Raw genomic sequence first — 72,089 nt, forward strand, 5'->3', positions numbered from 1 at the left:
CAGACCTGGAATAGACCCATTACAACAGACCTGGAATAGACCCATTACACCAGACCTGGAATAGACCCATTACACCAGACCTGGAAAAGACCCATTACACCAGATCTGGAATAGACCCATTACACCAGACCTGGATTAGACCCATTACACCAGACCTGGAATAGACCCATTACAACCAGACCTGGAATAGACCCATTACACCAGACCTGGAAAAGACCCATTACACCAGACCTGGAAAAGACCCATTACACCAGACCTGGAATAGACCCATTACAACCAGACTATCTTCTAGAATAGACCCATTACAACCAGACTATCTTCTAGAATAGACCCACTACAACCATACCAGAATAGACCCATTACAACCAGACTATCTCCTAGATTAGACCCATTACAACCAGACTATCTTCTAGATTAGACCCATTACAACCAGACTATCTTCTAGAACAGACCTATTACAACCAGACCAGAATAGACCCATTACAACCAGACTATCTTCTAGAATAGACCCATTACAACCAGACTATCTTCTAGAATAGACCCATTACAACCAGACTATCTTCTAGAATAGACCCATTACAACCAGACTATCTTCCAGAATAGACCCATTACAACCAGACTATCTTCTAGAACAGACTCATTACAACCAGACTATCTTCTAGAATAGACCCATTACAACCAGACTATCTTCTAGAACAGACTCATTACAACCAGACTATCTTCTAGAATAGATCCATTACAACCAGATTATCTTCTAGAATACAACCCCATCCTCTTGGGATGCTGAACCCAGTCGGATGGTTAGATGGGCTGCAGCCCAATTATCATCTTATTCCCTATATAGTGCACTACTTTAGACCAGGACCCTATTCCCTATATAGTGCACTACTTTAGACCAGGACCCTATTCCCTATATAGTGCACTACTGTTGACCAGAGCCCTATTCCCTATATAGTGCACTACTTTAGACCAGGCCCCTATTTCCCATATAGTGCACTACTTTAGACCAGAGCCCTATTCCCTATATAGGGTGCCAGTTGGGCCGCAGATTGTAGGGAATAGGGTGACATTTGAGACCCCCACGCTGTGTTAGAGCTGGTCCAGTAACTCAGAGACCCCCATGGTGTGTTGGAGCTGGTCCAGTAACTCAGAGACCCCAATGGTGTGTTGGAGCTGGTCCAGTAACTCAGAGACCCCCATAGTGTGTTAGAGCTGGTCCAGTAACTCAGAGACCCCCATGGTGTGTTGGAGCTGGTCCAGTCACTCAGAGACCCCCATGGTGTGTTAGAGCTGGTCCAGTAACTCAGAGACCCCCATGGTGTGTTGGAGCTGGTCCAGTCACTCAGAGACCCCCATGGTGTGTTAGAGCTGGTCCAGTCAGATACCCCCAAGGTGTGTTGGAGCTGGTCCAGTCAGAGACCCCCATGGTGTGTTGGAGCTGGTCCAGTCAGAGACCCCCCATGGTGTATTGGAGCTGGTCCAGTAACTCAGAGACCCCCATGGTGTGTTGGAGCTGGTCCAGTCACTCAGAGACCCCCATGGTGTGTTAGAGCTGGTCCAGTCAGATACCCCCAAGGTGTGTTGGAGCTGGTCCAGTCAGAGACCCCCATGGTGTGTTGGAGCTGGTCCAGTCAGAGACCCCCCATGGTGTATTGGAGCTGGTCCAGTTACTCAGAGACCCCCATGGTCTGTTGGAGCTGGTCCAGTCACTCAGAGACCCCCACGCTGTGTTAGAGCTGGTCCAGTAACTCAGAGACCCCCACGCTGTGTTAGAGCTGGTCCAGTAACTCAGAGACCCCCACGCTGTGTTAGAGCTGGTCCACTGAGAGACCCCCATGGTGTGTTGGAGCTGGTCCACTCAGAGATCCCCACACTGTGTTAGAGCTGGTCCAGTCACTCAGAGACCCCCATGGTGTGTTGGAGCTGGTCCAGTCACTCAGAGACCCCCATAGTGTGTTGGAGCTGGTCCAGTCACTCAGAGACCCCCATAGTGTGTTGGAGCTGGTCCAGTCACTCAGAGACCCCCATAGTGTGTTGGAGCTGGTCCAGTCACTCAGAGACCCCCATGGTGTGTTGGAGCTGGTCCAGTCACTCAGAGACCCCCATGGTGTGTTGGAGCTGGTCCAGTCACTCAGAGACCCCCATAGTGTGTTGGAGCTGGTCCAGTCACTCAGAGACCCCCATAGTGTGTTGGAGCTGGTCCAGTAACTCAGAGACCCCCATGGTGTGTTGGAGCTGGTCCAGTCACTCAGAGACCCCCATGGTGTGTTAGAGCTGGTCCAGTCAGATACCCCCATGGTGTGTTGGAGCTGGTCCAGTCAGAGACCCCCATGGTCTGTTGGAGCTGGTCCAGTCAGAGACCCCCCATGGTGTATTGGAGCTGGTCCAGTTACTCAGAGACCCCCATGGTGTGTTGGAGCTGGTCCAGTCAGAGACCCCCATGGTGTGTTGGAGCTGGTCCAGTCAGATACCCCCATGGTGTGTTGGAGCTGGTCCAGTTACTCAGAGACCCCCATGGTGTGTTGGAGCTAGTCCAGTCAGAGACCCCCCATGGTGTGTTGGAGCTGGTCCAGTCAGAGACCAATCAGAAATACATTAACACCAATAACAAACGATAATGCATAGGATATGAGTCTGGCAGATACAGTGGCTTGCGAAAGTATTCACCCCCCTTGGCATTTATCCTATTTAGTTGCCTTGCAACCTGGAATTAAAATAGTTTTTTGGAAGTTTGTATCATTTGATTTACACAACATGCCTACCACTTTGAAAATGCTAAATATTTTTTATTGTGAAACAAACAAGAAATAAGACAAAAAAACAGAAAACTTGAGCGTGCATAACCATTCACCCCCCCAAAGTCAATACTTTGTAGAGCCGCCTTTTGCAGCAATTACAGCTGCAAGTCTCTTGGGGTATGTCTCTATAAGCTTGGCACATCTAGCCACTGCGATTTTTGCCCATTCTTCAAGGCAAAACTGCTCCAGCTCCTTCAAGTTGGATGGGTTCCACTGATGTACAGCAATCTTTAGGTCATACCACAGATTCTCAATTGGATTGAGTTCTGGGATTTGACTAGGCCATTCCAAGACATTTAAATGGTTCCCCTTAAACCACTCAAGTGTTGCTTTAGCAGTTTGCTTAGGGTCATTGTCCTGCTGGAAGGTGAACCTCCATCCCAGTCTCAAATCTCTGGAAGACTGACAGGTTTCCCTCAAGAATTTCCCTGTATTTAGAGCCAGCCATCATTTATTCAATTCTGACCAGTTTCCCAGTCCATGCAATGAAGAACATCCCCACAGCATGATACTGACACCCCCATGTCACTGTGGGGATGGTGTACTCGGGGTGATGAGAGGTGTTGGGTTTGCTCCAGCCATAGCGTTTTCCTAGATGGCCAAAAAGCTAAATTTTAGTCTTATCTGACCAGAGTACCTTCTTCCATATTTTTGGGGAGTCTTCCACATGCCTTTTGGTGAACACCAAACGTGTTTGCTTACTTTTTTCTTTAAGCAATGGCTTTTTTCTGTCTCTCTTCCATAAAGCCCAGATAGGTGGAGTGTACGGCTTAAATTGGTCCTATGGACAGATACTCCAATCTCCGCTGTGGAGCTTTGCAGCTCCTTCAGGGTTATCTTTGGTCTCTTTGTTGCCTCTTTGATTAATGCCCTCCTTGCCTGGTTCATGAGTTTTGGTGGGCGGCCCTCTCTTGGCAGGTTGTTTGTAGTGCCATATTCTTTCCATTTTTTAATAATGGATTTAATGGTGCTCTGTGGGATGTTCAAAGTTTCTGATATTTTTTTATAACCCAACCCTGATCTGTACTTCTCCACAACTTTGTCCCTGACCTGTTTGGAGAGCTCCTTGGTCTTCATGGTGCCGCTTGCTTGGTGGTGCCCATTGTTTAAGGGTGTTGCAGACTCTGGGGTCTTTCAGAACAGGTGTATATATACTGAAATCATGTGACAGATCATGTGACATATAGATTTCACACAGGTGGACTTAACTTTAACTAATTATGTGACTTCTGAAGGTAATTGATTGCACCAGGTTTAGGGTTATGGTAAAGGGTAAGGGGTTAGGGTTAGGGGTTAGTGGTTAGGTTTATAATTAGGGTTAGGGTAAAGGGTTAGGGTTAGGGTAAGGGGTTAGTGGTTAGGTTTATAATTAGGGTTAGGGTAAAGGGTTAGGGTTAGGGTAAGGGGTTAGGGTTAGGGGTTAGTGGTTAGGTTTATAATTAGGGTTAGGGTAAGGGGTTAGTGGTTAGGTTTATAATTAGGGTTAGGGTAAGGGGTTAGTGGTTAGGTTTAGGGTTATAATCAGGGTTATAATTAGGGTTAGGGTAAGGGGTTAGTGGTTAGGTTTATAATTAGGGTTAGGGTAAGGGGTTAGTGGTTAGGTTTAGGGTTATAATAGGGGTTAGTGGTTAGGTTTAGCGTTAGGGTTATGGGTTAGGGAAAATAGGATTTTGAATGGGAATTTATTTGAGGGCCCCACGAGAATAGAGGAACATGTGTGTGTGTGAGAGAGTCTGGCAGGTAGCTTGTGGGGAAAATGGTGGGTCACTGATTACATAGGCTGACTGGGACCATAATGTGCTGTAATGACAGACAGCTCTCACTACTGTAGGACCATAGTGTACTGTAATGACAGACAGCTCTCACTACTGTAGGACCATAGTGTACTGTAATGACAGACAGCTCTCACTACTGTAGGACTATAGTGTACTGTAATGACAGACAGCTCTCACTACTGACTGGGACCATGATGTGCTGTAATGACAGACAGCTCTCACTACTGTAGGACCATAGTGTACTGTAATGACAGACAGCTCTCACTACTGTAGGACCATAGTGTACTGTAATGACAGACAGCTCTCACTACTGACTGGGACCATAGTGTACTGTAATGACAGACAGCTCTCACTACTGTAGGACCATAGTGTACTGTAATGACAGACAGCTCTCACTACTGACTGGGACCATAGTGTACTGTAATGACAGACAGCTCTCACTACTGACTGGGACCATAGTGTACTGTAATGACAGACAGCTCTCACTACTGTAGGACCATAGTGTACTGTAATGACAGACAGCTCTCACTACTGACTGGGACTATAGTGCACTGTAATGACAGACAGCTCTCACTACTGTAGGACCATAGTGTACTGTAATGACAGACAGCTCTCACTACTGTAGGACCATAGTTTACTGTAATGACAGACAGCTCTCACTACTGTAGGACCATAGTGTACTGTAATGACAGACAGCTCTCACTACTGTAGGACCATAGTATACTGTAATGGCAGACAGCTCTCAGTACTGACTGGGACCATAGTGTACTGTAATGACAGACAGCTCTCACTACTGTAGGACCATAGTGCACTGTAATGACAGACAGCTCTCAGTACTGACTGGGACCATAGTGTACTGTAATGACAGACAGCTCTCACTACTGTAGGACCATAGTGTGCTGTAATGACAGACAGCTCTCACTACTGACTGGGACCATAGTGTACTGTAATAACAGACAGCTCTCACTACTGACTGGGACCATAGTGCACTGTAATGACAGACAGCTCTCACTACTGACTGGGACCATAGTGTACTGTAATGACAGACAGCTCTCACTACTGTAGGACCATAGTGTACTGTAATGACAGACAGCTCTCACTACTGTAGGACCATAGTGTACTGTAATGACAGACAGCTCTATAGTTTACTGCTTCTAAAGTGGTGAAGCCAAGAGGTACACAAACACATACATCAATTTGATTTGATTTTGAACACACACACCAAACATACACACAGTACACACACACACTGTACACACACACACTGTACACACACCATACACACACAATACACACACCATACACACACACCATACACACACTGTACACACACTGTACACACACACCGTACACACACACACCGTACACACACACCGTACACACACACTGTACACACACACACACTGTACACACACACCATACACACACACCATACACACACCGTACACACACCGTACACACACACTGTACACACACACACACCATACACACACACCATACACACACCGTACACACACCGTACACACACACCCACCCTGCACACAGAGGTGGTAGGCCTAAGAGGTTCAACATCAGCACTGAGGACAGAAAGGTGGAGACAGTACTTCCTATAACAACAAACCAGCTTCAGCTTCTAATGCACAAATAAGGTACATAAGGTTTATATTGGGATTGACTGGTACATTACACTACTGGCCTACATTTTCCTCACCGCATCACACACTAGTTTACTCCAGACATAAATAACATGACAAAATACCTATAGGCCTGTGGTGTAATCTGTCTGACGTCATCAGAACTCGAAGTCTTCCTGAGTTTGGCCTAATATATATATATATATTTTTTACAACTGCCTGGTTCACACCTCTGACAACGGTTCTATTTACCTGTGATGGGTCATCTCCTGATCTGCTATGCTATAGGCTAGCTATAGCTTATCGGCAAAGACATGGCACTGAGGTCGCACTGAATAGAACGTCAACAGGCCTACAAAGCGTGGTCCATTCATGATTACTCTGCTGACCGAATGAAATGGTATAGTGAATGTAGTCTAATCCGTAATCAATAATCAATAATAATAAAGGACACTGAACGGAATTAAGCGGCCCGAAGGCTAACCACGCCACTTGGGTTAGCAGGAGGGCAGGCGCCGCTCACACGAGGTAGTGTGGCAACAGGCAGGACGAGATCAGACCGCGGGAACGACAGCAGCCTAGTCTAAAAGCTACATCTTTTAAAACATGATGTCCTTTCGTTTACTTTCGTAAAATAATACAACTTGGCCGTGACCGCACTATGTAACACGGTGATGTGCTAAATGTATGGGAGAATAAAAGCTGAGATCGTAAAATCTACCTACTTAAAATCAAAGTTGAGAACAGCAAAACAGCGGGAAAAAACGAACAAACAGTTGTTCACACCGTGACCTGAAATCCCTTGAGAGCTGTTAGAGGACAGACGGCACCATATCCCATGTATAGTGCGCTAGAAAATATGGTGTCATTTGGGACCAAATCAGAATTTAGCAGTGAGGAGCCTTCGCCACTTTTCCTCTGGAAAAAAAGAAAGCTCGAGCTCGTTGCGTAAAAAAACAACATGAGAATAGATGTGGATCTCATCTGACGGAAAATTCAAATAAAACAGGATATGATGACAATAACAATACTAGGTTGGTTATTTCAACAACAGGCTATTAGAGAAGAAGCACCATTGGTTTCCCAGGCATGTTCAGTGTGGCACCCAGATACGGAGGTCATGGCAGGGCGGCCTATCAAAGATAACCTGTCCATGGTGCTGAAAAGGCCGCCCGAGGCTGCGCAATGCCGGGAGAACCAAATCAACAATTAATGGCGAATGAAAGAGCCTTTGGGCTACAATTTAAGGAGGAAAGTTGGACTACATTTCGTTACGAGTTTGCTAAAGTTGACATAATAGTATCGGTCAACAACAACCAGCCATCGGTGCAGAAATATTATCAGAGGAATCCCCATGTGTGATGCTGCGTTACGCAATGTAGACTGCTATGACCAATACGCCTCCTATGAGACAGATAACAAATATTAATAGCGAGTGTCAGGGGGTTGACACCAAGATGATATGTAGGCTATGTAATAGTTATACTCTGAGACCAAACCAATCAACTGCTGCGCCACATATGCTGAGGCACAAGCTTAGGCAGGATTCCATGTACGAGACCACCGTCTGCTGCTCGCAGCCCGAGCACTCTCTCTCTCACTGTTGCTATGGGCCCCCGCCCCTCCTCTCTCTGCTGACGCCACCGTGTCGGTGGCACGGATAAAGGACAAGGCAACTATAACCTACTCCGTAGTTTGTAATCACAAGTTAAGACAATGATCTAGTAAATCACTGCATTGTAGGCTATTTCGTCTTATAGCCTAAGGACACTGTAGTGATTTAGCCACTGTTGTGAGTTAGTAATGCTCAGCTCAACGTGGGAAGAGTCAAATAGCCTACTGCGCAACATGCAACAGACAGAGCCTTGATCAGAATAGGCCTATAGGCCATTGCTTGATGCATATTCAACGTCAATATGTCCCACGTTATCCGTATCTTGTTTGAGATTTTAAACGCAAAATCCCAAAATATAGATTCTAGTGTGATGACAATTGAGGCCCTGCGCATAGCCTGTGACTTTAACTAGATTATAAATCCCTAAACTAACCTGTTAATGTGCCATGTCTTGCCCATTAATGCAAATGACATGTAACCTACTTTAGACCTATACGTTTCACACGCGAGCATCGATCCATGATAAATGAATCGATAGGTGATCGAAGATATCGATGCGCATCAGTGGGCTATCAGTTTGTGCATGTACTCAGACCGTGCGTTTCCTCCATTGCCTCCTGTAAACGGGCTTGGTTTGAATGCTCCAAGCATTACAACTGAATCAATCCACAAGTTTGTAAACGATTACAACATTGGCATTAGGGTCAAATGCATGTGTGAAACCATATTTATCCAATAGGGGTGCGATCATGTGTTAGTCCGTTGGTTACCTGTCGGCTAATGATAATGATGATCTGTTGCTGCTAGGCTAACCTAACTACGGCTGCCTGAATGTGTGCAGATACAACTGTGAAAACGCATTGACACTTCCAATAACCCGTTATGGTTTGTGTCATATGTTCATCTGTTTAAAAGAGAAGGTAACACGCCATTCCGTCTCCAACCCGTACCAGAATAAATATCATGCATCTCCCCCAACAACACACACACACACACAGCTTGAAAACAACTGAATATCAAAACAATACATTACCTTGATGGTTCTCAAGGGTGTCCTCTGGTATGTACATGTTTTTGCTTTCATTTACCATAAATGTGGTCCCGCTTTATCCGTAGGTGAATGGAGAAAAGGGTTGTAAAAGGAGTAGAGAGGAAGAAAAAGAGAAACCAAAGAGAAGGAAAATAAAAAGAATAACGTCCGGACAGCTTTCGATATTCCTTTTTCTGTTGCGTTTCAGTAAATATTACCTGATCCCCATTCTGGAGTTGGAACACATAAATAGATATTCGCTTGAACCACCTAAGAAGACGAACCAGTGCATCCTCGGAACATCCGGGCCCTACCTAAGAAACATGGCACCAGCACCATTTGCTGCTAGCCTACCTATTAATCAAAATCCTATCAATTTGCCCGCAGATGTTTTAAATTGGGTACATCAAAAGCCGGACCAATGACACCAAACCCCGCGCTCTGCCACTGATGCCGTAAAAGGAATAGAAGCAAAGATTCAAGCTCTCAGCGCAACAAAAAAAGATCTATATTCCAGAACTGTTGCTCACACAGGGTTAAATCTTCCAATAGAATCGATTCCACCAAATGCTGTCCAAAAAACAGGCAAATAAACGTGGCGTGTCTCATTTACAGATACTTTCTGTCATCAGTTCCAGGCCAAAATCGTACGAAACGGGAGTTGTTCAATAGCCCCGTGGAGAGCGGCCGCTTGTACCTTTCTGCAGTGATATTGTCTGGTGAGAGGAAAGAGAGAGAGAGCGCACAAGAGAGAGGGGGGTGACGACCAAAGCCCCCTCCCCTGTAGACGATCTGACTGGTTCCAGATGTTAGCCTGTTACAACGTTAGAAAACAGAGTAAACCGTCCATGGTTTTCCAGACTTGCTATCTCTGGAGAGGGAGCTCAATAATCACAGTGAACTCAGATAGGGCTGGTGCTTTGATTTCTGGAGGATGTAAGAAGGAAGGAGGAAATTTGTTAAACCTGACTTGAATTATATCTGGATGGATTCAATCCCAAGCGTGAGACCTGTATCACTGACAATAGCAGGCTAACCAGTTTGTAAACATGCCGTTTTTTAAATGGCTTAGTGGCTTAATATACACATTTATGGGAAGCCGATGGACGATAACTAAGTTTACACCTTTAGTCGGCTACATTTTCATTTCCAAGACCTCGATTTTACGCGCGTCAAACGTGGCCAAAATATGCGTAATGTTTACACCCAGATGGGAACCGCAAAACCTGCTCAATTTGATTCGGCACGAACGTGTTACACAGCTACAACCACCATTACAAGTGAATCCCTATCGGCCAGAAACAAATAGGTTATGTCGATATTCAAATAGAAAACAAGACAGGCTATAGCCTACAGTATATGCAACCCCATCTCATTCACGTCGAGAACGACTTTCAGGGCCCTACCCTGATAATGACCACAGCAGAACACTGCAATGAAAAGTCCTTGAGTCCTCAAAAGATTGTTCCGTTTAGAGAAACTATTACATAATCGACCTCAGTCTATAAATGTCCTAGGTCAACTTGGCGTTGTGTTTAAAACGAGCCAGATAGAGGGACTGGCATTTTAGTGCAGGTCGTGGGAACTAAGGATGGGGATAGAGTACTCTGGCTTGGTCCAAAATAGACCTCTATTCCCTAAGTCGTTTGTCACTTGGGAGGCAGACTGGATGCTGCTGTGCTGTGTTTGCCATATTAGTTATTGTCCGTTCTGTGACACAGGGCCCTACTGGTTCTGAGAACCAGCTCCCCATCCCATCCCTCCTCTCTTCTCTCACCAACCACCTGTCACAGGGCCCTACTCCCCGTCCCTCCTCTCTTCTCCCACCAACCACCAGTCACAGGGCCCTACTCCCCGTCCCTCCTCTCTTCTCCCACCAACCACCAGTCACAGGGCCCTACTCCCCGTCCCTCCTCTCTTCTCCCACCAACCACCAGTCACAGGGCCCTACTCCCCGTCCCTCCTCTCTTCTCCCACCAACCACCAGTCACAGGGCCCTACTCCCCGTCCCTCCTCTCTTCTCCCACCAGTCACAGGGCCCTACTCCCCGTCCCTCCTCTCTTCTCCCACCAACCACCAGTCACAGGGCCCTACTCCCCGTCCCTCCTCTCTTCTTCCACCAACCACCAGTCACCGGGCCCTACTCCCCGTCCCTCCTCTCTTCTCCCACCAACCACCAGTCACAGGGCCCTACTCCCCGTCCCTCCTCTCTTCTCCCACCAACCACCAGACACAGGGCCCTACTCCCCGTCCCTCCTCTCTTCTCCCACCAACCACCAGTCACAGTCACAGGGCCCTACTCCCCGTCCCTCCTCTCTTCTCCCACCAACCACCAGTCACAGGGCCCTACTCCCCATCCCTCCTCTCTTCTCCCACCAACCACCAGTCACAGGGCCCTACTCCCTGTCCCTCCTCTCTTCTCCCACCAACCACATGTCACAGGGCCCTACTCTCCGTCCCTCCTCTCTTCTCCCACCAACCACCAGTCACAGGGCCCTACTCCCCGTCCCTCCTCTCTTCTCCCACCAGTCACAGGGCCCTACTCCCCGTCCCTCCTCTCTTCTCCCACCAACCACCAGTCACAGGGCCCTACTCCCCGTCCCTCCTCTCTTCTCCCACCAACCACCAGTCACAGGGCCCTACTCCCCGTCCCTCCTCTCTTCTCCCACCAACCACCAGTCACAGGGCCCTACTCTCCGTCCCTCCTCTCTTCTCCCACCAACCACCAGTTACAGGGCCCTACTCCCCGTCCCTCCTCTCTTCTCCCACCAGTCACAGGGCCCTACTCCCCGTCCCTCCTCTCTTCTCCCACCAACCACCCGTCACAGGGCCCTACTCCCCGTCCCTCCTCTCTTCTCCCACCAACCACCAGTCACAGGGCCCTACTCCCCGTCCCTCCTCTCTTCTCCCACCAACCACCAGACACAGGGCCCTACTCCCCGTCCCTCCTCTCTTCTCCCACCAACCACCAGTCACAGGGCCCTACTCCCCGTCCCTCCTCTCTTCTCCCACCAGTCACAGGGCCCTACTCCCCGTCCCTCCTCTCTTCTCCCACCAACCACCAGTCACAGGGCCCTACTCCCCGTCCCTCCTCTCTTCTCCCACCAGTCACAGGGCCCTACTCCCCGTCCCTCCTCTCTTCTCCCACCAACCACCAGTCACAGGGCCCTACTCCCCGTCCCTCCTCTCTTCTCCCACCAGTCACAGGGCCCTACTCCCCGTCCCTCCTCTCTTCTCCCACCAGTCACAGGGCCCTACTCCCCGTCCCTCCTCTCTTCTCCCACCCGCCACAGGGCCCTACTCCCCGTCCCTCCTCTCTTCTCCCACCAACCACCTGTCACAGGGCCCTACTCCCCATCCCTCCTCTCTTCTCCCACCAACCACCTGTCACAGGGCCCTACTCCCTCCTAATGGATCTCTGACTGTGTCTGAACAATTGTTAGATGAGATGAAGGAAATAAGTTTGCAGGTCACCTACATTCTGTTTGGGGGATGAGTTTGATGAGAACATATAGCTTTCTAGAGCAAAAGGTGTCCAAAAACAGTCATTGTGCTTATGAATTTTGGACAAATACTAGATGTATAAGCTACTAGGGTAAAAAAATTCAGTGTAATGTAGATATGTCGAGGGCTGCCTGGTATGCTACTGTTTATGGTGCTATGGCTGTTCACTGCGCACACCTATAGCAGGTGAAACCTTTGGTCACTATAGGCTATCAATAACCCTGGCACTGCCAGAATCACAATCTATCCATAGAAACATATAGAACTAAGTGTTGAATTGCTTGTCATTGATATTACACACTAAATATAGCCTAGCTCCGTACCCAAGAAAAAGGCGGCAGCATTGGGGTAAATAAAAAATAAAAAGATAGAAGTTTTTCAAAGGAAGTAGCGCCCTCTAGAGCCACCATTGCAGACTGCATAGGTTTTTTCCATCAATTTGGGCAGCAGACATTTTCAAGTCTATGATATTTAAGTCATTTATGATATGCGCCAAATTGTAAGTATCTGCTAAACAACGTAGTAACTCGACTAATTAACAAAATAACAAATCTGAATTATCAGACCGATATAAAAGTGACGTTGAAGTAAACCTTCAATAACATTTCAGGACAAAATGGAATTCAATGGATTCAACGATGGATTCTAACAAGATGTCAAAGTCATAATTTTGGTGTAACATGCCTGGCCAATAAACATCCTTCATCATCATCATCTGCTTCGGCCTGATGAAGGGGTCAATCTATTTCTCGAGATTGATTAACGTTCCTTTTAGCCATCTACGCTCAACTCATCATGCCTAATTGTTTACAATCTGTTCGACGAAACATGGCTGCTGTCAAGTGAGCTTGTTGATGGTGTACCGAACAGTTACAATTCACTTATATGTTCTCTTAAATTATTTATTTTAATTCATAAGTGTATTGTAACGGGGATAGTTTCAATAGTTTTCGTTTTACTTTGGAACCGTCACAGATTCCTTCACCCGCGATAACGCGCCAGTTAGCATCACTAGCTAACTAGCTCAAGGAGAACAATGACGGCAAGCTCATCGGGTGGAAACACCTGTCTCACTGCTAAAGGTTTGGACATTAGTCTCGCAGCCCTGCAAAGACAAGATCCTTACATCAACAACATTGTAGATGTGGCGAGTCAAGTGGCGTTGTATACTTTCAACAACCGATCAAATGAATGGGTGAGTTAAGGGATGCTACCGCTGCTCTGTTCGCGCTCCCTTCTCTTTTCAACAAAGTTGCATGTTAAGTAACATCTTAAACGGACTGATATGGATGCCACATTATAAACTAGTTTGCCAGGTTGAATTCACGTGGTTTTGGGAGATGTGGCTAGCCATAGCTATTATTCCAAGAAGATAGAAAGCAAGCTAGCTAACATCACCCTATATCGCTTTCACGTCCCAGTCGGAACTAGGAAACTCAAATGTCCGACTTGTTAACTGGTTGGACGCGACACGTGTATAACCAACCTATTAACGAGTCGGACATGATCTAGTTCCGACTAACACGTTAACTTGGCAATAATGCCAGACCCACTATCTGCGTTCGAGATGTCGCCAATGAATATGTGGCGTTTCAAACGGGGAACTCTGAAAAATACAAGGTCAAATCATGGCGTCAGTGTTTTTTTTATTTTATTTTAGGCCGGAGTTCCCGAGTTGGATGACCGTTCCAATCGATTTTTCCCAGTCCGAAAGTTTCTTATTTTATTTTCCGAGTTCCCAGTTGTTTTGAATGCGGCATATCGCCCACGAAGCTCTGATTCAAACTCACATGAGACAGCTCAGCAAGCGTTTTGTCAGAATCGTTTTGTGACTCACAAATGATGGAGTTTCGCAGAGCAACTCTTAATTTACTCCCGTTACGGCTGATTGCGATGGAGTTGATGATGAAGTGTTTCCAATATGCAGCTTTCCTAAAACACCATGTAGAGAGGAGGTCGCTAAAAGGCTCAGCATTGTCAATCCGACGTCTGCAGTGGCCATACAGCATTTACTGTGGTGCGGCCTCTGCAGAAGTCAACGCAAACATGTATTTTGCGCTTTGCAGAGCTGTTGTCAAGTAAGTGAGTTTGTGTTTTATACAGGAACTCCCGCCCCCACCTACATCAACCAATCATGTCAATGTTGAGATGTATGCAGCCCTCCACATTATTGCATCGAATGGAGCTTGATTTGTCTGGAGGCTCCACAATTGCATCTCACCCTCCATTCGAAGCCTCCGTCCACATTAACCGGATCAAACATAAATAGTCTTTAAGTGCATGTTTGAGCAATGTGTCTATACTGATAGGATGGAAAGGGAGCTCAGCTTTCTCCATTCAATCATTTCCTTAACATTTATAACTATTTCACAATACTGACAATGGATCAGCTCCTAGAGAGATATTACCACCTATTGTTTCAAATATTGAGGTAACTTATTCTAATGTTTACCCTACAAAAAGAGCTAAATCACAGATTTGGCACGTTATTGTGCATGTTAAAGCCAATTTATGCTTGATCCAAAATGTAGTCAGAGGTTCCTATGGAAACGCGTCATACTCATGGTCAACAACTCGAACGCACACATACCGGGGCACATAGTACACATTGCCCTCCAGCTAGTTATTATTGTTAGATGTGGTGGACAAGAGTATTTATCACATCGCTACTAGTTTGTAAACAGCTGACAGTTTTCAGACTAAATGTTGACATGGTAGCTAACTAGGTTAGTGAATATCAGCCACCCGGAACCAAATCTGGTGTGTTTGCTTCTGGATTTGGTCAATTCCAAGGTAACACAATGATGTTGAGACTGATTTTTATAACTTAAAAATTGTGCACCAAACAAATGTAACAGTATAGTTTCTGTCCCCCTCCTCGCCCCGAACCAGGGACCCTCTGCACACATCAACCAGTCACTCACAAATCGTCGTTATCCATCGCTCCACAAAAGGGGAACAACTACTTCTAGGTCTCAGAGCGAGTGACGTCACCGACTGAAACACTATTAGCGCGCACCACCGCTAACTAGCTAGCCATTTGACATCGGCCACAAAAACGAATGATTGCAAAGTTAAACCATACAACTCTATGGATGAGGATGATTTTTAAGAATATTTGACGACAACACATTTACTTGATGCAAGGTACAACGTTTGGTGACATTAACAGAATGACAGTGTTTGCTATTTGTGCAGTCATTCTGTTCCCCAACTTAGCATCTGTTCCTTTAAGTAAATGTGTTTTCTTTGTGCTTGTGTGTGTAGAGTTGTGTGGTTTAACTTTGCAGTCATTTAGTTTTTTGTTTGTTTGTTTGGTGTACATTTTTAAAGTGAAAAATCTGTCTCTTGGAATCATTCTGTTATTGTGGAATTGCCCACTTGGTTCTGAGGGTGGGGGTGGGGGGGGGGGTGACGGTGGTGAACCCCTCCCCTTTCACAAATAAATAAATAAAATATGCAGGTGTAGGAGCACCCCAAAATAATGATTGGTCCAAATAGTCAGTGACGTAAAAGCATGGCACCGGTAGAAGAGCTTCATAAGCCTCATGTCCCTCAGCCTCTGTAACCGTTTGCTGTGGATGTTAAGGAGAGATCGACGAAGACTCTGTTCAAGCAAATCCCTCTTCATTAACTCAACCCGAATCAGTTACTGTATGTTGTTTTGCAGGAGAAGACTGATGTGGAGGGGACCCTGTTTGTCTATACAAGGTATGATGGGTCTTTTACGATGCCCGCTAATTACTGTCTCTATGTACTTCCCTGTGAGCTTTGAATCTTGGTGGGCGTCCATCCCAAATGGCACCCTATACCCTTTATGGTGCGACACGTTGAACCAGGGCCCATAGTCAAATGTGTAGTGCACTATATAGGGAATAGGGTGCCATTTGGGACCGGTCTCTGTGTGTACTTCAGCTGTGAGCTGAGAAGCCTGCCTCCATCAGGTTAAATATAATGGGCTTAGTGGGTTAGCTACGTCAGCCCCCCCTTTGAACAGATTGGTTATCACTGAGTAGACTATTATGGCCTGTAGCCTTGAAGAGCCATGATTACTTCCACACACACTATCCTTCCCAGGAAATAGGTTGTAAACATGTAGAACCTTTCTGTTTCCTTGTAGGCCTACTTCAACATGTAGAACCTTTCTGTTTCCTTGTAGGCCTACTTCAACATGTAGAACCTTTCTGTTTCCTTGTAGGCCTACTTCAACATGTAGAACCTTTCTGTTTCCTTGTAGGCCTACTTCAACATGTAGAACCTTTCTGTTTCCTTGTAGGCCTACTTCAACATGTAGAACCTTTCTGTTTCCTTGTAGGCCTACTTCAACATGTAGAACCTTTCTGTTTCCTTGTAGGCCTACTTCAACATGTAGAACCTTTCTGTTTCCTTGTAGGCCTACTTCAACATGTAGAACCTTTCTGTTTCCTTGTAGGCCTACTTCAACATGTAGAACCTTTCTGTTTCCTTGTAGGCCTACTTCAACATGTAGAACCTTTCTGTTGCCTTGTAGGTCTACTTCAACATGTAGAACCTTTCTGTTGCCTTGTAGGTCTACTTCAACATGTAGAACCTTTCTGTTGCCTTGTAGGCCTACTTCAACATGTAGAACCTTTCTGTTGCCTTGTAGGCCTACTTCAACATGTAGAACCTTTCTGTTGCCTTGTAGGCCTACTTCAACATGTAGAACCTTTCTGTTGCCTTGTAGGCCTACTTCAACATGTAGAACCTTTCTGTTGCCTTGTAGGCCTACTTCAACATGTAGAACCTTTCTGTTGCCTTGTAGGCCTACTTCAACATGTAGAACCTTTCTGTTTTCTTGTAGGCCTACTTGAACATGTAGAACCTTTCTGTTTCCTTGTAGGCCTACTTGTACATACATTACCACTGTCGTTCTTGTTCTCCTAAGAAAATACACAAACTCTGATGCGTGCATGTAGTCACCAGTTCGTTTCCAGTCTGTTAGCACTTTACACTGGTTATTCAACTTGTATGTAATGTAAAGAGCCTCCCTCCTGTATACTTTAATATTAACTCTGGTATAAGGCCTGTGTAATGGCAAGTACCTCCCTCCTGTGTACTTTAATATTAACTCTGGTATAAGGCCTGTGTAATGTCAAGTACCTCCCTCCTGTGTACTTTAATATTAACTCTGGTATAAGGCCTGTGTAATGGCAAGTACCTCCCTCCTGTGTACTTTAATATTAACTCTGGTATAAGGCCTGTGTAATGTCAAGTACCTCCCTCCTGTGTACTTTAATATTAACTCTGGTATAAGGCCTGTGTAATGTCAAGTACCTCCCTCCTGTGTACTTTAATATTAACTCTGGTATAAGGCCTGTGTAATGTCAAGTACCTCCCTCCTGTGTACTTTAATATTAACTCTTGTATAAGGCCTGTGTAATGTCAAGTACCTCCCTCCTGTGTACTTTAATATTAACTCTGGTATAAGGCCTGTGTAATGTGAAGTACCTCCCTCCTGTGTACTTTAATATTAACTCTGGTATAAGGCCTGTGTAATGTCAAGTACCTCCCTCCTGTGTACTTTAATATTAACTCTGGTGTAATGTCAAGTACCTCCCTCCTGTGTACTTTAATATTAACTCTGGTATAAGGCCTGTGTAATGTCAAGTACCTCCCTCCTGTGTACTTTAATATTAACTCTGGTATAAGGCCTGTGTAATGCAAGTACCTCCCTCCTGTGTACTTTAATATTAACTCTGGTATAAGGCCTGTGTAATGTCAAGTACCTCCCTCCTGTGTACTTTAATATTAACTCTGGTATAAGGCCTGTGTAATGCAAGTACCTCCCTCCTGTGTACTTTAATATTAACTCTGGTATAAGGCCTGTGTAATGTCAAGTACCTCCCTCCTGTGTACTTTAATATTAACTCTGGTATAAGGCCTGTGTAATGTCAAGTACCTCCCTCCTGTGTACTTTAATATTAACTCTGGTATAAGGCCTGTGTAATGTCAAGTACCTCCCTCCTGTGTACTTTAATATTAACTCTGGTATAAGGCCTGTGTAATGTCAAGTACCTCCCTCCTGTGTACTTTAATATTAACTCTGGTATAAGGCCTGTGTAATGTCAAGTACCTCCCTCCTGTGTACTTTAATATTAACTCTGGTATAAGGCCTGTGTAATGTCAAGTACCTCCCTCCTGTGTACTTTAATATTAACTCTGGTATAAGGCCTGTGTAATGTCAAGTACCTCCCTCCTGTGTACTTTAATATTAACTCTGGTATAAGGCCTGTGTAATGTCAAGTACCTCCCTCCTGTGTACTTTAATATTAACTCTGGTATAAGGCCTGTGTAATGTCAAGTACCTCCCTCCTGTGTACTTTAATATTAACTCTGGTATAAGGCCTGTGTAATGTCAAGTACCTCCCTCCTGTGTACTTTAATATTAACTCTGGTATAAGGCCTGTGTAATGTCAAGTACCTCCCTCCTGTGTACTTTAATATTAACTCTGGTATAAGGCCTGTGTAATGTCAAGTACCTCCCTCCTGTGTACTTTAATATTAACTCTGGTATAAGGCCTGTGTAATGTCAAGTACCTCCCTCCTGTGTACTTTAATATTAACTCTGGTATAAGGCCTGTGTAATGTCAAGTACCTCCCTCCTGTGTACTTTAATATTAACTCTGGTATAAGGCCTGTGTAATGTCAAGTACCTCCCTCCTGTGTACTTTAATATTAACTCTGGTATAAGGCCTGTGTAATGTCAAGTACCTCCCTCCTGTGTACTTTAATATTAACTCTGGTATAAGGCCTGTGTAATGGCAAGTACCTCCCTCCTGTGTACTTTAATATTAACTCTGGTATAAGGCCTGTGTAATGTCAAGTACCTCCCTCCTGTGTACTTTAATATTAACTCTGGTATAAGGCCTGTGTAATGTCAAGTACCTCCCTCCTGTGTACTTTAATATTAACTCTGGTATAAGGCCTGTGTAATGTCAAGTACCTCCCTCCTGTGTACTTTAATATTAACTCTGGTATAAGGCCTGTGTAATGTCAAGTACCTCCCTCCTGTGTACTTTAATATTAACTCTGGTATAAGGCCTGTGTAATGTCAAGTACCTCCCTCCTGTGTACTTTAATATTAACTCTGGTATAAGGCCTGTGTAATGTCAAGTACCTCCCTCCTGTGTACTTTAATATTAACTCTGGTATAAGGCCTGTGTAATGTCAAGTCCCTTAATTAAGGATCGGACCCTTTTTTTTTTTTTTTTAATCACCAAAAATGACATGCCCAAATCTAACTGCCTGTAGCTCAGGACCTGAAGGATATGCATATTATTGATACCATTTGAAAGGAAACACTTTGAAGGTTGTGGAAATGTGAAATGAATGTAGGAGAATATAACACATTAGATCTGGTAAAAGATAAACAAAAAAAACATGCGTTTTTCTACAATTGTTTTGTTCCATCTTTGAAATGCGAGAGAAAGGCCAGACATTAACATAGGAGCCAAGGTGTAATTTAGACTGATCCAGTGAAGAATTACCTCACTACACAACATTTTGCATCAAGTCAGCCAGGAGTTTGCCATAATGTGCCAAATTGGTCAATTTATACATTTTCTAGTACATAACTATAAAGAACATACAAAAATGCTATGCTAATAAAAAATACAAGTTTACACACCCAGGAATGTCATACATGACGGATCATTAGCTTCCCTACAGAAAGCTAATGGGGCGGCAAGTAGCCTAGTGGTTAGAGCGTTGGAGTAGTAACCCAAAGTTTGCAAGATCGAATCCCCGAGCTGACAAGGTAAAAATCTGTCGTTCTGCCCCTGAACAAGGCATTTAAACCACTGTTCCTAGCCCATCATTAAAAATAAGAATGTGTTCTTAACTAACTTGCCTAATTAAATAAAGATAAAATAAATTAGAAAGACATCTAGATGGCTAGGTGTGGAGCCAGAGACAGCTGTAAAGCCAGTTCCTACGTTTTAATATACAAATGTATTTAAACTACACTACATTTTATCTCTGGGCCCCTCAGAATGACACATCAGAGCAGATCAGTACCCCGTTTACCTTCTGAGGGGAATGTATCAAACCAGTTGCAGTGATAAGTGTTTTGTTGTTGTGCACTCTGCTCCAACAACAGCAGGTATTTTTTTATTCTGCAATAGCTACTGTAAATTGGACGCTGCAGTTAGATTAACAAGAATTGAAGCTTTCTGTCCTTATAAGACATGTCTATGTCCCGGAAAGTCTAGTCACATTATCGCATATTGAGCAACAACTGTCCCGGTTTATGGACACCGATCCTGTAGAGGTTATTAACTCTTTCTATTCATGCCTTCCTGTTTGTCCTCAGGCTAGCATCTCCCAGACACGGCTTCACCATAATGAACAGGCTGAGTATGGAGAACCTGACTGAACCCATCACTAAAGACCTGGACTTCCAGCTGCAGGATCCGTTCCTGCTCTACAGGAATGCTCGCTGTAAGTCCCCTGCACTATTAACCCTACCCACATAGTACCAGGGCTGTTAACCCTCCCTACATAGTACCTGGGCTCGCTGTAAGTCCCCTGCACTATTAACCCTACCCACATAGTACCAGGGCTGTTAACCCTCCCTACATAGTACCTGGGCTCGCTGTAAGTCCCCTGCACTATTAACCCTACCCACATAGTACCAGGGCTGTTAACCCTCCCTACATAGTACCTGGGCTCGCTGTAAGTCCCCTGCACTATTAACCCTACCCACATAGTACCAGGGCTGTTAACCCTCCCTACATAGTACCTGGGCTCGCTGTAAGTCCCCTGCACTATTAACCCTACCCACATAGTACCAGGGCTGTTAACCCTCCCTACATAGTACCTGGGCTCGCTGTAAGTCCCCTGCACTATTAACCCTACCCACATAGTACCAGGGCTGTTAACCCTCCCTACATAGTACCTGGGCTCGCTGTAAGTCCCCTGCACTATTAACCCTACCCACATAGTACCAGGGCTGTTAACCCTCCCTACATAGTACCTGGGCTCGCTGTAAGTCCCCTGCACTATTAACCCTACCCACATAGTACCAGGGCTGTTAACCCTCCCTACTCAGAACCTGGGCTCGCTGTAAGTCCCCTGTACTATTAACCCTACCCACATAGTACCAGGGCTGTTAACCCTCCCTACATAGTACCTGGGCTCGCTGTAAGTCCCCTGCACTATTAACCCTACCCACATAGTACCAGGGCTGTTAACCCTCCCTACTCAGAACCTGGGCTCGCTGTAAGTCCCCTGCACTATTAACCCTACCCACATAGTACCAGGGCTGTTAACCCTCCCTACATAGTACCTGGGCTCGCTGTAAGTCCCCTGCACTATTAACCCTACCCACATAGTACCAGGGCTGTTAACCCTCCCTACATAGTACCTGGGCTCGCTGTAAGTCCCCTGCACTATTAACCCTACCCACATAGTACCAGGGCTGTTAACCCTCCCTACTCAGAACCTGGCCTCTCTGTAAGTCCCCTGCACTATTAACCCTACCCACATAGTACCAGGGCTGTTAACCCTCCCTACCCAGTACTGGCCTCTCTGTAAGTCCCCTGCACTATTCAGTCTACCTACCCAGTACTGGCCTCTCTGTAAGTCCCCTGCACTATTCAGTCTACCTACCCAGTACTGGCCTCTCTGTAAGTCCCCTGCACTATTCAGTCTACCTACCCAGTACTGGCCTCTCTGTAAGTCCCCTGCACTATTCAGTCTACCTACCCAGTACTGGCCTCTCTGTAAGTCCCCTGCACTATTCAGTCTACCTACCCAGTACTGGCCTCTCTGTAAGTCCCCTGCACTATTCAGCCTACCTACCCAGTACTGGCCTCTCTGTAAGTCCCCTGCACTATTCAGTCTACCTACCCAGTACTGGCCTCTCTGTAAGTCCCCTGCACTATTCAGTCTACCTACCCAGTACTGGCCTCTCTGTAAGTCCCCTGCACTATTCAGTCTACCTACCCAGTACTGGCCTCTCTGTAAGTCCCCTGCACTATTCAGTCTACCTACCCAGTACTGGCCTCTCTGTAAGTCCCCTGCACTATTCAGTCTACCTACCCAGTACTGGCCTCTCTGTAAGTCCCCTGCACTATTCAGTCTACCTACCCAGTACTGGCCTCGCTGTAAGTCCCCTGCACTATTCAGTCTACCTACCCAGTACTGGCCTCTCTGTAAGTCCCCTGCACTATTCAGTCTACCTACCCAGTACTGGCCTCTCTGTAAGTCCCCTGCACTATTCAGTCTACCTACCCAGTACTGGCCTCTCTGTAAGTCCCCTGCACTATTCAGTCTACCTACCCAGTACTGGCCTCTCTGTAAGTCCCCTGCTCTATTCAGTCTACCTACCCAGTACTGGCCTCTCTGTAAGTCCCCTGCTCTATTCAGTCTACCTACCCAGTACTGGCCTCTCTGTAAGTCCCCTGCACTATTCAGTCTACCTACCCAGTACTGGCCTCTCTGTAAGTCCCCTGCACTATTCAGTCTACCTACCCAGTACTGGCCTCTCTGTAAGTCCCCTGCTCTATTCAGTCTACCTACCCAGTACTGGCCTCTCTGTAAGTCCCCTGCACTATTCAGTCTACATACCCAGTACTGGCCTCTCTGTAAGTCCCCTGCACTATTCAGTCTACCTACCCAGTACTGGCCTCTCTGTAAGTCCCCTGCACTATTCAGCCTACCTACCCAGTACTGGCCTCTCTGTAAGTCCCCTGCTCTATTCAGTCTACCTACCCAGTACTGGCCTCTCTGTAAGTCCCCTGCACTATTCAGTCTACCTACCCAGTACTGGCCTCTCTGTAAGTCCCCTGCACTATTCAGCCTCCCTACCCAGTACTGGCCTCTCTGTAAGTCCCCTGCACTATTCAGTCTACCTACCCAGTACTGGCCTCTCTGTAAGTCCCCTGCACTATTCAGTCTACCTACCCAGTACTGGCCTCTCTGTAAGTCCCCTGCACTATTCAGTCTACCTACCCAGTACTGGCCTCTCTGTAAGTCCCCTGCACTATTCAGTCTACCTACCCAGTACTGGCCTCTCTGTAAGTCCCCTGCACTACTCAGTCTACCTACCCAGTACTGGCCTCTCTGTAAGTCCCCTGCACTATTCAGTCTACCTACCCAGTACTGGCCTCTCTGTAAGTCCCCTGCACTATTCAGTCTACCTACCCAGTACTGGCCTCTCTGTAAGTCCCCTGCACTACTCAGTCTACCTACCCAGTACTGGCCTCTCTGTAAGTCCCCTGCACTATTCAGTCTACCTACCCAGTACTGGCCTCTCTGTAAGTCCCCTGCACTATTCAGTCTACCTACCCAGTACTGGCCTCTCTGTAAGTCCCCTGCACTATTCAGTCTACCTACCCAGTACTGGCCTCGCTGTAAGTCCCCTGCACTATTCAGTCTACCTACCCAGTACTGGCCTCTCTGTAAGTCCCCTGCACTATTCAGTCTACCTACCCAGTACTGGCCTCTCTGTAAGTCCCCTGCACTACTCAGTCTACCTACCCAGTACTGGCCTCTCTGTAAGTCCCCTGCACTATTCAGTCTACCTACCCAGTACTGGGCATTTCAATAACTTGTGAAACATATGAAGGCTTCAGCGAACTGCTTCCTTGAACTATGTTCCCGGAGGAGGTGTGTTTACATCACCACGGGAACTATGTTGCCGGAGGAGGTGTGTTTACATCACCACGGGAACTATGTTGCCCGAGGAGGTGTGTTTACATCACCACGGGAACTATGTTGCCCGAGGAGGTGTGTTTACATCACCACGGGAACTATGTGTCTGAGGAGGTGTGTTTACATCGCCATGGGGACTATGTGTCTGAGGAGGTGTGTTTACATCACCACGGGAACTATGTGCCTGAGGAGGTGTGTTTACATCACCACGGGAACTATGTGTCTGAGGAGGTGTGTTTACATCACCACGGGAACTATGTGCCTGAGGAGGTGTGTTTACATCACCACGGGAACTATGTGCCTGAGGAGGCGTGTTTACATCACCACGGGAACTATGTGCATGAGGAGGTGTGTTTACATCACCACGGGAACTATGTGCCCGAGGTGGTGTGTTTACATCACCACGGGAACTATGTGCCCGAGGTGGTGTGTTTACATCACCACGGGAACTATGTTGCCCGAGGTGGTGTGTTTACATCCCCACGGGAACTATGTGTCTGAGGAGGTGTGTTTACATCACCACGGGAACTATGTGTCTGAGGAGGTGTGTTTACATCCCCACGGGAACTATGTGTCTGAGGAGTTGTGTTTACATCACCACGGGAACTATGTGCCCGAGGAGGCGTGTTTACATCACCATGGGAACTATGTGTCTGAGGTGTGTTTACATCACCACGGGAACTATGTGCCTGAGGAGGCGTGTTTACATCACCACGGGAACTATGTGCCCGAGGAGGCGTGTTTACATCACCACGGGAACTATGTGTCTGAGGAGGTGTGTTTACATCCCCACGGGAACTATGTGCCCGAGGAGGCGTGTTTACATCACCACGGGAACTATGTGTCTGAGGTGTGTTTACATCACCACGGGAACTATGTGCCTGAGGAGGCGTGTTTACATCACCACGGGAACTATGTGTCTGAGGAGGTGTGTTTACATCACCACGGGAACTATGTGTCTGAGGAGGTGTGTTTACATCCCCACGGGAACTATGTGTCTGAGGTGTGTTTACATCGCCACGGGAACTATGTGTCTGAGGAGGTGTGTTTACATCACCACGGGAACTATGTTGCCCGAGGAGGCGTGTTTACATCACCACAGGAACTATGTGTCTGAGGAGGTGTGTTTACATCACCATGGGAACTATGTGTCTGAGGAGGTGTGTTTACATCACCATGGGAACTATGTGTCTGAGGAGGTGTGTTTACATCACCACGGGAACTATGTTGCCCGAGGAGGCGTGTTTACATCACCACAGGAACTATGTGTCTGAGGAGGTGTGTTTACATCACCACGGGAACTATGTGCCTGAGGAGGTGTGTTTACATCACCACGGGAACTATGTGTCTGAGGAGGCGTGTTTACATCACCACGGGAACTATGTGCCTGAGGAGGTGTGTTTACATCACCACGGGAACTATGTGTCTGAGGAGGTGTGTTTACATCGCCATGGGAACTATGTGTCTGAGGTGTAGGCCTGTAGATGTTGATGTTTGCATTCCAGAACATATTTATTTCAGTCCTGCTGGGCTTCACGTCTCAGGAGATTTACATTTGATGAGACCAGAACTTGCATTTCTAAAAAGAGATTGGACGTGAATCATGGTCAATACTACTGGAGAGTTCAGCATAGTTTAAACAGATTGAAGATGCAGCTAACTTTCTACCATGTGGTTTAGTCCAGGAATCCTGGCCCATCATGGAGCACTTCATCTAAATGAGAACTATTTGGGGAGTTCAATCATACCTGGGTTCAAGCACTATTTGAAATCTTTCAACACAAACTTATAGTGTATCCCCTAGCCTGGCAGGAGTGCCTGATGGGTGGGATTTATAGCTTGGGGACTATTCAATCAATCTGTTGAGCTAGACAAGCTCAATGAAGCCCAGATAAAGTGGTTGAAATGACTTCGAATAGTATTAGAACCCAGGTCTGTTGCAGGCTGAGAAAGAGACTCAGTGCAGCAGACACACGTACCCTGAGGAGAGGAGCCTGGAGCCTCTCTAGTCTAGTGGCTGTGGCCCCACAGGTCCATATATGGTTCAGAGGTATTTTTGTGGCAGTAGTCCCGGGTTTGAGTGCCTCTGTGCCGGTTTTCTACCGCCAGTGTCCTGCCAACAGCAGATAGCCAGCCAACCAGCCTACTACGTTAGATACAAACCAATCTGTCATTATAAGTGGGACACACTACACACACACACACACACACACACACACACACACACACACACACACACACACACACACACACACACCATTCTCAGTGACAGGCAGGTGGAATGCTTTGTTTTAAGATATTGCTGGACTCCTTGGTCTAATTATTAGACATTTACACACAAACACAACTATACGGGGGGTGAAGAACATATAGCGGAGTTATTTATATGTGATGTTTAGAACACCACACGTCCCTCAACATGACCTTTCACGAGAGGTCACAGAATCTTATCACTAAACAAGTATTTGGTTATGGGGTCATTAGCTGGTGGAGGAGCCAGCCAGGCCAATTTAGAATGTTGTCTCAACTGTGACATCATTGTGACATCATTGTGACATTAAGAGCAAGGGTTTCTGTTAGCCGGTCATAGCCGGTTTTTGGACGAAAAAAAAAATCATTTATATTATATATTTTTATATATTTATATATAATTATATATTTATATATATTATAATTATATTATATATATTTATTTATTTAAATAAACTAAATTGGTGCCGGCCAATTGTCTGGGAGGAGAAGAAAACATCCGATTGCAAAATAATACTTTAAGTCTATTCGTTGATAAGAAAAAAACATTTTACTGGTTGTGAATAATAGTCTATAGGTTAATTTGCATAATTTTGTGGAATTAAATTGGGGCGTGTGTACAGTATTCATTATCTATCTTATTTATCACACCATACAGATAGAAATCTGTCAGAAATCGCAAGAGCTGCTTCAGTATCTCAAACAGAAAATGCACAGTCAACAGAAGTCTTCCTCAGCGCAGAATGCATTGTCTTAACATATACAGTATCTCAAACAGAGCATTGTCTTAACATATACTTCATTGTTTTGAAACCTGAGTGTTTGATAACACATTATGAGGCATGTCTTACCTTGCTTCAGAGTAGCCTAGTCAACATCTGTGGAGGCCATTCTTATACATCAACTTTCATTGTCCAGTAGCCAAAAGCACAGTCCTGGTTATATTAGCAGCCCGTGCTCGTTGTTGCATATTAGATCTCCCCTCGTTCTAACACATATTTTCATCTCTGTCACATGGAGCCGCTCTCATGTGCATTGCCCTTTTGACAATAGTGTTTTCTCCGCTATTTGCATTATGGAAGGAACATCCGTGTGTAGCCTGCTGCCTTGTGCACGTTGCTGCGCTGGTAATGGGAAGAAATAATGGTTGATAATAGCCGGTCGAATGTATCTGAGGCCTACTGGTGGTATGAATCTGGGATCTATCGTCCCACAGCTGTCCCAGAGTCTGTTTGGAATAGGCCATATTTCTTTCTCGACGAGCTGACAATAGAATAGGTCAACTTTTCTACTATGGGGGATAGTAGTTTGACGTAGGCTAGTGATTCCCTTTATAGTGCACTACGTTTGACCAGAGCCGATGCATTCTAAATAGCACCCTATTCCAATTATAGTGCACTACGTTTGACCAGAGCCTATGCATTCTAAATAGCACCCTATTCCCTTTATAGTGCACTACGTTTGACCAGAGCCTATGCATTCTAAATAGCACCATATTCCCTTTATAGTGCACTACGTTTGACCAGAGCCTATGCATTCTAAATAGCACCCTATTCCCTTTATAGTGCACTACGTGTGACCAGGACCAGGCCACTCTATAAGGAATAGTGTGCCATTTGGGACAAAGACATATGACAAGTCTTTGAGGTTGTCCTTACCTCCTGGTCGTACGTAGGTGTACTCCATCTCTGTCTCTGTGATGAGCGTCCCCTTGGCTGGCCCAACCTCCGGCTCCTCTTGAAGACGCTCATGTTTGGGTTTACACTGGAACAACCTGCCCAACATCGTCCCTCTGAGACGATAGTCTGGTAGTGGTGTTGTGGAGCTGCTACTAGGGGACAACGTTTAGACCACGTTTCCTCTGGTACTGCTGAGGTACCAGTCTCCTGTCTGTCCTCTGGTACTGCTGAGATACTAGTCTCCTGTCTGTCCTCTGGTACTGCTGAGATACTAGTCTCCTGTCTGTCTGTCTGTCTGTCCTCTGGTACTGCTGAGATACCAGTCTCCTGTCTGTCTGTCCTCTGGTACTGCTGAGATACTAGTCTCCTGTCTGTCTGTCTGTCTGTCCTCTGGTACTGCTGAGGTACCAGTCTCCTGTCTGTCTGTCCTCTGGTACTGCTGAGATACTAGTCTCCTGTCTGTCTGTCTGTCTGTCTGTCTGTCCTCTGGTACTGCTGAGGTACCAGTCTCCTGTCTGTCTGTCCTCTGGTACTGCTGAGATACCAGTCTCCTGTCTGTATGTCCTCTGGTACTGCTGAGATACTAGTCTCCTGTCTGTCTGTCCTCTGGTACTGCTGAGGTACCAGTCTCCTGTCTGTCTGTCCTCTGGTACTGCTGAGATACCAGTCTCCTGTCTGTCCTCTGTACTGTCTTCTCAGAGAGACTGTCTGGTGTGAGGCTGGGTAATGTCTCAGTCCTTCCCAGAGAGAGTAGTATATGAGTCTAACCAGAGTAGTCCCCTGTAGCTACTAAGCCAAGTGGTCTCTCCTCAGCTCCTCCAGAGATCTCTCTCCTCGCTGCCCTCGCTGGCTCTTAAATTTCCCAGGGCTTGGAGTGTCTGTCTGGTCCTTTTTCCAGGCAGTGACCTTTAGCTTGGCTCTCCACAGCCCCAGGCAGGCAGGGCAGTGCAGGGCACACAGCTCAGGGGGCAGGCAGGCAGGCAGACGGACACAGTAGCAGCTCCAACCTTAAGATCCAGCTACTCAGACCCGCTGTCCTCACTGACTCAGTTACTCTCTCACTGTCGTCTGTCTCTCTGTCAGTCAGGAGTCAACATGCTCTAGTCTACTGGCTGGCCTTCAGTCCCTCAGTCTCCGCCCTGTCGCCCCACCTCACTCTTCCCTCCTTTCTCTCTCCTTTCTTATCTCACCCCCTGTCCTCCTTTTCTTTGGCCGACCGCCGTGCCTGAGCGTTATCTTCCTACGCGGCCTATTTGAGGCTGCCTGAGTTCTCACTGTGATGGTGACAGGAGAAGTGTTCCTAGTCTGCCTGTCAACGGGGCTCCTGTCTCAGTCACGCTGAGTAGAGTAGGGGCCTGGCTTCCAACTCCCACTGCTGCAGAGTCTCCATAACCCCTCGACCCCACCTCCTAATGAATGGGGCTCCAGCCTGCCCCTCACCCTGGGTAACTGCCACAGAGACATGTTGTGCTTTCTCATAGCACGTATCTGTCTGTAATATTGACGTTGGCTCCACTGACTAGTTATTAGACTAAGAAGGTAATGCGGTCATGGTGACAGAACCCAGAACCTCCACTTCGTCCATAAACGATGTCATGAATCATGAACTAAACATCACGAGGAGATTTAACACAGGACTTTTTTCTTCATGTATTTTATCTTTGATTTCGTCCATGATGATTCCACTCGGTAAAAGTCATCACAGTTTCCAAGAAGTTAACGTGGTCTGGCATGAGTCATGACAGATAAAGAGGGAGCATGTTAATATAATGGCTGTAGGAAACCCCACTGTGTCTCGATGGTGGAATATGTTGTGCTCTGCTGAACGCAGCCCAGCCACCTCTTCCTGGAATCTAGCGGTATGTCTTCTGTTCCCGAGGATGTGAGGAATCATCCTGGATGAGCGCTGTCCCAGTAGGAGAAAGGGTTAATATGTCTCACCTTCTCCACTGTGGGGGGGGGGGTTAATATGTCTCACCTTCTCCACTGTGGGGGGGTTAATATGTCTCACCTTCTCCACTGGGGGGTTAATATGTCTCACCTTCTCCACTGTGGGGGTTAATATGTCTCACCTTCTCCACTGTGGGGGTTAATATGTCTCACCTTCTCCACTGGGGGGGGTTAATGTCTCACCTTCTCCACTGGGGGGTTAATATGTCTCACCTTCTCCACTGGGGGTTAATATGTCTCACCTTCTCCACTGTGGGGGGTTAATATGTCTCACCTTCTCCACTGTGGGGGTTAATATGTCTCACCTTCTCCACTGGGGGGGTTAATATGTCTCACCTTCTCCACTGTGGGGGGTTAATATGTCTCACCTTCTCCACTGGGGGGGTTAATATGTCTCACCTTCTCCACTGTGGGGGGTTAATATGTCTCACCTTCTCCACTGGGGGGGTTAATATGTCTCACCTTCTCCACTGGGGGGGGGGATTAATATGTCTCACCTTCTCCACTGGGGGGTTAATATGCCTCACCTTCTCCACTGGGGGGGGGTTAATATGTCTCACCTTCTCCACGGTGGGGGGGGTTATATTTAGCACCTTCTCCACTGGGGGCTTTATATTTAGCACCTTCTCCAGTGTGGGGGGGGGATATATGTAGCACCTTCTCCACTGTGGGGGGGTTTATATGTAGCACCTTCTCCACTGTGGGGGGTTTAATACGTAGCACCTTCTCCACTAAGGGGGTTTATATGTAGCACCTTCTCCACTGTGGGGGGGTTATATGTAGCACCTTCTCCACTGTGGGGGGGTTTATACGTAGCACCTTCTCCACTGTGGGGGGTTTATATGTGGCACCTCCACTGTGGGGGGTTAATATGTGGCACCTTCTCCACTGTGGGGGGGGGGGTTATATGTAGCACCTTCTCCACTGTGGGGGTATATGTGGCACCTCCACTGTGGGGGGTATATGTGGCACCTCCACTGTGGGGGGGTTATATGTAGCACCTTCTCCACTGTGGGGGTTTATACGTAGCACCTTCTCCACTGTGGGGGGTTTATATGTGGCACCTCCACTGTGGGGTGTTTATATGTGGCACCTCCACTGTGGGGGTTAATATGTGGCACCTTCTCCACTGTGGGGGGGGGGGGTTTATATGTAGCAACTTCTCCACTGTGGGGGGATAATATGTCTCACCTTCTCCACTGGGGGGTTAATATGTCTCACCTTCTTCACTGGGGGGGGGATAATATGTCTCACCTTCTCCACGGTGGGGGTTAATATGTCTCACCTTCTCCACTGGGGGGTTAATATGTCTCACCTTCTCCACTGGGGGGGTTAATATGTAGCACCTTCTCCACTGGGGGGTTAATATGTCTCACCTTCTCCACTGGGGGGTTAATATGTCTCACCTTCTCCACTGGGGGGGGTTAATATGTCTCACCTTCTCCACTGGGGGGGTTAATATGTCTCACCTTCTCCACTGGGGGGTTAATATGTCTCACCTTCTCCACTGGGGGGGGGGGTTAATATGTCTCACCTTCTCCACTGGGGGGTTAATATGTCTCACCTTCTCCACTGGGGGGGTTAATATGTCTCACCTTCTCCACTGGGGGGGTTAATATGTCTCACCTTCTCCACTGGGGGGGGTTAATATGTCTCACCTTCTCCACTGTGGGGGGTTAATATGTCTCACCTTCTCCACTGTGGGGGTTAATATGTCTCACCTTCTCCACTGGGGGGGTTAATATGTCTCACCTTCTCCACTGGGGGGTTAATATGTCTCACCTTCTCCACTGGGGGGGGGGGGGTTAATATGTCTCACCTTCTCCACGGTGGGGGGGGGGGTTATATTTAGCACCTTCTCCACTGTGGGGGGCTTTATATTTAGCACCTTCTCCACTGTGGGGGGGGGTTATATGTAGCACCTTCTCCACTGTGGGGGGGTTATATGTAGCACCTTCTCCACTGTGGGGGGGTTATATGTAGCACCTTCTCCACTGTGGGGGGGTTTATACGTAGCACCTTCTCCACTGTGGGGGGTTTATATGTGGCACCTCCACTGTGGGGGGTTTATATGTGGCACCTCCACTGTGGGGGGTTAATATGTGGCACCTTCTCCACTGTGGGTGGGGTATATGTGGCACCTTCTCCACTGTGGGGGGGTTATATTACATTTACATTTAAGTCATTTAGCAGACGCTCTTATCCAGAGCGACTTACAAATTGGTGAATTCACCTTCTGACATCCAGTGGAACAGCCACTTATATGTAGCAACTTCTCCACTGTGGGGGGATAATATGTCTCACCTTCTCCACTGTGGGGGGGTTATATGTAGCAACTTCTCCACTGTGGGGGGATAATATGTCTCACCTTCTCCACTGTGGGGGTTTATACGTAGCACCTTCTCCACCGTGGGGGGTTAATATGTCTCACCTTCTCCACTGTGGGGGGTTTATACGTAGCACCTTCTCCACTGTGGGGGGTTTATACGTGGCACCTTCTCCACTGTGGGGGGGTTATACGTAGCACCTTCTCCACTGTGGGGGGGTATATGTAGCACCTTCTCCACCGTGGGGGTTAATATGTCTCACCTTCTCCACTGTGGGGGGTTAATATGTCTCACCTTCTCCACTGTGGGGGGGTTAATATGTCTCACCTTCTCCACTGTGGGGGTTAATATGTCTCACCTTCTCCACTGTGGGGGTTTATACGTAGCACCTTCTCCACTGTAGGGGGGTATATGTAGCACCTTCTCCACCGTGGGGGGTTAATATGTCTCACCTTCTCCACTGTGGGGGGTTAATATGTCTCACCTTCTCCACTGTCGGGGGTTAATATGTCTCACCTTCTCCACTGTGGGGGGTTAATATGTCTCACCTTATCCACTGTGGGGGGTTAATATGTCTCACCTTCTCCACTGTGGGGGGTTTATACGTAGCACCTTCTCCACTGTGGGGGGGTATATGTAGCACCTTCTCCACCGTGGGGGGTTTATATGTAGCACCTTCTCCACTGTGGGGGGGGGGGTTATATGTAGCACCTTCTCCACTGTGGGGGGTTTATATGTGGCACCTCCACTGTGGGGGGTTAATATGTGGCACCTTCTCCACTGTGGGGGGTTAATATGTAGCACCTTCTCCACTGTTGGGGGTTTATATGTAGCACCTTCTCCACTGTGGGAGGTTTATATGTAGCACCTTCTCCACTGTGGGGGGTTTATATGTAGCACCTTCTCCACTGTGGGGGGGGGTTTATAAGTAGCATCTTCTCCACTGTGGGGGGTTTATATGTAGCACCTTCTCCACGGTCGGGGGGGTGTCCCATAATATCACAATTCCCCTCAAGTGTTCACTCGTTCACTGCTTCCCACATCTAAAAGCATTGTATTGGTTGGAGGCTTGGCCTAGTGGGAGTTTCCACCATATTTCTTATACCAGTACTTATACCATATTTCATTTTTAAAATCAGTTAAGTGAAGTGAACAAGTGCACTCTTTGAGAGGAAAGAGAGATGATTGGGACATAGCCTCTATTCCTCTTCTGCCTGCCTTCCAGGAAGGAACACATCAGAGAACCTGCCAAAACACACACACACACACACAGCAGTGAACCTAGCTCAGCAGTCGCCGGCATTCATCGTTCAGGTTATTTTAGACTTTGGATCACATAAACACGTGCACTAACTTTGGTTCCTTTCTCCCAGTGTTTTGTGATGTCTGTGTAATGATTCCCGTGGCTCCAGCTCGACTCACGTGGTTCCAGCTCGTGTATTTAGCCGTGGCTCCAGCTCGTGTATTTAGCCGTGGCTCCAGCTCGTGTATTTAGCCGTGGCCCCAGCTCGTGTATTTAGCCGTGGCTCCAGCTCGACTCCCGTGGCTCCAGCTCGTGTATTTAGCCGTGGCTCCAGCTCGTGTATTTAGCCGTGGCTCCAGCTCGTGTATTTAGCCGTGGCTCCAGCTCGTGTATTTAGCCGTGGCTTCAGCTCGTGTATTTAGCCGTGGCTCCAGCTTGACTCCCGTGGTTCCAGCTCGTGTATTTAGCCATGGCTCCAGCTCGACTCCCGTGGTTCCAGCTCGTGTATTTAGCCATGGCTCCAGCTCGACTCCCGTGGCTCCAGCTCGACTCCCGTGGTTCCAGCTCGTGTATTTAGCCGTGGCTCCAGCGCGACTCCCGTGGCTCCAGCTCGTGTATTTAGCCGTGGCTCCAGCTCGTGTATTTAGCCGTGGCTCCAGCTCGTGTATTTAGCCGTGGCTCCAGCTCGTGTATTTAGCCGTGGCTCCAGCTTGACTCCCGTGGTTCCAGCTCGTGTATTTAGCCATGGCTCCAGCTCGACTCCCGTGGTTCCAGCTCGTGTATTTAGCCATGGCTCCAGCTCGACTCCCGTGGCTCCAGCTCGACTCCCGTGGTTCCAGCTCGTGTATTTAGCCGTGGCTCCAGCGCGACTCCCGTGGCTCCAGCTCGTGTATTTAGCCGTGGCTCCAGCTCGTGTATTTAGCCGTGGCTCCAGCTCGTGTATTTAGCCGTGGCTCCAGCTCGTGTATTTAGCCGTGGCTCCAGCTCGTGTATTTAGCCGTGGCTCCAGCTCGTGTATTTAGCCGTGGCTCTGTGTCTGAGGGGTCTGATGTTGACGTCGCTGCTGCACTGTTTTATCTGGATTTAGATTGGAGCCTCCGTTATGGCCATTGACTGACCTGTGACCTGTCTCTCTCTCTGTCTCTCTCTCTCTCTCTGTCTCTCTCTCTCTCTCTAGTAGCTATCTATGGCATCTGGTTCTATGATAAGGCGGACTGCCAGCGCATCGCAGAGCTTATGAAGTAGTGAGTAACACACTCCCACCCTCTCTCTCTGTGTCCCCATGACACTGTCCCTGCACTAAAACACAGTGTGTGTGTGTGTGTGTGTGTGTGTGTGCACTACCATTGCCAGTTCACAACAGCACAGCACTGACCGACACACACACACATACCAAACGACACTCACCTCTAACCTCTCCTCTCTCAGTCTGACGAAACAGGAACAGGCCCTAGCCCAGCGGGGTCAACAGGGTCAGGGGGGCTTGGTGTCTCCTCGAGCCCTGGAGGCAGCAGGGGACCCTGGGAAGGGACAAGGAGTGGACATCCTGCAGATGCTGACCAAAGCACGCAATGAGTATGACAAGGTAGGTCCCCACTGTATGTGTTTACCACTATGACAGGGTAGGTCCCCACTGTATGTGTTTACCACTATGACAGGGTAGGTCCCCACTGTATGTGTTTACCACTATGACAGGGTAGGTCCCCACTGTATGTGTTTACCACTATGACAGGGTAGGTCCCCACTGTATGTGTTTACCACTATGACAGGGTAGGTCCCCACTGTATGTGTTTACCACTATGACAAGGTAGGTACCCACTGTAAGCCTAATATTAAAGTAGTCTCGAGGTATTGCTCGCCTGAGGTAGAGTACCTCATGATAAGCTGTAGACCACACTGTCTACCAAGAGCGTTCTCATCGCCATCTACAAACCGCTGCTGGTGCTAAGACCGCACTCCGTAGCCGATGTGAGCATGACCTTTAAACAGGCCGCGGGGCCAGACGGGTTACCAGGACGTGGACTCTGCGCATGCGTGGACCAACTGGCAAGTGTCTTCACTGACATTTTCAACTTCTCCCTGACTGAGTCTGTAATACCAACATGTTTCAAACAGACCACCATCGTCCCTGTGCCCTAGGAAGCGAAGGTAACCTGCCTAAATGATTACCGCCCCGTAGCCATGAAATGCTTTGAAAGGCTGGTCATGGCTCACATCAACACCATCATCCCAGAAACCCTAGACCCACTCCACACTGTTCTTTCCCACCTGGACAAAAGGAACCCCTATGTGAGAATGTTGTTCATTGATTACAGCTCAGCGTTCAACACCATAGTCCCCTCAAAGCTCATCACTAAGCTAAGGACCCTGGGACTAAACACCTCCCTCTGCAACTGGATCCTGGACTTCCTGACGGACCTCCCCCAGGTGGTGAGGGTAGGCAACAACACATCTGCCATGCTGATCCTCAACACTGGGCCCCTCAGAGGAGCGTGCTCAGTCCCCTCCTGTACTCCCTGTTCACCTACAACTGCGTGGCCAGGCACGACTCCAACACCATCAAGTTTGCTGACGACCCAACGGTGGTAGGCCTGATCACCGACAACGATGAGACAGCCTATAGGGAGGAGGTCAGAGACCTGGTAGTGTGGTGCCACGACAACAACCTCTCCCTCAATGTGAGCAAGACTAAGGAGATGATTGTGGACGACAGGAAAAGGAGGGCCGGACCCCATTCACATTGCCTGGTCTGTAGTTGAGCGGGTTGAGTTTCACGTCCCTTGGTTCCTTAACAGCTTTCCCCCCAAGCCATAAGACTGCTGAACTATTGATAAAATGGCCATCTGGACTATTTGATTCACCCCCCCCCTTTTTGTTTTTACACTGCTGCTATTCGCTGTTTATGGTCTAGTCACTTTACTCCTACCTACATGTGCAGATTACCGACTAACCTCTACCACCGCACATTTTACTCTGTACCGAGCCGACAAGGTAAATATCTGTCGTTCTGCCCCTGAACAAGGCAGTGAACCCAGTGTTCCCTGGCGTCCATTAAGGCAGCCCCCCCAGCACCTCTCTGATTCAGAGGGGTGGGGTTAAATGAGGAAGACTCATTTCAGTTGAATGCATTCAGTTGTACAACTGACTAGGTCTCCCCCTTTACCAGTACCCCCTGTATATAGCCTCCACACTGACTCAGTACCGGTACCCCCTGTATATAGCCTCCACACTGACTCAGTACCGGTACCCCCTGTATATAGCCTCCACACTGACTCAGTACCGGTACCCCCTGTATATAGCCTCCACACTGACTCAGTACCGGTACCCCCTGTATATAGCCTCTACACTGACTCAGTACCGGTACCCCCTGTATATAGCCTCCACACTGACTCAGTACCGGTACCCATTGTATATAGCCTCCACACTGACTCAGTACCGGTACCCCCTGTATATAGCCTCCACACTGACTCAGTACCGGTACCCCCTGTATATAGCCTCCACACTGACTCAGTACCGGTACCCCCTGTATATAGCCTCTACACTGACTCAGTACCGGTACCCCCTGTATATAGCCTCCACACTGACTCAGTACCGGTACCCATTGTATATAGCCTCCACACTGACTCAGTACCGGTACCCCTGTATATAGCCTCCACACTGACTCAGTACCGGTACCCCCTGTATATAGCCTCCACACTGACTCAGTACCGGTACCCCCTGTATATAGCCTCCACACTGACTCAGTACCGGTACCCCCTGTATATAGCCTCCACACTGACTCAGTACCGGTACCCCCTGTATATAGCCTCCACACTGACTCAGTACCGGTACCCATTGTATATAGCCTCCACACTGACTCAGTACCGGTACCCATTGTATATAGCCTCCACACTGACTCAGTACCGGTACCCATTGTATATAGCCTCCACACTGACTCAGTACCGGTACCCCCTGTATATAGCCTCGTTATTTTGTTACTTTTAAACGTTTTTTTACTTAAGTTTATTTAGTAAATATTTTCTTAACCAACAATGCAGTTAAGACAATGAAGGGCTTGCAAAAGTTAGCATTTCACAGTAAGCTCTACACCACATGCTACCACTATGACAAGGTACTAACACACCACTACCACTAGGGGGCACTAAAGCATATAACAAGCCTGCAGCCTTGTGATTTAATGTTATTCTGAGGAAATACGATGTCTGCTGCTGTATCATAATGTTTGCATACTAATGTATTCCTGTATGCGCCATGTATGAAAATGGGTTAAATGAACGGACATCAATGTCCTGTTATTGTCTCTCTCTGTCTCTCCTCTCAGGGTGGTCAGCCAGAGCCTAAAGAGATAGGAGGGTGTAGTGTCCTTAATGCCAACCCCAGCCTGATCAAACCTATCCCTGTCAAACCTATGGAGAGATATCCCCAGCCTGGGCTACAGGAGAGGCCTGTTCAGGTACACAGAGCCTTTCACCTTATTCAACACAATGGAAATAAGTCGATTTTAAATGTGGTTTATCCACCCTGTGAATTAGTTGGGGTTTTTTTAATGGTCAAATTGCTGATGTCTAACACAGTGTTGACCTGGTTTCACAGTTCAGCTCTACTGTTTGTTTTCCTTATGTTCTCTCCTTTCTGTTTCACACCACCGATCTCTACCCCTCTCTCTCTCTCTCTCCATCACCCTTTTCCTCTCTTAGGATGGTCGAGGAGAGCCCAGGCCTCTCTCTCTGGCCACTCTGTTTGGTGTACAGCAGCCCAGAGCAGAGCTGGTCTCTCCCATGGCTGGGTCAGGAGGTCCAGTGTCCCAGCCCCAGGGGAAGCCTGGAGGTGTCCGCCCGGCGGTGGCCCGCTCCCTGTCCTACGACGACCCAGTCCAGGCCCAGGAAGGGGGTCTGATCTCAGGTAGCAGCCCCCCGCAGCACTGCCCTGCCTTCCAGAAGCTCATGAAGGATGCCGCCGCCTCCTCCCAGCCTCAGGAGCAGCTCCAGAGAGGAGGTCCTATGGAGCAGCTCCAGAGAGGAGGTCCTATGGAGCAGCTCCAGAGAGGAGGTCCTATGGAGCAGCTCCAGAGAGGAGGTCCTATGGAGCAGCTCCAGAGAGGAGGTCCTATGGAGCAGCTCCAGCCCGTCTCCGAGTCACCCGAGAACAGACTGCGTGAGAACGGAACCCCCTCTGTTCTCCACCATCAGACCAGACAAGACCCCATCCAGAGACTGTTCCAGAACCAGCCCACTTCCACCACCCCTTCAATGACCACCTCCGCTCCCTGTTGTCCTCGTCCTCCTCCTCTCATCCCTGGTCTCCAGTCTGCCCATCCTCAGCCTGTCCTGGTGGATGCTTTGGGCTTCCCTGGTTCTCAACACCATCACCTCCCTCCTCACCAGGCCCGGTCGTTGTACTTCAGCCCCTCCAAGCCCCCCCAGATGCTGGTCCCCATGTTGCCCTCACACCCCCTCCCAGTCTCAACCTCCCCACCAACCCCAGCCTGGTCATCCTCAGTCACAGCCCTGTCACCCTTTCCACCCCTTCCAGAACCCCCAGCCCCTATACCTCCAACCCCTGCCAGCTCCCCCCCAGCCGGGGCAGCTAACCGGTGTCGTCTCCCCCCATGAGCTGCTCCAGAGGCTGCAGCTGGTTCAACAGGAGCAGAGTCTGGTCCCGGAGCCCACTAGGCCTTCCTCTAACCTGGCTCCTCGCTTCCACGAGCCAGCCCCTCTAGCCCCCTCAGCCCCCCCAGCCATGGGGCAGCACGGCCAGCAGCCGGCTCATTCTACAGCCAGGTCTCTGGACAGTTTGGCTGACAAGAACTCTGCAGGCACCGCTACTCAGAAGTTCCAGGTAAAAAATATATATATATATATATATATCCTATCTGACTCAAAGGACTGTAACATACTAAATATATATATCCTATCTGACTCAACGGACTGTAACATGCTAAATATATATATATATTTAGTATCTGACTCAAAGGACTGTAACATACTAAATATATATATATATCCTATCTGACTCAAAGGACTGTAACATACTAAATATATATATCCTATCTGACTCAACGGACTGTAACATGCTAAATATATATATATATTTAGTATCTGACTCAAAGGACTGTAACATACTAAATATATATATATATCCTATCTGACTCAAAGGACTGTAACATACTAAATATATATATATATCCTATCTGACTCAAAGGACTGTAACATACTAAATATATATATCCTATCTGACTCAACGGACTGTAAAATACTAAATATATATATCCTATCTGACTCAAAGGACTGTAACATACTAAATATATATATATATATATCTGACTCAAAGGACTGTAACATACTAAATATATATATATATCCTATCTGACTCAAAGGACTGTAACATACTAAATATATATATCCTATCTGACTCAAAGGACTGTAACATACTAAATATATATATATATATATCCTATCTGACTCAAAGGACTGTAACAAAGTGCTGGAGTGGTTTTGCACAGGGAGGGATCTGTGTTTGTGGAAGTAAGGTCTCTGTCTCTAACCATCTCCTCTCTGTCTCCAGGTGATCTCCCCCCAGCGTATCCCAGCCACGGTGGCAACTACCCTGCTCCTGTCCCCCAGTGTCTTCTCCCAGGCCAAGCGCCCCCAGGCCAAAGCCTCTGGGGACACCCACTGCCCCCCTGGCCCTAATCCTCCCTCAGCCCTCCTGGCCCCACAGGCCCCTGACGACCCCCAACCCAGGGGCCTCTCTAAGAGCCAGCTCCAGGCCACCCTGCTGCACCTCATACAGGTAGGAGAGGAGGAGCCAGGCTGTTTTTACAGAAACAAAGTTACACGGAACAACAGCATCACGCAACAATTTCAATGCTTGTACGTGTTCACAGTTCATATAAGGCAGTGGTCACCAAGCGGTCGATCCAGATCAACTGGTTGGTTTTCAAGGCATTACTAGTCGAGTCATTCCTGACCTTTCTGGAGAAAAGACAACGATGAAGTTTTGCGCTTCTTGTATTTTTTATTTTTGTGGGTGCACTTGATTCAGAAGCCCTGTCGGCGGTGGGTGCACTTGATTCAGAAGCCCTGTTGGCGGTGGGTGCACTTGATTCAGAAGCCCTGTTGGCGGTGGGTGCACTTGATTCAGAAGCCCTGTTGGCGGTGGGTGCACTTGATTCAGAAGCCCTGTTGGCGGTGGGTGCACTTGATTCAGAAGCCCTGTCGGCGGTGGGTGCACTTGATTCAGAAGCCCTGTTGGCGGTGGGTGCACTTGATTCAGAAGCCCTGTCGGCGGTGGGTGCACTTGATTCAGAAGCCCTGTTGGCGGTGGGTGCACTTGATTCAGAAGCCCTGTTGGCGGTGGGTGCACTTGATTCAGAAGCCCTGTCGGCGGTGGGTGCACTTGATTCAGAAGCCCTGTTGACGGTGGGTGCACTTGATTCAGAAGCCCTGTTGGCGGTGGGTGCACTTGATTCAGAAGCCCTGTTGGCTGTGGGTGCACTTGATTCAGAAGCCCTGTCGGCGGTGGGTGCACTTGATTCAGAAGCCCTGTTGGCGGTGGGTGCACTTGATTCAGAAGCCCTGTCGGCGGTGGGTGCACTTGATTCAGAAGCCCTGTCGGCGGTGGGTGCACTTGATTCAGAAGCCCTGTTGGCGGTGGATGCACTTGATTCAGAAGCCCTGTCGGCGGTGGGTGCACTTGATTCAGAAGCCCTGTCGGCGGTGGGTGCACTTGATTCAGAAGCCCTGTCGGCGGTGGGTGCACTTGATTCAGAAGCCCTGTCGGCGGTGGGTGCACTTGATTCAGAAGCCCTGTTGGCGGTGGATGCACTTGATTCAGAAGCCCTGTCGGCGGTGGGTGCACTTGATTCAGAAGCCCTGTCGGCGGTGGGTGCACTTGATTCAGAAGCCCTGTCGGCGGTGGGCGCACTTTTTTAGATATAAGCTTTTTGTTCCGTTTGGAACATTTCTGGGATCTTTTATTTCAGCTCATGAAACATGGGACCAAGACTTTACATGTTGCGTTTCTATTTCTCTTCAATGTATTTACATAACAAGACTAGCAATTCTGCAGGCGTCAAACTCTCCCCTCCTTGAAGAAGCAGCTGGTCTCACACAGCCAAATGGTTTGTCCTGGTTCCTGCCTTTATGTTTATATTCACTGTCTTTCTGCTCAGGACACCGTCAGAGACACAACGTTTATGTTCAGTCTTTGTACAGCCAGATAGTCTTGCCAAAGGACCTTGAGGTTATTCATCGAAGTGCAGACAGACAGACACTGTCCTGCTAAAGACAGCTGTTTCAGGCCAGCGCAGACAGACAGACACTGTCCTGCTAAAGAGAGCTGTTTCAGGCCAGCGCAGACAGACAGACACTGTCCTGCTAAAGAGAGCTGTTCCAGACCAGCACAGAGTGCAGACAGACACTGTCCTGCTAAAGAGAGCTGTTCCAGACCAGCACAGAGTGCAGACAGACACTGTCCTGCTAAAGAGAGCTGTTCCAGACCAGCGCAGAGTGCAGACAGACACTGTCCTGCTAAAGAGAGCTGTTCCAGACCAGCGCAGAGTGCAGACAGACACTGTCCTGCTAAAGAGAGCTGTTTGAGACCAGTGCAGAGTGCAGACAGACACTGTCCTGCTAAAGAGAGCTGTTTGAGACCAGCGCAGAGTGTAGACACAGACACTGTCCTGCTAAAGAGAGCTGTTTGAGACCAGCGCAGAGTGCAGACAGACAGACACTGTCCTGCTAAAGACAGCTGTTCCAGACCAGCACAGACAGACAGACAGACACTGTCCTGCTAAAGAGAGCTGTTCCAGACCAGCACAGACAGACAGACAGACACTGTCCTGCTAAAGAGAGCTGTTTGAGACCAGCGCAGAGTGCAGACAGACACTGTCCTGCTAAAGAGAGCTGTTTGAGACCAGCGCAGAGTGCAGACAGACAGACACTGTCCTGCTAAAGACAGCTGTTCCAGACCAGCACAGACAGACACTGTCCTGCTAAAGAGAGCTGTTTGAGACCAGCGCAGAGTGTAGACACAGACACTGTCCTGCTAAAGACAGCTGTTCCAGACCAGCACAGACAGACAGACCGACACTGTCCTGCTAAAGACAGCTGTTCCAGACCAGCGCAGAGTACAGACAGACAGACACTGTCCTGCTAAAGAGAGCTGTTTGAGACCAGTGCAGAGTGCAGACAAACAGACACTGTCCTGCTAAAGACAGCTGTTTGAGACCAGCGCAGAGTGCAGACAGACACTGTCCTGCTAAAGACAGCTGTTTCAGACCAGCGCAGACAGACAGACAGACACTGTCCTGCTAAAGAAAGTCTGTTTCAGACCAGCGCAGAGTGCAGACAGACAGACACTGTCCTGCTAAAGACAGCTGTTTCAGACCAGCGCAGACAGACAGACAGACACTGTCCTGCTAAAGAAAGTCTGTTTCAGACCAGCGCAGAGTGCAGACAGACAGACACTGTCCTGCTAAAGAGAGCTGTTTGAGACCAGTGCAGAGTGCAGACAAACAGACACTGTCCTGCTAAAGACAGCTGTTTGAGACCAGTGCAGAGTGCAGACAAACAGACACTGTCCTGCTAAAGACAGCTGTTTGAGACCAGCGCAGAGTGCAGACAGACAGACACTGTCCTGCTAAAGAGAGCTGTTTGAGACCAGCACAGACAGACAGACAGACACTGTCCTGCTAAAGAGAGCTGTTCCAGACCAGCGCAGACAGACACATACTCAACCTGTCCAAATACTGTTATGTTTGTATTCCACACTCCTGATCAGAGTACTCTCTCTCGCTTATCTCTCTCTCCTCTCTACTTCTCTCCCTTCCTCTCTCTAGGTCTCTCTCCGTCTCTAACTCTCGAACTCTCTTCTCTCTTCTTTCTCTCTAATTGGCTCTTCTCTCTCTTTCTCTCTAATTGGCTCTTCTCTCTCTTTCTCTCTAATTGGCTCTTCTCTCTCTTTCAGAACGACAGTTCCTTCCTGGATACCATCTATGAGTCCTACGCTCACGGCTTCTCCACGGAAACCACCGCCAACAAGTTCTGAGGCCAGGGTCCTGTTGAATGAGGCACCCAATAGAAACATGTTTCAGGGTCCTGTTGAATGAGGCACCCAATAGAAACATGTTTCAGGGTCCTGTTGAATGAGGCACCCAATAGAAACATGTTTCAGGGTTCTGTTGAATGAGGCACCCAATAGAAACATGTTTCAGGGTTCTGTTGAATGAGGCACCCAATAGAAACATGTTTCCAGGGTCCTGTTGAATGAGGCACCCAATAGAAACATGTTTCAGGGTTCTGTTGAATGAGGCACCCAATAGAAACATGTTTCAGGGTCCTGTTGAATGAGGCACCCAATAGAAACATGTTTCAGGGTTCTGTTGAATGAGGCACCCAATAGAAACATGTTTCAGGGTTCTGTTGAATGAGGCACCCAATAGAAACATGTTTCAGGGTCCTGTTGAATGAGGCCATTAATAGAAACATGTTTCAGGGTTCTGTTGAATGAGGCACCCAATAGAAACATGTTTCAGGGTCCTGTTGAATGAGGCACCCAATAGAAACATGTTTCCAGGGTCCTGTTGAATGAGGCACCCAATAGAAACATGTTTCAGGGTCCTGTTGAATGAGGCACCCAATAGAAACATGTTTCAGGGTTCTGTTGAATGAGGCACCCAATAGAAACATGTTTCAGGGACCTGTTGAATGAGGCACCCAGTAGAAACATGTTTCAGGGTTCTGTTGAATGAGGCACCCAATAGAAACATGTTTCAGGGTCCTGTTGAATGAGGCACCCAATAGAAACATGTTTCAGGGTCCTGTTGAATGAGGCACCCAATAGAAACATGTTTCAGGGTTCTGTTGAATGAGGCACCCAATAGAAACATGTTTCAGGGTTCTGTTGAATGAGGCACCCAATAGAAACATGTTTCAGGGTCCTGTTGAATGAGGCACCCAATAGAAACATGTTTCAGGGTCCTGTTGAATGAGGCACCCAATAGAAACATGTTTCAGGGTCCTGTTGAATGAGGCACCCAATAGAAACATGTTTCAGGGTCCTGTTGAATGAGGCACCCAATAGAAACATGTTTCAGGGTCCTGTTGAATGAGGCACCCAATAGAAACATGTTTCAGGGTCCTGTTGAATGAGGCACCCAATAGAAACATGTTTCAGGGTCCTGTTGAATGAGGCCATTAATAGAAACATGTTTCAGGGTCCTGTTGAATGAGGCACCCAATAGAAACATGTTTCAGGGTCCTGTTGAATGAGGCACCCAATAGAAACATGTTTCAGGGTCCTGTTGAATGAGGCACCCAATAGAAACATGTTTCAGGGTCCTGTTGAATGAGGCACCCAATAGAAACATGTTTCAGGGTCCTGTTGAATGAGGCACCCAATAGAAACATGTTTCAGGGTCCTGTTGAATGAGGCACCCAATAGAAACATGTTTCAGGGTTCTGTTGAATGAGGCACCCAATAGAAACATGTTTCAGGGTTCTGTTGAATGAGGCACCCAATAGAAACATGTTTCAGGGTCCTGTTGAATGAGGCACCCAATAGAAACATGTTTCCAGGGTCCTGTTGAATGAGGCACCCAATAGAAACATGTTTCAGGGTCCTGTTGAATGAGGCACCCAATAGAAACATGTTTCAGGGTTCTGTTGAATGAGGCACCCAATAGAAACATGTTTCAGGGACCTGTTGAATGAGGCACCCAGTAGAAACATGTTTCAGGGTTCTGTTGAATGAGGCACCCAATAGAAACATGTTTCAGGGTCCTGTTGAATGAGGCACCCAATAGAAACATGTTTCAGGGTCCTGTTGAATGAGGCACCCAATAGAAACATGTTTCAGGGTTCTGTTGAATGAGGCACCCAATAGAAACATGTTTCAGGGTTCTGTTGAATGAGGCACCCAATAGAAACATGTTTCCAGGGTCCTGTTGAATGAGCCACCCAATAGAAACATGTTTCCAGGGTCCTGTTGAATGAGGCACCCAATAGAAACATGTTTCCAGGGTCCTGTTGAATGAGGCACCCAATAGAAACATGTTTCAGGGTCCTGTTGAATGAGGCACCCAATAGAAACATGTTTCAGGGTCCTGTTGAATGAGGCACCCAATAGAAACATGTTTCAGGGTCCTGTTGAATGAGGCACCCAATAGAAACATGTTTCAGGGTCCTGTTGAATGAGGCACCCAATAGAAACATGTTTCAGGGTTCTGTTGAATGAGGCACCCAATAGAAACATGTTTCAGGGTCCTGTTGAATGAGGCACCCAATAGAAACATGTTTCAGGGTCCTGTTGAATGAGGCACCCAATAGAAACATGTTTCAGGGTCCTGTTGAATGAGGCACCCAATAGAAACATGTTTCAGGGTCCTGTTGAATGAGGCACCCAATAGAAACATGTTTCAGGGACCTGTTGAATGAGGCACCCAATAGAAACATGTTTCAAAATGCTTTGCAACAGGAAGTTGAAAATAATCATTTCTTCTGGGACAAGTCCAGGGAGCCCCTCTCCCTCTTCTGGGACAAGTCCAGGGGGCCCCTCTCCCTCTTCTGGGACAAGTCCAGGGAGCCCCTCTCCCTGTTTGTCTGTGTTCTTCCATCAGGTGCCTAATGAGTGAGTCCCTGGGGTCGTGCCCAAACCGGCACAATCATTTTATAATCTAAACCAGTTGCTGATCTAGCTACATTCGTCTTCCTCATGTGAGCGCTGTGGATGTAACCTGTGGATTCAGATTACAAGGACATTTGATTTTTGCCATTTTTAAGATGTTTTTATCGTAAAAAAAAAAAAATACAAGTAATTGAAAAGTTGAATGGGATAATGTTGTAAAAGCTCTCAAACAATTGTATATGTTTTGGAATGTCTGAACTTGGTTTAAAAGATACCTCTCTTAACTAAAATGGTTTTCCAGGCTTTTGACAATGTTTAATTCACTTGGAAGTTGGATGAGTTTATTTGAACACTTTATTAAGTGGAATTAAGTCCTGTTTTTTTTTTAAATAGACAATATTTCAAATCCTTTAAGCTTGATCTTCCTCACAGAAGGGAACCTCTGTTGAGGTATCACCTTACTGTAGAACCTGGCATTTATTTTCATCATGCGATTGTCTTTATTTCCAGATGTCTGAAACTAAAAGTGGACAACGCCGCGGGTCTTTCAGAGTCTCCTGTGCTCACACGTGCCAGACTAGTTTAATAGACGGTTTATATGTATCGAGCAAAGGGTTTAATAAACTATTTTATGTTACGAGAGAGAGAGAGAGAGATAATAGAATAGTTTGTCTATTTTTCTATGCTGTTGTCATACAAGGAAATTTTAAAAACACATTTTAAAAACACAATGTTGCAATGACCTGTACCACTGAAACAGGAAGTGTTTTAATTTACACAATCTGGCATGTATCAATTATTTTTCAACCCGTTGAATCTGGAGTCCCATCATTTTTGTTATTTTGGTTTTGAAAACCACTTTTTTCTTTTTCTACGAGTCAAACATTGAGTGACCGAAAAGCCCACTTCATAACTTGTTTCTTGTGTAATGATTGAACCGTCTCTGGACCACAACTGAGTTGGAAATAAATGAATGTCTTCTTCAAACATGTGGCTCTGGGTGAAGTTTCCTCTACGTACAGATCTAGAATCAGCTTCCCCTTCCCCAATATTAACCTTAACCATTAGTGGGGGAAATGCTAAACTGACCCAAGATCAGCATCTACTGGCAGCTTCACTCTACTTATTTCACTATTTCAAGAGAAAATGGGTTGCCTCCAAAAATTCACCCTGTTCCCTATATAGTGCACTACCTTTTGACCAGAGCCCTACTGCACCATAGAGGGAGTAGGGTGCCATTTGGGACCTTTTTACAGAGTTGTACTTCTTCCCAGTCAGTCTGTCCTTGGGATGTGGACAAAGTGACTTAGGAATTTTACAGTTTGGAAATGTGTTTTCCACTGTCATTTACAGGAGCGGTCAGGGACTAGTTTACTCTGTGGAGGGAGGTGGACTTCTCAAGTGCTTTGTGGAGGGAGGGGGGGGGGTCCACTTCTCAAGTGCTTTGTGGAGGGAGGGGGGGATCCACTTCTCAAGTGCTTTGTGGAGGGAGGGGGGGATCCACTTCTCAAGTGCTATGTGGAGGGAGGGGGATCCACTTCTCAAGTGCTATGTGGAGGGAGGGGGATCCACTTCTCAAGTGCTTTGTGGTGGGGGGATCCACTTCTCAAGTGCTTTGTGGAGGGAGGGGGGGATCCACTTCTCAAGTGCTTTGTGGTGGGGGGATCCACTTCTCAAGTGCTTTGTGGTGGGGGGATCCACTTCTCAAGTGCTTTGTGGAGGGAGGGGGATCCACTTCTCAAGTGCTTTGTGGAGGGAGGGGGGTCCACTTCTCAAGTGCTTTGTGGAGGGAGGGGGTCCACTTCTCAAGTGCTTTGTGGAGGGAGGGGGTCCACTTCTCAAGTGCTTTGTGGAGGGAGGGGGGTCCACTTCTCAAGTGCTTTGTGGAGGGAGGGGGGGTCCACTTCTCAAGTGCTTTGTGGAGGGAGGGGGGGGGATCCACTTCTCAAGTGCTTTGTGGAGGGAGGGGGGGATCCACTTCTCAAGTGCTTTGTGGAGGGAGGGGGGTCCACTTCTCAAGTGCTTTGTGGAGGGAGGGGGGTCCACTTCTCAAGTGCTTTGTGGAGGGAGGGGGGTCCACTTCTCAAGTGCTTTGTGGAGGGAGGGGGGATCCACTTCTCAAGTGCTTTGTGGAGGGAGGGGGATCCACTTCTCAAGTGCTTTGTGGAGGGAGGGGGGTCCATTTCTCAAGTGCTTTGTGGAGGGGGGTCCACTTCTCAAGTGCTTTGTGGAGGGAGGGGGTCCATTTCTCAAGTGCTTTGTGGAGGGAGGGGGGGTCCACTTCTCAAGTGCTTTGTGGAGGGAGGGGGATCCACTTCTCAAGTGCTTTGTGGAGGGAGGGGGTCCATTTCTCAAGTGCTTTGTGGAGGGGGGTCCACTTCTCAAGTGCTTTGTGGAGGGAGGGGGTCCATTTCTCAAGTGCTTTGTGGAGGGAGGGGGGGGTCCACTTCTCAAGTGCTTTGTGGAGGGAGGGGGATCCACTTCTCAAGTGCTTTGTGGAGGGAGGGGGTCCATTTCTCAAGTGCTTTGTGGAGGGAGGGGGTGGATCCACTTCTCAAGTGCTTTGTGGAGGGAGGGGGATCCACTTCTCACGTGCTTTGTGGAGGGGGGATCCACTTCTCAAGTGCTTTGTGGAGGGGGATCCAGTCCTCAAGTGCTTTGTGGAGGGAGGGGGTGGATCCACTTCTCAAGTGCTTTGTGGAGGGAGGGGGGTCCACTTCTCAAGTGCTTTGTGGAGGGAGGGGGTTCACTTCTCAAGTGCTTTGTGGAGGGAGGGGGGATCCACTTCTCACGTGCTTTGTGGAGGGGGGATCCACTTCTCAAGTGCTTTGTGGAGGGGGATCCACTTCTCACGTGCTTTGTGGAGGGGGGATCCACTTCTCAAGTGCTTTGTGGAGGGAGGGGGGGATCCAGTCCTCAAGTGCTTTGTGGAGGGAGGGGGTGGATCCACTTCTCAAGTGCTTTGTGGAGGGGGATCCACTTCTCAAGTGCTTTGTGGAGGGAGGGGGGGATCCAGTCCTCAAGTGCTTTGTGGAGGGAGGGGGTGGATCCACTTCTCAAGTGCTTTGTGGAGGGAGGGGGTGGATCCACTTCTCAAGTGCTTTGTGGAGGGAGGGGGGTCCACTTCTCAAGTGCTTTGTGGAGGGAGGGGGGTTCACTTCTCAAGTGCTTTGTGGAGGGAGGGGGGGATCCACTTCTCAAGTGCTTTGTGGAGGGAGGGGGGGGGGGGTTCACTTCTCAAGTGCTTTGTGGAGGGAGGGGGATCCACTTCTCAAGTGCTTTGTGGAGGGGGGGGGATCCACTTCTCAAGTGCTTTGTGGAGGGAGGGGGGTCCACTTCTCAAGTGCTTTGTGGAGGGAGGGGGGGGACCACTTCTCAAGTGCTTTGTGGAGGGAGGGGGGGGGACCACTTCTCAAGTGCTTTGTGGAGGGAGGGGGGGGGGGGGGTTCACTTCTCAAGTGCTTTGTGGAGGGAGGGGGATCCACTTCTCAAGTGCTTTGTGGAGGGGGGATCCACTTCTCAAGTGCTTTGTGGAGGGGGGGGATCCACTTCTCAAGTGCTTTGTGGAGGGAGGGGGTCCACTTCTCAAGTGCTTTGTGGAGGGGGGATCCACTTCTCAAGTGCTTTGTGGAGGGAGGGGGGATCCAGTCCTCAAGTGCTTTGTGGAGGGAGGGGGTGGATCCACTTCTCAAGTGCTTTGTGGAGGGGGGATCCACTTCTCAAGTGCTTTGTGGAGGGAGGGGGGATCCAGTCCTCAAGTGCTTTGTGGAGGGAGGGGGTGGATCCACTTCTCAAGTGCTTTGTGGAGGGAGGGGGTGGATCCACTTCTCAAGTGCTTTGTGGAGGGAGGGGGGTCCACTTCTCAAGTGCTTTGTGGAGGGAGGGGGGTTCACTTCTCAAGTGCTTTGTGGAGGGAGGGGGATCCACTTCTCAAGTGCTTTGTGGAGGGAGGGGGGTTCACTTCTCAAGTGCTTTGTGGAGGGAGGGGGGGATCCACTTCTCAAGTGCTTTGTGGAGGGGGGGGATCCACTTCTCAAGTGCTTTGTGGAGGGAGGGGGTCCACTTCTCAAGTGCTTTGTGGAGGGAGGGGGGGACCACTTCTCAAGTGCTTTGTGGAGGGAGGGGGGGACCACTTCTCAAGTGCTTTGTGGAGGGAGGGGGGGGGGGGTTCACTTCTCAAGTGCTTTGTGGAGGGAGGGGGGGATCCACTTCTCAAGTGCTTTGTGGAGGGGGGGGATCCACTTCTCAAGTGCTTTGTGGAGGGGGGGATCCACTTCTCAAGTGCTTTGTGGAGGGAGGGGGTCCACTTCTCAAGTGCTTTGTGGAGGGAGGGGGTCCACTTCTCAAGTGCTTTGTGGAGGGAGGGGGGGATCCACTTCTCAAGTGCTTTGTGGAGGGAGGGGGGGTCCACTTCTCAAGTGCTTTGTGGAGGGAGGGGGGGTCCACTTCTCAAGTGTTTTGTGGAGGGAGGGGGGTCCACTTCTCAAGTGCTTTCCTTTCTATGTTACAAGTGAGATCATGCAGATATTGATTTGATTTTAAAACACTCTTTTCAAGACATCTATTAACAATAAGTCTGTCTCTCTCACCCCCCAGACAGTATTGACAGGCCAGGACTAATTAGCTCCCAACCTGGACTGAACACTGCAGTCCTTTTCCAATAGACCGCTCCTTTTCCATTTGTCAAACCCACTCATGCACACAAAGTACAACCCGATAATTAGACCTGGTCCCTTGCTAGTCAGGGTGGTAAGAGGGAGGGTTATTATATTGAATGTGTATTTGGGCATTTAGTTATGCTACAGAAAGTATTGATTGTAACTACAGTACCAGTCAGTAGTGTGGACACACCTCCTCATTCAAGGGTTTTTCTTTATTTGGACTATTTTCTCCATTGGATAATAATACTGAAGACATCAGCACTATGAAATAACACATATGGATTCATTTAGTAACCAAATCAAAATATATTTTATATTTGCGATTCTTCAAAGTAGCCACCCTTTGCCTTGGTGACAACTTTATACACTCTTGGCATTCTTGAAAAACCATTGAATGAGTGTCCACACTTTTGACTGGTACAATATGATTTAATGATTGATTTAAGTTTAAAATCTCTTTGTGATATTTATCATCATGTTACATGATTGTACGCTGAATACATTTCTGTAAGGAGCTCGTTGTGTAAAATGACAAGGTGATCTGTCCTTCCTTCGCCTTTTAACAAAGTGAAACCTGTTCCCCTGTGTGTCCCTCCTGCATCATTCTCCGGCTCTCTGGACGGTCTGAAACACCCCTCTCCTCCTTCATGGTTCTGATTTGGAAACTTCCCAGGTGAAATCCAGCGCCCATGAGATTTCACCATACTGTTTCCACCTGTCAGGTGTTTTCAAAGCGTTGCAGATAAATGGCGGAGAGGACAGACTTCCAAGACGTTGAGAGGAGAGCTCCGAATCTAAAGAAACGGGAAGACACTCTGAGGGGGAACTCGAGGACGCTGTTCAGTTACTCCCAATCCGACAGGAAGCTTATCAGGAACACAACCGAAGTGGTGATAGACAGATTGAATCGGTCTGGAGGAAATGGAATGGCAGCTCCTCCCCTATGGTGGCCCCGGAGGGACATTGGAAACCAACAATAATGAACTGGGAATCAACATGTAGGTTGTTCTCGGTCTCTCTATCTCCAGCTGTCTTTCCCTGTCTTCATTCATAAAGGCTGTACTGGCATGTAGAGTGTTACATCTCTCTCTCTGTCCCCTTTTCTTCCTCTTTAGTGTCTCTGTCTAGGGCCTGTCTGTCTAGGGCCTGTCTGTCTAGCGCCTGTCTGTCTAGCGCCTGTCTGTCTAGTGTCTGTCTGTCTTGGGCCTGTCTGTCTAGGGCCTGTCTGTCTAGCGCCTGTCTTTCTAGGGCCTGTCTGTCTAGGGCCTGTCTGTCTAGTGTCTGTCTGTCTAGGGCCTGTCTGTCTAGTGTCTGTCTGTCTAGGGCCTGTCTGTCTAGTGTCTGTCTGTCTAGGGCCTGTCTGTCTAGCGCCTGTCTGTCTAGTGTCTGTCTGTCTAGGGCCTGTCTGTCTAGGGCCTGTCTGTCTAGTGTCTGTCTGTCTAGGGCCTGTCTGTCTAGTGTCTGTCTGTCTAGGGCCTGTCTGTCTAGGGCCTGTCTGTCTAGGGCCTGTCTGTCTAGCGCCTGTCTGTCTAGTGTCTGTCTGTCTAGGGCCTGTCTGTCTAGGGCCTGTCTGTCTAGCGCCTGTCTGTCTAGTGTCTGTCTGTCTAGGGCCTGTCTGTCTAGTGTCTGTCTGTCTAGGGCCTGTCTGTCTAGGGCCTGTCTGTCTAGCGCCTGTCTGTCTAGTGTCTGTCTGTCTAGGGCCTGTCTGTCTAGGGCCTGTCTGTCTAGCGCCTGTCTGTCTAGGGCCTGTCTGTCTAGTGTCTGTCTGTCTAGGGCCTGTCTGTCTAGGGCCTGTCTGTCTTGGGCCCTCAAACTCAACCGTGGACCTGTAAGTCAGTACCACTATGTTGTCATTGTCCCCCTCTAATCAGGGACTGATTTAAACCTGGGAACATCAGGTGTGTGCAATTTAATGATCAGGTAGAACAGAAAAGGCAGCAGGGTCTGGACCTCGTAGGGTCAGAGTTGAGGACCCCTGGACTAGTACTTGGCCCATGAGTTGAACCAGGCCAGTGTGAACTACAGCCAGTCAGTGGGTGGACAGACATGTTAAGAAACCAGGCTTGTCCAACTCTGATCCGTCATGTTGTTTCCTCCGCTGATAATAGAGGCACTTTAAATGTGTGATGAAAGGAGGTGTCGTCATCACAGCATTAGTGCAGATAGACTGATGAAGGAACAGGCCTGCCGAGAGGATGGGATTGTCTGTGTCCCGAATGGCACCATATTCCCTATATAGTGCACTACTTTTGACCAGGGCCGACGGGGCTCTCTCCTCTATTCGTCCTTCGTCTTTCTCAGTACCCCGGTCCATTACTCTCTCTCTCTCCCTTTGCTCCTTCCTTTCCCTCTCTCTCTTTCCTTCTCTCCCTCTCTCTCTTTCCTTCTCTCCCTCTCTCTCTTTCCTTCTCTCCCTCTCTCTCTTTCCTTCTCTCCCTCTCTCTCTCTCTCCCTTTGCTCCTTCCTTTCCCTCTCTCTCTTTCCTTCTCTCCCTCTCTCTCTTTCCTTCTCTCTCTCTCTCTCCCTTTGCTCCTTCCTTTCCCTCTCTCTCTCTTTCCTTCTCTCCCTCTCTCTCTTTCCTTCTCTCCCTCTCTCTCTCTCTCCCTTTGCTCCTTCCTTTCCCTCTCTCTCTTTCCTTCTCTCTCTCTCTCTCTCCCTTTGCTCCTTCCTTTCCCTCTCTCTCTTTCCTTCTCTCTCTCTCTCTCTCCCTTTGCTCCTTCCTTTCCCTCTCTCTCTTTCCTTCTCTCTCTCTCTCTCTCTCCCTTTGCTCCTTCCTTTCCCTCTCTCTCTTTCCCTCTCTCTCTCTCTCCCTTTGCTCCTTCCTTTCCCTCTCTCTCTTTCCTTCTCTCCCCCTCTCTCTCTCTCCCTTTGCTCCTTCCTTTCCCTCTCTCTCTTTCCTTCTCTCCCCCTCTCTCTCTCTCCCTTTGCTCCTTCCTTTCCCTCTCTCTCTTTCCCTCTCTCTCTCTCTCCCTTTGCTCCTTCCTTTCCCTCTCTCTCTTTCCTTCTCTCCCTCTCTCTCCCTTTGCTCCTTCCTTTCCCTCTCTCTCTTTCCTTCTCTCCCTCTCTCTCCCTTTGCTCCTTCCTTTCCCTCTCTCTCTTTCCTTCTCTCCCTCTCTCCCTTTGCTCCTTCCTTTCCCTCTCTCTCTTTCCTTCTCTCCCTCTCTCCCTTTGCTCCTTCCTTTCCCTCTCTCTCTTTCCTTCTCTCCCTCTCTCTCCCTTTGCTCCTTCCTTTCCCTCTCTCTCTTTCCTTCTCTCTCTCTCTCTCCCTTTGCTCCTTCCTTTCCCTCTCTCTCTTTCCTTCTCTCCCTCCCTAATTCTCCTCAGTATCCTTCCCCTAATGGCTCTGCTGCATGAGCCTCACAATTACCCCCCCCCCCCCCCCCCCTCTCCCTAAGGACTGGTCCACGGGGGTTCCCCTCCAATAGGTTCAGCTGATAGGGTCAAAATTAAGGGCTGACACCTACTACTGGCCTCCGGGCTAATCAATGGGTGATGGAACGGGGGGAGGGGTGGAGGAGGGAACTAGTAGACACAGTAAGGGTGCATCCCAAAAATGTTGTTCACTTGCTCACTTTCCCTCTGGATTTGAATAGACATGAGTGGTATATTGAAAGTCCCTCCAACCCTTGTCTACACCAATCCAATGCTGTTAAATGTGTGTGTGTGTGTGGGGGGGGGGGGGGGGGGTAGGAAACGACTGCGGACTTCAGGAGCGAGGAGAGATTATTGGGACTCACCCTTGAGGATTGGGAGGGTGGGGGGTGTATAGGGAGGTTCTGGTGAGGTTAGTCGAAGCAGGACGCCACATAACATTGCTTACTGTATCCTGGTGGGGGATGTACACACAAGTCAGTCAGGACAGCGTCAACGAGTCACAACCTTTCACGCCGTTTAACACTCGTTACACCTGCTGTTCCAGTATCATCATTCCAAGCGAGTCAGGACAGTTTTCAGAGATGGACTGTGATTCGATAGTTAACCTGAGCTTTGACAGACAGGTGAGTGACTCTTTTTTTCTCTTTTTTTCTTGCTTTCCTGGTTCGACTCCTTATTAGGACTTCAAATGAGTCGGGAAGAGCCACTAGCCTAACGGGAAACAACATACAACAAATCAGATAGAAACAGCTGAGATGGGAACAATGACCTGTCCATTATTTTAGTCTATTCTATCTCTGTCCTAGTCGCTAGTCGCTAGTGCTGAACCATGTTGTGTGGCAGAGACGGGTTGTCAGAGGGCTGAGACGGGTTGTCAGAGGGCTGAGACGGGTTGTCAGAGGGCTGAGACGGGTTGTCAGAGGGCTGAGACGGGTTGTCAGAGGGCTGAGACGGGTTGTCAGAGGGCTGAGACGGGTTGTCAGAGGGCTGAGACGGGTTGTCAGAGGGCTGAGACGGGTTATCAGAGGGGTTGTCAGAGGGCTGAGACGGGTTGTCAGAGGGCTGAGACGGGTTGTCAGAGGGCTGAGACGGGTTGTCAGAGGGTTGAGACGGGTTGTCAGAGGGCTGAGACGGGTTGTCAGAGGGTTGAGACGGGTTGTCAGAGGGTTGTCAGAGGGCTGAGACGGGTTGTCAGAGGGTTGAGACGGGTTGCCAGAGGGCTGAGACGGGTTGTCAGAGGGCTGAGACGGGTTGTCAGAGGGTTGTCAGAGGGCTGAGACGGGTTGCCAGAGGGCTGAGACGGGTTGTCAGAGGGTTGTCAGAGGGCTGAGACGGGTTGTCAGAGGCCTGAGACGGGTTGTCAGAGGGCTGAGACGGGTTGTCAGAGGGCTGAGACGGGTTGTCAGAGGGCTGAGACGGGTTGTCAGAGGGCTGAGACGGGTTGTCAGAGGTTTGAGAAGGGTTGTCAGAGGGTTGAGACGGGTTGTCAGAGGGTTGTCAGAGGGCTGAGACGGGTTGTCAGAGGGTTGTCAGAGGGCTGAGACGGGTTGTCAGAGGGTTGAGACGGGTTGTCAGAGGGCTGAGACGGGTTGTCAGAGGGCTGAGACGGGTTGTCAGAGGGCTGAGACGGGTTGTCAGAGGGCTGAGACGGGTTGTCAGAGGGTTGTCAGAGGGCTGAGACGGGTTGTCAGAGGGCTGAGACGGGTTGTCAGAGGGTTGAGACGGGTTGTCAGAGGGGTTGTCAGAGGGCTGAGACTGGTTGTCAGAGGGTTGTCAGAGGGCTGAGACGGGTTGTCAGAGGGCTGAGACGGGTTGTCAGAGGGTTGAGACGGGTTGTCAGAGGGCTGAGACGGGTTGTCAGAGGGTTGAGACGGGTTGTCAGAGGGTTGAGACGGGTTGTCAGAGGGTTGAGACGGGTTATCAGAGGGTTGTCAGAGGGTTGAGACGGGTTATCAGAGGGTTGTCAGAGGGTTGAGACTGGTTGTCAGAGGGCTGAGACGGGTTGTCAGAGGGTTGAGACGGGTTGTCAGAGGGTTGAGACGGGTTGTCAGAGGGTTGTCAGAGGGCTGAGACGGGTTGCCAGAGGGCTGAGACGGGTTGTCAGAGGGTTGATACGGGTTATCAGAGGGTTGTCAGAGGGCTGAGACGGGTTGTCAGAGGGCTGAGACGGGTTGTCAGAGGGCTGAGACGGGTTGTCAGAGGGTTGAGACGGGTTGTCAGAGGGTTGTCAGAGGGCTGAGACGGGTTGTCAGAGGGTTGTCAGAGGGCTGTCAGAGGGCTGAGACGGGTTGTCAGAGGGTTGAGACGGGTTGTCAGAGGGTTGAGACGGGTTGTCAGAGGGTTGAGACGGGTTGTCAGAGGGTTATCAGAGGGTTGTCAGAGGGCTGAGACGGGTTATCAGATTATAGTAGTATAATACATTGTGTTGTGTAGAAGATGTGTAACCTAGCCACACAGCTATGGTATGACATCTATACTGTGTAACCTCACAGCTATGGTACGACATCTATACTGTGTAACCTCACAGCTATGGTACGACATCTATACTGTGTAACCCAGCCTCACAGCTATGGTACGACATCTATACTGTGTAACCTCACAGCTATGGTATGACATCTATACTGTGTAACCTAGCCTCACAGCTATGGTACGACATCTATACTGTGTAACCTAGCCTCACAGCTATGGTACGACATCTATACTGTGTAACCTAGCCTCACAGCTATGGTACGACATCTATACTGTGTAACCCAGCCTCACAGCTATGGTACGACATCTATACTGTGTAACCTCACAGCTATGGTACGACATCTATACTGTGTAACCCAGCCTCACATCTATGGTATGACATCTATACTGTGTAACCTAGCCTCACAGCTATGGTACGACATCTATACTGTGTAACCTCACAGCTATGGTACGACATCTATACTGTGTAACCCAGCCTCACATCTATGGTATGACATCTATACTGTGTAACCTAGCCTCACAGCTATGGTGCGACATCTATACTGTGTAACCCAGCCTCACAGCTATGGTACGACATCTATACTGTGTAACCTCACAGCTATGGTACGACATCTATACTGTGTAACCTCACAGCTATGGTACGACATCTATACTGTGTAACCTCACAGCTATGGTACGACATCTATACTGTGTAACCCAGCCTCACAGCTATGGTACGACATCTATACTGTGTAACCTCACAGCTATGGTACGACATCTATACTGTGTAACCTAGCCTCACAGCTATGGTACGACATCTATACTGTGTAACCTAGCCACACAGCTATGGTACGACATCTATACTGTGTAACCTAGCCTCACAGCTATGGTACGACATCTATACTGTGTAGCCTCACAGCTATGGTACGACATCTATACTGTGTAACCTAGCCTCAAAGCTATGGTACGACATCTATACTGTGTAACCTAGCCACACAGCTATGGTACGACATCTATACTGTGTAACCTAGCCTCACAGCTATGGTACGACATCTATACTGTGTAGCCTCACAGCTATGGTACGACATCTATACTGTGTAACCTAGCCTCACAGCTATGGTACGACATCTATACTGTGTAACCTAGCCTCACAGCTATGGTACGACATCTATACTGTGTAACCTCACAGCTATGGTATGACATCTATACTGTGTAACCTCACAGCAATGGTACGACATCTATACTGTGTAACCTCACAGCTATGGTACGACATCTATACTGTGTAGCCTCACAGCTATGGTACGACATCTATACTGTGTAACCTCACAGCTATGGTACGACATCTATAGTGTGTAACCTAGCCTCACAGCTATGGTACGACATCTATACTGTGTAACCTCACAGCTATGGTACGACATCTATACTGTGTAACCTCACAGCTATGGTACGACATCTATACTGTGTAACCTAGCCTCACTGCTATGGTACGACATCTATACTGTGTAACCTCACAGCTATGGTACGACATCTATACTGTGTAACCTAGCCTCACAGCTATGGTACGACATCTATACTGTGTAACCTAGCCTCACAGCTATGGTACGACATCTATACTGTGTAACCTAGCCTCACAGCTATGGTACGACATCTATACTGTGTAACCTAGCCTCACAGCTATGGTACGACATCTATACTGTGTAACCTAGCCTCAAAGCTATGGTACGACATCTATACTGTGTAACCTAGCCTCACAGCTATGGTACGACATCTATACTGTGTAACCTAGCCTCACAGCTATGGTACGACATCTATACTGTGTAACCTAGCCTCACAGCTATGGTACGACATCTATACTGTGTAACCTAGCCTCACAGCTATGGTACGACATCTATACTGTGTAACCTAGCCTCACTGCTATGGTACGACATCTATACTGTGTAACCTCACTGCTATGGTACGACATCTATACTGTGTAACCTCACAGCTGTGGTACGACATCTATACTGTGTAACCTAACCTCACAGCTATGGTACGACATCTATACTGTGTAACCTAACCTCACAGCTATGGTACGACATCTATACTGTGTAACCTCTCAGCTATGGTACGACATCTATACTGTGTAACCTAGCCTCACTGCTATGGTACGACATCTATACTGTGTAACCTCACTGCTATGGTACGACATCTATACTGTGTAACCTCACAGCTATGGTACGACATCTATACTGTGTAGCCTCACAGCTATGGTACGACATCTATACTGTGTAGCCTCACAGCTATGGTACGACATCTATACTGTGTAACCTCACAGCTATGGTACGACATCTATACTGTGTAACCTCACAGCTATGGTACGACATCTGTACTGTGTAACCTAGCCTCACAGCTATGGTACGACATCTATACTGTGTAACCTAGCCTCACAGCTATGGTACGACATCTATACTGTGTAACCTCACAGCTATGGTACGACATCTATACTGTGTAACCTAGCCTCACAGCTATGGTACGACATCTATACAGTGTAACCTAGCCTCACAGCTATGGTACGACATCTATACTGTGTAACCTAGCCACACAGCTATGGTACGACATCTATACTGTGTAACCTAGCCTCACAGCTATGGTATGACATCTATACAGTGTAACCTAGCCTCACAGCTATGGTACGACATCTATACTGTGTAACCTAGCCACACAGCTATGGTACGACATCTATACTGTGTAACCTAGCCTCACTGCTATGGTACGACATCTATACTGTGTAGCCTCACAGCTATGGTACGACATCTATACTGTGTAACCTCACAGCTATGGTACGACATCTATACTGTGTAACCTATTCTTACAGCTATGGTACGACATCTATACTGTGTAACCTCACAGCTATGGTACGACATCTATACTGTGTAACCTCACAGCTATGGTACGACATCTATACTGTGTAACCTAGCCTCACAGCTATGGTACGACATCTATACTGTGTAACCTCACAGCTATGGTACGACATCTATACTGTGTAACCTAGCCTCACAGCTATGGTACGACATCTATACTGTGTAACCTCACAGCTATGGTACGACATCTATACTGTGTAACCCAGCCTCACAGCTATGGTATGACATCTATACTGTGTAACCTAGCCTCACAGCTATGGTATGACATCTATACTGTGTAACCTCACTGCTATTGTACGACATCTATACTGTGTAACCCAGCCTCACAGCTATGGTATGACATCTATACTGTGTAACCTCACAGCTATGGTACGACATCTATACTGTGTAACCTAGCCTCACAGCTATGGTACGACATCTATACTGTGTAACCTCACAGCTATGGTACGACATCTATACTGTGTAACCTACCTCACAGCTATGGTACGACATCTATACTGTGTAACCTCACAGCTATGGTACGACATCTATACTGTGTAACCTAGCCTCACAGCTATGGTACGACATCTATACAGTGTAACCTAGCCTCACAGCTATGGTACGACATCTATACTGTGTAACCTAGCCACACAGCTATGGTACGACATCTATACTGTGTAACCTAGCCTCACAGCTATGGTACGACATCTATACAGTGTAACCTAGCCTCACAGCTATGGTACGACATCTATACTGTGTAACCTAGCCACACAGCTATGGTACGACATCTATACTGTGTAACCTAGCCACACAGCTATGGTACGACATCTATACTGTGTAACCTCACAGCTATGGTACGACATCTATACTGTGTAACCTATTCTTACAGCTATGGTACGACATCTATTTTGTGTAACCTCACAGCTATGGTACGACATCTATACTGTGTAACCTAGCCTCACAGCTATGGTACGACATCTATACTGTGTAACCTAGCCTCACTGCTATGGTACGACATCTATACTGTGTAACCTAGCCTCACAGCTATGGTACGACATCTATACTGTGTAACCTCACAGCTATGGTACGACATCTATACTGTGTAACCCCACAGCTATGGTACGACATCTATACTGTGTAACCTCACAGCTATGGTACGACATCTATACTGTGTAACCTTTTCTTACAGCTATGGTACGACATCTATACTGTGTAACCTAGCCTCACTGCTATGGTACGACATCTATACTGTGTAACCTAACCTCACAGCTATGGTACGACATCTATACTGTGTAACCTAACCTCACAGCTATGGTACGACATCTATACTGTGTAACCTAGCCTCACAGCTATGGTACGACATCTATACTGTGTAACCTCTCAGCTATGGTACGACATCTAAACTGTGTAACCTAGCCTCACTGCTATGGTACGACATCTATACTGTGTAACCTCACAGCTATGGTACGACATCTATACTGTGTAGCCTCACAGCTATGGTACGACATCTATACTGTGTAGCCTCACAGCTATGGTACGACATCTATACTGTGTAGCCTCACAGCTATGGTACAACATCTATACTGTGTAACCTATTCTTACAGCTATGGTACAACATCTATACTGTGTAACCTCACAGCTATGGTACGACATCTATACTGTGTAACCTATTCTTACAGCTATGGTACAACATCTATACTGTGTAACCTCACAGCTATGGTACGACATCTATACTGTGTAACCTCACAGCTATGGTACGACATCTATACTGTGTAACCTCACAGCTATGGTACGACATCTATACTGTGTAACCTAGCCTCACAGCTATGGTACGACATCTATACTGTGTAACCTCACAGCTATGGTACGACATCTATACTGTGTAACCTAGCCTCACAGCTATGGTACGACATCTATACTGTGTAACCTCACAGCTATGGTACGACATCTATACTGTGTAACCCAGCCTCACAGCTATGGTATGACATCTATACTGTGTAACCTAGCCTCACAGCTATGGTATGACATCTATACTGTGTAACCTCACTGCTATTGTACGACATCTATACTGTGTAACCCAGCCTCACAGCTATGGTATGACATCTATACTGTGTAACCTCACAGCTATGGTACGACATCTATACTGTGTAACCTAGCCTCACAGCTATGGTACGACATCTATACTGTGTAACCTCACAGCTATGGTACGACATCTATACTGTGTAACCTAGCCTCACAGCTATGGTACGACATCTATACTGTGTAACCTCACAGCTATGGTACGACATCTATACTGTGTAACCTAGCCTCACAGCTATGGTACGACATCTATACAGTGTAACCTAGCCTCACAGCTATGGTACGACATCTATACTGTGTAACCTAGCCACACAGCTATGGTACGACATCTATACTGTGTAACCTAGCCTCACAGCTATGGTACGACATCTATACAGTGTAACCTAGCCTCACAGCTATGGTACGACATCTATACTGTGTAACCTAGCCACACAGCTATGGTACGACATCTATACTGTGTAACCTAGCCACACAGCTATGGTACGACATCTATACTGTGTAACCTCACAGCTATGGTACGACATCTATACTGTGTAACCTCACAGCTATGGTACGACATCTATACTGTGTAACCTAGCCTCACAGCTATGGTACGACATCTATACTGTGTAACCTCACAGCTATGGTACGACATCTATACTGTGTAACCCAGCCTCACAGCTATGGTATGACATCTATACTGTGTAACCTAGCCTCACAGCTATGGTATGACATCTATACTGTGTAACCTCACTGCTATTGTACGACATCTATACTGTGTAACCCAGCCTCACAGCTATGGTATGACATCTATACTGTGTAACCTCACAGCTATGGTACGACATCTATACTGTGTAACCTAGCCTCACAGCTATGGTACGACATCTATACTGTGTAACCTCACAGCTATGGTACGACATCTATACTGTGTAACCTAGCCTCACAGCTATGGTACGACATCTATACTGTGTAACCTCACAGCTATGGTACGACATCTATACTGTGTAACCTAGCCTCACAGCTATGGTACGACATCTATACAGTGTAACCTAGCCTCACAGCTATGGTACGACATCTATACTGTGTAACCTAGCCACACAGCTATGGTACGACATCTATACTGTGTAACCTAGCCTCACAGCTATGGTACGACATCTATACAGTGTAACCTAGCCTCACAGCTATGGTACGACATCTATACTGTGTAACCTAGCCACACAGCTATGGTACGACATCTATACTGTGTAACCTAGCCACACAGCTATGGTACGACATCTATACTGTGTAACCTCACAGCTATGGTACGACATCTATACTGTGTAACCTCACAGCTATGGTACGACATCTATACTGTGTAACCTATTCTTACAGCTATGGTACGACATCTATTTTGTGTAACCTCACAGCTATGGTACGACATCTATACTGTGTAACCTAGCCTCACAGCTATGGTACGACATCTATACTGTGTAACCTAGCCTCACTGCTATGGTACGACATCTATACTGTGTAACCTAGCCTCACAGCTATGGTACGACATCTATACTGTGTAACCTAGCCACACAGCTATGGTACGACATCTATACTGTGTAACCTAGCCTCACTGCTATGGTACGACATCTATACTGTGTAACCTAGCCTCACAGCTATGGTACGACATCTATACTGTGTAACCTCACAGCTATGGTACGACATCTATACTGTGTAACCCCACAGCTATGGTACGACATCTATACTGTGTAACCTCACAGCTATGGTACGACATCTATACTGTGTAACCTTTTCTTACAGCTATGGTACGACATCTATACTGTGTAACCTAGCCTCACTGCTATGGTACGACATCTATACTGTGTAACCTAGCCTCACTGCTATGGTACGACATCTATACTGTGTAACCTAGCCTCACTGCTATGGTACGACATCTATACTGTGTAACCTCACAGCTATGGTACGACATCTATACTGTGTAACCTAGCCTCACTGCTATGGTACGACATCTATACTGTGTAACCTAGCCTCACAGCTATGGTACGACATCTATACTGTGTAACCTCACTGCTATGGTACGACATCTATACTGTGTAACCTCACAGCTATGGTACGACATCTATACTGTGTAACCTAGCCTCACAGCTATGGTACGACATCTATACTGTGTAACCTAGCCTCACAGCTATGGTACGACATCTATACTGTGTAACCTAGCCTCACTGCTATGGTACGACATCTATACTGTGTAACCTAGCCACACAGCTATGGTACGACATCTATACTGTGTAGCCTCACAGCTATGGTACGACATCTATTCTGTGTAACCTCACAGCTATGGTACGACATCTATACTGTGTAACCTAGCCACACAGCTATGGTACGACATCTATACTGTGTAACCTAGCCACACAGCTATGGTACGACATCTATACTGTGTAGCCTCACAGCTATGGTACGACATCTATACTGTGTAACCTCACAGCTATGGTACGATATCTATACTGTGTAACCTCACAGCTATGGTACGACATCTATACTGTGTAACCTCACAGCTATGGTACGACATCAATGGTCAGTAGTTTACTGGACAGAAAGTCCCAGGTTCTGGAAAGAAGAACAGAACCATAGGGATCCTTATAAATTACTACTTGTTCCTAATTCTACGACTTGGACATCCCAACTATACTAAGCCTTGGAATCAGCACATTTGGGAGCATATACCGCTATGCAATGTGATTTGTTTTTGCTGTCTCGTGTGTCCAGTTGCAGAGTCTCTGGTGCAGCCTGCTGTTGTCAGAGTCGTCACGGCCCCACTAGGTGTCTCTCCTCACTGTTTAAAAACTAAGCTTCTGGAGGTTTTACGTTTCCCTTTCTCTGATTGGTCCAACACAAGCCTGTCTCCAGAAATCAACATAATCCTCGTTGATACAACAACCCCCCTGGCTCCTCTCCCCCAGCCCTCTCCACCCCCACCCACGGTCATCTCCGCCCCCTACCCACTGTCCTCTCCGCTCCCACCCTCGGTACCCCTGCCCCACGCCTACCCACTATCCCCATCTCTATCAATTCAATTTAAATTCAATTCAAGGGGCTTTATTGGCATGGGAAACATATGTTAACGTTACCAAAGCAAGTGAAGTAGATAATATACAAAAGTGAAATAAACAATAAAAATCTCTCTCTCTCTCCCCACCTCTCTCTCTCTCTCTCTCCCCACCTCTCTCTCTCTCTCTCCCCACCTCTCTCTCTCTCTCTCTCTGTCTCTCTCTCTCTCTCTCTCTCTCTCCCCAACTCTCTCTCTCTCACTACAACAACCTCTGTAAACCCGTAGAGGCAGGGAGGGGAGGAGGAAGAGAGTTTAATCCAAGCAGATTATGCTGTAAACTGTCCGAGGGGAAGGAGTGGAAGTGGGGAAGAGATATGCTGTCTGGCTGCTACAGTAACTTCCAGTGTCAGGGCTGGCTGTCACATCCGGCAGTGTTCTGTCTCCTACTAAACCTCTCTCTCCCGGGGCCTTGAGCCACGGCCCTAAAACTACGCCCTTCATCCCTCAGCCCCTCAGCACGGACTACCCAGGGGCCTCTTTTCTAACACCCCATTTAGAGCCTACTGAGAAGGGATTACAACATTAGTCTGTTAGGGACAACGTTTCCTGTCGTTACAGCTGAGACATTTGGAAGTTTATTCTTTGGAGGAGGAAGTATGGTCTCTTGTTCGCTGGAGTAGGATCTTTGGTGGCAGAAATTTTCTTGGATTTGATTTTTGAATGTGTTTTTTTATTTGAAGAAAGAAGTTGAACACCTCTAGTTTGTCCTCTTCTTTCCCCGTGGACGTGTTTATTGGAGGTCGAGAAGTGAGGGAGGAGCAGCATGGAGGAGTGAAGCAGACGGAGGTGTGGACTGATGAAGAAGAAGGTGGAGAGAAAGAGCCCGGTCTAGTGAAGTGGTTTACAATGTTGGTTTTGGGATAGTAACTCTCAGCACCGCAAACGAGATCAACTTGGTTGTGTGCCTGTTAACCCTAGTGTACACTTGGTAGTGTGGATGTTAACCCTAGTGTACACGTGGTAGGGTGCCTGTTAGCCCTAGTGTACACTTGGTAGTGTGCGTGTTATCCCTAGTGTACACTTGGTAGTGTGAATGTTATCCCTAGTGTACACTTGGTAGTGTGCATGTTATCTCTAGTGTACACTTGGTAGTTTGGATGTTATCTCTAGTGTACACTTGGTAGTTTGGATGTTATCTCTAGTGTACACTTGGTAGTGTGAATGTTATCCCTAGTGTACACTTGGTAGTGTGCATGTTATCTCTAGTGTACACTTGGTAGTTTGGATGTTATCTCTAGTGTACACTTGGTAGTGTGCATGTTATCTCTAGTGTACACTTGGTAGTTTGGATGTTATCTCTAGTGTACACTTGCTAGTGTGCATGTTATCTCTAGTGTACACTTGGTAGTGTGCATGTTAACCCTCTTCTAAAGAGCCAGTCATGTTGCTTGTACAGGGTGGTGTTTGACTTTGGCAGAACCTTCCAGAACCCTGGATCACTGGGACGGTATGGAGCTGTTGAATCTAACGTGATCAAACTGTTACAACTGGGATCCTCCTTTAACGCTGTCCGTGGACAACACTGCCAGGTCCTCCTTCCCTCTGACTTCCTGAGTCTCTAGGGAATATACAGAGTCCTGCTGCGTTGTTGTTTGTTTGAACACAGTACATCTGATAAAAACCCAGTGGGTCGACCCTTGCAGATGCTGTCAGAGGGGTCGTCAGCAGCCGTTGTGATGCGTTGCCGGAACGCCGGCGGTCGGAACGTTGGCGTTGGTGCCGGGATGACACGGATCACCACCCTGTGGATTATCTGGGCCAGCTGGCTCTGCTTGACGGCGAACGGACAGATGAAGATACCGCCGGAAACGTGAGTACCCAAACCATGACCTCACAGCCCTCGACTGTAAGTAGAGTAGTACTGTGTACCTGTAACGTGAGTACCCACATCATGACCTCACAGCCCTTGACTGTCAGTAGAGTAGTACTGTGTACCTGTAACGTGAGTACCCAAACCATGACCTCACAGCCCTCGACTGTAAGTAGAGTAGTACTGTGTACCTGTAACGTGAGTACCCACATCATGACCTCACAGCCCTTGACTGTCAGTAGAGTAGTACTGTGTACCTGTAACGTGAGTACCCAAACCATGACCTCACAGCCCTCGACTGTCAGTAGAGTAGTACTGTGTACCTGTAACGTGAGTACCCAAACCATGACCTCACAGCCCTCGACTGTCAGTAGAGTAGTACTGTGTACCTGTAACGTGAGTACCCACACCATGACCTCACAGCCCTCGACTGTCAGTAGAGTAGTACTGTGTACCTGTAACGTGAGTACCCAAACCATGACCTCACAGCCCTCGACTGTCAGTAGAATAGTACCGTCTACCTGTAGTTCATGTTATCCAACACTGTCAGTAGAATAGTAATGTCTACCTGTAGTTCATGTTATCCAACACTGTCAGTAGAATAGTACCGTCTACCTGTAGTTCATGTTATCCAACACTGTCAGTAGAATAGTAATGTCTACCTGTAGTTCATGTTATCCAACACTATCAGTAGAATAGTAATGTCTACCTGTAGTTCATGTTATCCAACACTGTCAGTAGAATAGTAATGTCTACCTGTAGTTCATGTTATTCAACACTATCAGTAGAATAGTAATGTCTACCTGTAGTTCATGTTATCCAACACTGTCAGTAGAATAGTAATGTCTACCTGTAGTTCATGTTATCCAACACTATCAGTAGAATAGTAATGTCTACCTGTAGTTCATGTTATCCAACACTATCAGTAGAATAGTAATGTCTACCTGTAGTTCATGTTATCCAACACTGTCAGTAGAATAGTAATGTCTACCTGTAGTTCATGTTATCCAACACTGTCAGTAGAATAGTAATGTCTACCTGTAGTTCATGTTATCCAACACTGTCAGTGTGCTCTGCTACAGCCCCAGTTAAACTGTGCATCACAAAGGTTACTGGGTTCAACATGCAGTAGATTTCTCCTGGAGCTGAGAAAAGTAGGACTGAAGACGAGGGATGTTGCTAGGTGTGTTACACACAGAGGGGGGGTTACGTAGTGTTTGTGTGCTGTTCCACTGTTAGACAGGGAGGGGGCTGGGGTTACGTAGTGTTTGTGTGCTGTTCCACTGTTAGACAGGGGGGGTTACGTCTACGTAGTGTTTGTGTGCTGTTCCACTGTTAGACAGGGGGGGTTACGTCTACGTAGTGTTTGTGTGCTGCCCAGGAGACTCCTCGTTGACACACTGTCCTGAGGGAGAGAGAGAGAGAGTAATTAGAGAGAGATAGTCACTACTCTCCCCTCCCCTCCCCTAGTCACTACTCTCCTCTCTCCTCCCCTAGTCACTACTCTCCCCTCCCCTCCCCTAGTCACTACTCTCCCCTCCCCTCCCCTAGTCACTACTCTTCCCTCTTCCCTCCCCTAGTCACTCTTGACACACTGTCCTGAGGGAGAGAGAGAGAGAGTAATTAGAGAGAGATAGTCACTACTCTCCCCTCCCCTCCCCTAGTCACTACTCTCCTCTCTCCTCCCCTAGTCACTACTCTCCCCTCCCCTAGTCACTACTCTCCTCTCCCCTCCCCTAGTCACTACTCTCCCCTCCCCTCCCCTAGTCACTACTCTCCCCTCCCCTCCCCTAGTCACTACTCTTCCCTCCCCTAGTCACTACTCTCCCCTCCCCTCCCCTAGTCACTACTCTTCCCTCCCCTCCCCTAGTCACTACTCTTCCCTCCCCTAGTCACTACTCTCCCTCCCCTCCCCTAGTCACTACTCTTCCCTCCCCTAGTCACTACTCTCCCCTCCCCTCCCCTAGTCACTACTCTCCCCTCCCCTCCCCTAGTCACTACTCTCCGCTCCCCTAGTAACTACTCTCCCCTCCCCTAGTCACTACTCTCCCCTCCCCTAGTCACTACTCTCCCCTCCCCTAGTCACTACTCTCCCCTCCCCTAGTCACTACTCTCTCCTCCCCTCCCCTAGTCACTACTCTCCCCTCTCCTCCCCTAGTCACTACTCTCCCTCCCCTCCCCTAGTCACTACTCTCCTCCCCTCCCCTAGTCACTACTCTTCCCTCCCCTAGTCACTTCTCTCCCCTCCCCTCCCCTAGTCACTACTATCCCCTCCCCTAGTCACTACTCTCCCCTCCCCTAGTCACTACTCTCCCCTCCCCTAGTCACTACTCTCCCCTCCCCTAGTCACTTCTCTCCCTCCCCTCCCCTAGTCACTACTCTCCCCTCCCCTAGTCACTACTCTCCCTCTCCTCCCCTAGTCACTACTCTCTCCTCCCCTAGTCACTACTCTCCCCTCCCCTAGTCACTACTCTCTCCTCCCCTAGTCACTACTCTCTCCTCCCCTAGTCACTACTCTCCCCTCCCCTAGTCACTACTCTCCCCTCCCCTAGTCACTACTCTCCCCTCCCCTAGTCACTACTCTCCCCTCCCCTAGTCACTACTCTCCCCTCCCCGAGTCACTACTCTCCTCTCCCCTCCCCTAGTCACTACTCTCCCCTCCCATCCCCTAGTCACTGCACTCCCCTCCCCTAGTCACTGCACTCCCCTCCCCTAGTCACTACTCTCCCCTCCCCTCCCCTAGTCAATACTCTCCCCTCCCCTAGTCACTACTCTCTCCTCCCCTAGTCACTACTCTCCTCTCTCCTCCCCTAGTCACTACTCTCCCCTCCCCTAGTCACTACTCTCTCCTCCCCTAGTCACTACTCTCTCCTCCCCTAGTCACTACTCTCCTCTCTCCTCCCCTAGTCACTACTCTCCCCTCCCCTAGTCACTACTCTCTCCTCCCCTAGTCACTACTCTCTCCTCCCCTAGTCACTACTCTCCTCTCTCCTCCCCTAGTCACTACTCTCCCCTCCCCTAGTCACTACTCTCTCCTCCCCTAGTCACTACTCTCTCCTCCCCTAGTCACTACTCTCCTCTCTCCTCCCCTAGTCACTACTCTCCCCTCCCCTCCCCTAGTCACTACTCTCCTCTCTCCTCCCCTAGTCACTACTCTCCCCTCCCCTCGTCACTACTCTCCTCTCTCCTCCCCTAGTCACTACTCTCCCCTCCCCTCCCCTAGTCACTACTCTCCTCTCTCCTCCCCTAGTCACTACTCTCCCCTCCCCTCGTCTCTACTCTCCCCTCCCCTCCCCTAGTCACTACTCTCCCCTCCCCTCCCATAGTCACTACTCTCCCCTCCCCTCCCCTAGTCACTACTCTCCCCTCCCCTCCCCTAGTCACTACTCTCCTCTCTCCTCCCCTAGTCACTACTCTCCCTCCCCTAGTCACTACTCTCCTCTCCCCTCCCCTAGTCACTACTCTCCCCTCCCCTCCCCTAGTCACTACTCTCCCCTCCCCTCCCCTAGTCACTACTCTTCCCTCCCCTAGTCACTACTCTCCCCTCCCCTCCCCTAGTCACTACTCTTCCCTCCCCTCCCCTAGTCACTACTCTTCCCTCCCCTAGTCACTACTCTCCCCTCCCCTCCCCTAGTCACTACTCTTCCCTCCCCTAGTCACTACTCTCCCTCCCCTCCCCTAGTCACTACTCTCCCCTCCCCTCCCCTAGTCACTACTCTCCGCTCCCCTAGTAACTACTCTCCCCTCCCCTAGTCACTACTCTCCCCTCCCCTAGTCACTACTCTCCCCTCCCCTAGTCACTACTCTCCCCTCCCCTAGTCACTACTCTCTCCTCCCCTCCCCTAGTCACTACTCTCCCCTCTCCTCCCCTAGTCACTACTCTCCCTCCCCTCCCCTAGTCACTACTCTCCTCCCCTCCCCTAGTCACTACTCTTCCCTCCCCTAGTCACTTCTCTCCCTCCCCTCCCCTAGTCACTACTATCCCCTCCCCTAGTCACTACTCTCCCCTCCCCTAGTCACTACTCTCCCCTCCCCTAGTCACTACTCTCCCTCCCCTAGTCACTTCTCTCCCTCCCCTCCCCTAGTCACTACTCTCCCTCCCCTAGTCACTACTCTCCCCTCTCCTCCCCTAGTCACTACTCTCTCCTCCCCTAGTCACTACTCTCCCCCCCTAGTCACTACTCTCTCCTCCCCTAGTCACTACTCTCTCCTCCCCCTAGTCACTACTCTCCCCTCCCCTAGTCACTACTCTCCCCCCCTAGTCACTACTCTCCCTCCCCTAGTCACTACTCTCCCCTCCCCTAGTCACTACTCTCCCCTCCCGAGTCACTACTCTCCTCTCCCCTCCCCTAGTCACTACTCTCCCTCCCATCCCCTAGTCACTGCACTCCCCTCCCCTAGTCACTGCACTCCCTCCCCTAGTCACTACTCTCCCTCCCCTCCCCTAGTCACTACTCTCCCTCCCCTAGTCACTACTCTCTCCTCCCCTAGTCACTACTCTCCTCTCTCCTCCCCTAGTCACTACTCTCCCCTCCCCTAGTCACTACTCTCTCCTCCCCTAGTCACTACTCTCTCCTCCCCTAGTCACTACTCTCCTCTCTCCTCCCCTAGTCACTACTCTCCCTCCCCTAGTCACTACTCTCTCCTCCCCTAGTCACTACTCTCTCCTCCCCTAGTCACTACTCTCCTCTCTCCTCCCCTAGTCACTACTCTCCCCTCCCCTAGTCACTACTCTCTCCTCCCCTAGTCACTACTCTCTCCTCCCCCTAGTCACTACTCTCCTCTCTCCTCCCCTAGTCACTACTCTCCCTCCCCTCCCCTAGTCACTACTCTCCTCTCTCCTCCCCTAGTCACTACTCTCCCCTCCCCTCGTCACTACTCTCCTCTCTCCTCCCCCCTAGTCACTACTCTCCCTCCCCTCCCCTAGTCACTACTCTCCTCTCTCCCCCCTAGTCACTACTCTCCCCCCCCTCGTCACTACTCTCCCTCCCCTCCCCTAGTCACTACTCTCCCTCCCCTCCCCTAGTCACTACTCTCCTCTCTCCTCCCCCCCCTAGTCACTACTCTCCCCTCCCCTCCCCTAGTCACTACTCTCCTCTCTCCTCCCCTAGTCACTACTCTCCCCTCCCCTCGTCACTACTCTCCCCCTCCCCTCCCCTAGTCACTACTCTCCCTCCCCTCCCATAGTCACTACTCTCCCCTCCCCTCCCATAGTCACGAGTTGACAAGGTAAAAGTCTGTCGTTCTGCCCCTGAACAAGGCAGTTAACCCACTGTTCCCCAGTAGACCGTCAGTGCAATTAAGAAATTGTTCTTACTGACTTGCCTAGTTAAATAAAGGTAAAATAAAATACATTTTTAAAATTATGCCCAGAGAATGAGGGGGTGTTTGTGACACCCTGAGTCTCCATAACAACAATACAACAAACAACATCCAACCCTGTCATCAACATTTTATAAAAAGACTCTCTTTGGCACCATATTATGGTCTCTTCAACCTGTCATCAATATCATCACGGTTGTAGGTTTACATACTGACTCATTTCACTCACCCTTCACTCATTTAATTTACAATGTGTAGCTACTAGCTAAGCTAACTGTTTGTCCAGGACTTGAAACAGGGCTCAGTGTCTGCACTAAGTGCTTGAGCA

The 72,089-nt window shown here is 48.3% G+C and overlaps 1 protein-coding gene across 1 annotated transcript; it reads left to right on the forward strand.

Annotated features, from left to right (window-relative positions):
- The first annotated feature begins 13,151 nt into the window (after nucleotides 1-13,151).
- Nucleotides 13,152-44,380, forward strand: LOC135515579 (mRNA-decapping enzyme 1B-like). Its single transcript, XM_064939202.1, has 10 exons — nucleotides 13,152-13,551; nucleotides 16,027-16,067; nucleotides 20,689-20,816; nucleotides 34,659-34,725; nucleotides 34,910-35,066; nucleotides 37,803-37,934; nucleotides 38,179-38,940; nucleotides 38,987-39,319; nucleotides 40,046-40,273; nucleotides 43,451-44,380. The coding sequence occupies exons 1-10, from the start codon at nucleotides 13,393-13,395 to the stop codon at nucleotides 43,529-43,531; spliced, it is 2,088 nt and encodes a 695-aa protein (XP_064795274.1). The 5' UTR covers nucleotides 13,152-13,392; the 3' UTR covers nucleotides 43,532-44,380.
- Nucleotides 44,381-72,089: the final 27,709 nt, after the last annotated feature.

This window comes from Oncorhynchus masou, chromosome 27 (genome assembly GCF_036934945.1).
Source record: "Oncorhynchus masou masou isolate Uvic2021 chromosome 27, UVic_Omas_1.1, whole genome shotgun sequence".
NCBI lineage: Eukaryota > Metazoa > Chordata > Actinopteri > Salmoniformes > Salmonidae > Oncorhynchus > Oncorhynchus masou.

Coding starts and splice junctions, on each gene's coding strand:
- LOC135515579 (XM_064939202.1), top strand. CDS start 13,393: ATGACGGCAAGCTCATCGGGTGGAAACACCTGTCTCACTGCTAAAGGT. Junction 20,817..34,658: donor GCTCTACAGGAATGCTCGCT/GTAAGTCCCCTG, acceptor CTCTCTCTCTAG/TAGCTATCTATGGCATCTGG. Junction 37,935..38,178: donor TACAGGAGAGGCCTGTTCAG/GTACACAGAGCC, acceptor TTCCTCTCTTAG/GATGGTCGAGGAGAGCCCAG.